This window comes from Gracilinanus agilis, chromosome 6 (assembly GCF_016433145.1).
Source record: "Gracilinanus agilis isolate LMUSP501 chromosome 6, AgileGrace, whole genome shotgun sequence".
NCBI lineage: Eukaryota > Metazoa > Chordata > Mammalia > Didelphimorphia > Didelphidae > Gracilinanus > Gracilinanus agilis.
The window spans coordinates 269,685,891-269,757,979 of record NC_058135.1 but is presented as its reverse complement, the minus strand read 5'-3'; the positions used below and the strand labels follow the sequence as shown (position 1 = coordinate 269,757,979).

Below are 72,089 nucleotides of genomic sequence, written 5' to 3'. Positions count from 1 at the left end.
CTCTTTTAATCCTGGTCTTTACAGATTGATATGTATCACATCCCCTTCATATATATATATATATATATATATATATATATATATATATATATATATATATATATATAAACAGTTAACTGTTCATTTGCTTCAGTCATGTCCGACTGAATCAGTTCATGACCTCATTTGGGTTTTTTTGGCAGAGGTACTGGAGGAGTTTGCCATTTCCTTCTCCAGTTCATTTTACAGATGAAGAAATAGGAAAACAGAGTAAAATGACTAGTGCAAGCTCAAACAGTATCTGAGGTCAGATTTGAACTCAAGAAAATGAGTCCTCTGACTCCACTGCACTATCTAGTGGCCTTCAGGAAAGGTCCAGTGATCCAAAATAGACTTGTTATGTGTTACCACCAGGTAAATGGGTTTAACTAAGCCAGCTGCAGGCTCTGATGAAACAAGGATACTGGTTATTTCCAAATCAAAACTGGAGTTAGGTTCACAGAATTAATAACTTTCTAGGTAATGCAGATTCGTCCACAAGATCTTAAAACTGGAAGGGAATGTTGCTATCCCCTCTATGCTATTCTTAACAGAGGTCACAAAATCTATGTTTGCATACTTACAATGATAAGGAGCTCATTACCATTCAAGGGCACCCATTCCATTTTTAGACAAGTCTAGTTGTCAGAAAGTCTTTTTCTGCCTACTGAAACAAAACCTGTCTTGCTGAAGCTCCTACCCATTGCTGCTAGTTCTGCTCTCTCAAATCTTATATGTTTTCTCCATGATAGCTCTTCCAAATTGGAAGACAATTAACATCTCCCCCCCGTTTCTCCCCAAGTCTTCTCTCCTCCAATCTCAACTTCCCCAATTCCTTCAATCATAATATCTCATGTTTGTGTATCTCATTAAAGTTTGTTAAGTGTTTTTCCTACAACAACTAGGGTTAGTAAAGAAGTTATTAATGAAAATATTATTCTGACTTTACAGAGAGGTAAGTTGAGGCCCAGGGAGTGCAAAAGACATATGCAAATCTAAATAACTAGGTAACCAGAATGGGGGCAGGGGACCCAAGTCTATATATTGAGAGACAGTGCTCTTTTCACCAAGTTAGTCATCCTTTCACATGTTTTCTACCATCCTAATGTGCTTCTTCTAGACACAGTGGTGTGTCAGTGCTCATTTTAAAATCTGGCGCCCAGAACTAGCCACAAACTCAGAAAAGGGGCTCTAAACAGCCCTTTGGGATGCTGAAATATTAACTCTCTCTCCACCATTAGAGATACATTCCTTTGGGTCTGAAGTCTTTTCAATCAGAGAACATCTTGGTCAGCCTTCAAAGAGCTTGGCAGGGGTGGAGGGAGAGAACCATGGCTCTGAATTTAGAGGACTTGATTTCAAAGCCTTTCTCTGGGATTTATTATTTGTGTGATCTCAGGAAGCCATTTATTATCACTCAGCTTCTTCCTTTGTAAAAAGTGTGAGTTGGACTAGATGTCCTATGAAGGTCCTTCTACATCCTTGATCCTCTGACCTTATGGAAAGGGCAGAAATGGGCCACAGGATGAGGGTGGGAGAAGATAGGGTGCCAGGAGGAATGAATTAAGTCCTGATGGTACAGAGGGAGAATCCAGTATAGTATATGGGAAGAGTATTGATCTTAGAGTTCAGAGATAATCGAGTAGGCTATTGAATCAAGTCAAATAATAATGACATTTAATAGGAATAACTGTAAAGATTTACATTTAGACTAAAAAACTTTACACATGAAAGATGGCAGAATCATGACTAGAAGTAGTTTATCTGAAAAAAGATCTGTAGAGGGATAGCAAGGCAGCAGTGAATAGAGTACCAGTACTAGAATCAGGATGACTAGGATTGAAATCTCATCTCAGACACTTTCTAGATGTGTGACTGTTGGCAGATCACTCAACCTTAATTACCTAGTCCTTACCGCTCTTCTTTGTAACTGAGACTTAATATTGATTTGAAGACAGAAGGTTAGGGTTTAAAAAAGAAGAAAAAGATCTTTGGGTCTTAATGGCCAGATAATTCAATAAGTCAGCAATATAATTTGGCAGTGAAGAAAGTTGCAATGTTAAGCCTCATTAAGAAAGGTCTAGTTGAGATTCTCTGCTGTCAACAAAAATGCATTTGGAATTTTGTGTTACATTCTACATGATACATTTTAGGAACTATATTGATAAGTCTAGAAAAAGCCAAGAGGAGGTCAAATAGTACAGGAGAGGGTCTTGACACTGACAATATGAATGGAAGTAACTGAAAATAGTTGACTTAGAAAAGACATGACCTGGGGAAGGGCATGATCAGGAGTGCGTTTGGTCAATATTTAACATTGTATGCATGAAGCACTTTTAATCTACACTATTGACATTTTTCTTATCACTTAATGAGAATCACTTGATCTAGACAATCAAGAAAATAACAAATCAAGTCTCAATTTGTAGCACCAATGATTTCGGAGGTGCTCATAATGCTCATAATGAAAATTTAATAGTTGGTCCTTATGAGCTGGTATGAGCTGGCCCCAGCACATCCCTGAGTACAATAGTGAATATGAAGCACATGAAGTGTTGCCATATGGAACAGGAATTAGGTGGGGTTCTGCTTGGTCCTAGGGGGTAGTACCAAAAGTGATGGGGAGAATTTGCATTTAAATCTAAGCTTGATGTCTTACTTCTTAATTTCCTAACAATTCATGCTATTCCAAATGATATAATGGATTGTTTTGCAAACCATAAAACACTATGAAAATATGAGCTGAAAAAAAGAATAGGGGACTGGTCTTAGAGCCAGGAGGACCTGGGTTTAAAACCATTTTTGACCACATACTTGTTGAATGATCCTGGACAATTCACTTAATCTCTGAAAGTCCAAGGCATCTCCCTAATGCAAATACATTGCAAAGGAGGTGCCCATTAGTATTGGGAGAAGTTACTCACTGAAAGCAGGAGATCCCTAAAACCAATGAGATCACAGGACTGAAAAAAATTGAGCTATGTTTCTCTTAATATCCTCATTTCAATGTTTGGATATAAATGGTTCTGGGTCAATCTATTATTGTCCTTTAATGTTTCATATTTGGTCAATTATTGCACTAGTGAATAAAATGACTGATTTTGCAGTTGAATGAAAGTATTGGGATTGAGGTAATCTGTAGATTCATCGAAATATTCTTATTATATTATCATCACTGTTACCATCTCCGTCAACATTATTATTAAAATGCAGGTTGGCTCAGTGGAAAGAAATTCAATTTTGTAGTCAGTTGTCCTGGGGCCAAATCTTGGAGTTGTTTTTTACTAGCAAGGCAGACATGGGTGAGTCATCTCACCTCCAGATTCCTCTAAGCCTCTGCCATGTAAATCAATAACAAGAAGGCCAGTGCCCCCTACCTCACAGGGTTGTTGGGAAAGAAAACCCTTCGCAAACCTAAAAGTGTGATGTAAATGTGTATTGTTATGTTGACATAATCAACAAGAAAGAAGAGTCTCGCCATGACTGTCCCACACTGGAACTCTATCATAGTGATTTTCAACTTCTGATCGTTCCCAGTTACCCACCTGTGATAAGATCCTTTGTTGTGTCATCTGACCATGTATGTATTGGACTTGTTTATGGTGACCCCCAAAGTTAGAGTAATTTACCATGTGTGAAGTGAACACATCATTTTGGGATAGACTCAGAAAGTCCGAGTTCATTTGATTATAGAAGAGTTTCTAAAGAATTGAATCAAGGACACGAATCAGAGATGAGACAATTAAGAGGCAAGATCATGGCTACCACTGGAATGCAAAAGGAACAAAATCTGCTCCCTCCAGAGTCTGCCTCTCCATGTGTCCAACCATTTTGTCTTGCATTGAATCCAAATAGATCGGCCACCATTTGCTGGACATCTGCTATGGACAAGGGATGCTGTGTGCACATCTGCTACTATCTATTCCAGATGTGGTCCTAGATGTGAATCCTCCAGGAAAATTACCAAAGGGAATCCCAAGAAATACTTTTTTTTCCAGGAAACTGGTTGCTGTTGGACTTCAAGTAAGCTAGGGTATAAGAGACGAATGAAAAGACAAATGGCATTGGGACATAGGGAGCTGATCAAGAGAGTGCTATCCCTGGTGACCCTGTGTTCCTGTTTCCTATTGTCTATTCAAGTGCTAAGTGTTTTGGTGTTTGTATTTCAATCATGATCTGAAGCACAAGGAGACAGCATGGGATTTCTGTTGTTATATGTCTGGTGTGATCGTGCCAGAGATCAAAAGCACCCTGTGTTAAATAAATAATCTTCAAATGGGAGATTTTAGTGGTACATTCTTTCTTTCTCAGACTCTGATGGGGCTCTCTGTGTTTGGGGCATGTTTAATTTAGTTCAGTTGTAGTCAACAAATACTTTAAAATTATTTTAATTAAATTTTCTTTTCTTTTTCTGTGAAATTCCTTTCTTTTTTCTTTTATTTTTAAAAAATGTATTTGTGAGAAATACTAATTGTTCATGGGTGGGCAGAGCCAATATAATTAAAATGACAATCTTAGTTAAATCAATCTATTTACTCAATGCCATCCTAATTAAATAACAAAAATTTTTATTGAATTAGAACTAGAAAAAAAATAATATTCATATTATTTTTTAAATTGAGATTTGCCTTCTCTGCCTCCCACCAACCCTCCCTCCTCCTACAAATATGCACAGTCAAGTAAAAACAAATTCCTTCATTGACCACAACCAAAAAAAAAGGATTAATATGTATTCTGAAACCATATCTTCTCAATCTGTAGATGAATAGCATGTTTCATTCATGAGTATTCCATCAGTGTTCTTATACCTTTGAAGAACAAAGCTTTTTGTCTGTATATAGTTAAAGAATACATTCTGCTCATGGTTCTGCTTACCTTACTCTGTATCCGTTTACATAAGTCTTCTCCAGTTTCTTAAAATATCCCCTTCATCACTTCTTACAGCACAGTAGTACTCCATCACATACCTATACCATAACTTGCTCAGCCATTCCCTAATTGATAGATATGCCCTTAGTTGCTAGCTTTTGTCATCACAAAAATGTATAAATCTTTTTGTACATATAGGTCCTTTTTTTCTTTCTTTGATATCTTTGTGAGATAGAACTAGTGGTGGTATCTCTGTGTGAAAGGGAATATATAGTTTCATAGCTTTTGGGGAATGGTTCCAAATGGCTTTCCAGAATGGCTGGACTGGTTCTCAGCTCAACCAGCAGTACATTAATGGATCCTGTTATCCAATGATACCCTCCTCCCCTAGTATCTGTCATTTTCCCTTTTTCTTCTTCAATTTTGCCAATCTGATGCATGTGAAACCAATACACATTTATTAAGTGTCTACTGTATGAAAGGTAAGAGGAATGGTAGATAGAATATTAGAGTAGGAAATAGAAGAAGCCAAGTCACAATCCAGCCTTTTACGTTGACTGGTTATTTGACCATAGGCAAAGTACAGATTTTCTGAGCCCCTAACCACTCTCAAAGATTTAGTTAATTTATCGTGGCACAGTTAACAAAAGAAGACATCCCATGGCCATCCCCACATATGTGAACTTTACACAGTGAAGTTTAAATCATTCGAGAAGATCCATTGGTTGTATCTACTAAGTTATAGCTGGTTGTAGTCTAGCTTAGTGGTCCTTATTGTTGAAATCCCGAAGCCTTGTTATACTGATGAATGCTTCAGTCACTATCTATATATATTTTCAAGGATGTGGTGGGAGCAAAAAAAAACCCAATATAATCCTTGGTTTCCAGAGCCTCATAGTCTCTTTGGGTGGAGAGGGGAAAGAGATTGACATATGCTTGTGTTACGTGCCGAAAGTCCACCTAGAATTTAAGCAAGGGGCAATTTGAGGTAGTGGAAGAAACATTATAATGTGAGCCATAGTCATAGTGTTGCAAGGGATCTTAGAGATTATTTGGTTCAACCTTCTCATTATATAGAAAAGGAATCTGAGTCCTAGAGTTAAGTGGTTTGCTCAAGGTCACACAGGTATCTGGGATTCAAACTCAGGACTTGTGTTAGATCTTCTTTTCACTGAACCACAAAATCCTGGGTTTGAATCCTGGTGCTTCTATTTGCTAACATGTATGACCTTGGGTCAATCTCCCTCTACCTCTGGGGCTCTCCGTATATTCCTCTGTAAAAGGAGTAGATTGAACTAGAAGATCACTAAGGTCTATTCCAGCTCTGTATCCTGTGGTCCTAAGAGATGTGCTACAAAGGGACCTTTGCGGTTCTGGCAAAAAATAAGGCAGGAAGCAACATCATCTTCCTTTGGGTAAAGAGTTTGAGCAGCTGGGCTGATATTCACATACTCCAGGGTAAGAAGGATAACTGGATTCCTGAATTCCACTGACATCAGATCAGCAGAAGCGCCATGAAGATGCCATCTGTGGCCAATTGCTTGATCATGAGCTTCTCTGCATTGAGCAGAATTCACCAGCATCCCTATCTAGCTTCAGCATTTTCAGGTGGGTCAGATCTAGAGAATTCTTTCTAATGGCACAGATTTCCAGGACTCAGGAAAAACTCCCCACCACATTGAGGAATTCAAGGAGGACTTTATTTTTTTAGTTAATTAATTAAATTAATTAATTTAGAATATTTTTCCATGGTTACATGATTCACGTTCTTTCCCTCTCCTCCTCACTCCCCTCTCCTGGAGTCAATGAGCAATTCCACAGGGTTTTACATGTGTCATTGTTCAAAACCTATTTCCATATTATTAATATTTGCAGTAGAGTGATCTTTAAAATTCAACATCCCCAATCATATCCCCATCAAACCATGTGATCAAGCAAATGTTTTTCTTCTGCATGTCTGCTCCCACAGTTCTTTCTCAAGGAGGACTTTAAAGGTGACACATGTCTATAACTATGTACCAAAACCTACCCTTCTGTCATCACACTAATAGCTCTTCCCCACTGTACCCACCTCTAAGGTACTGCCCTCTGCCTGTCCCAATAACTGTCCTTCCTCATCTCCAAAATGGACTAGCTAACAACTAACATCCCTATTAGCTTTTAAAAACCACCCCCAACAAAAAACCCAAACTTACCATCCATCTTAGAACCAATACCGCATATTGGTTCCAAGGCAGAAGAGTGATAAGGGCTGGGCAATGGGGGTTAAGTGATTAAGCTGGGAAATGTCTGAGGTCAGATCTGAACCAAGAACTCCCATCTCTGGGTCTGTCCCTCAATCCACTGAGTCATACAGTGCTAGCTCTGACTTTCAGTGTTCTGTGCTCTAATGTCCCTGCCAAATCAGACATTGTATGTTTTTTTGTACTAAAGACCTTTCCAATTCCAACATTCCTTTCTCATTTCTCAGGTCTCTTCCAGTCTGGCCATTCTTAGTTGTATGTTTTAAGGCCCCATCTGGCTCGGACATTTATTGTCCTCTGTTTCAATGTCCCTTCCAGCTCAGACATTGTTTGTTATGTGATCTAAGATCCCTCCAGCCCTCACAATCTTTTTTTCCTATGTCCCTTCCAGATATGACATTCTATATTTTAAGTTCCAATGCCTCTTTTAGCCCTAACATGCTATGCTCCAATGCCTTTCTGGTTTGTGTTTTAAGTTCAAATGCTTTTTTCAAATTTTTCAAATGCTTTTAGCTATGTCTCTGTCAGCTCAAAAATTTTGTTTTCTGGGGCTCTTTCAGGCCTTAGTACTCTGCCTCTAGATCTGTCCCTTGAGGCCGTGGATAAATCATTTCTCATTTGTTTACGTGCCCAAATGGTATTTTCCACCAAACACTTTCTAGATCTGAAGATCCAGTTAGAAACACTCAACCCCACACAACCAGGATAGGCAAACCATCCGCTCCCATCATCCTCCCGGGGCAGACACCTGGCAAGGAGAGAGACACAGAATGTGGTAGGCAGCAATTTCAGGGTTCCAGCCATTTTCCTGATGGAAGTATTGGATCATTGCCCCTATTCTCTCTTCCTTCATCCTGTAAAGGTGAGTCAGCCCAGATGGTCCTTTGGCACGAGCGCTTGCCTTAGCAAGTCTGTCCAGTCAAATGGTAGAGGCACCTACCTGTGAGGGGAACAGAGCAGAGTTGGCCTTTGCCTCGAAAAGGCATGTGTTGCCATGGAAACCAGCCTAGAGTCAGGCTATTTCTTGATAGAGAAAATTCACACTGAAGGCTTCCATGACATGGAAGACAAAATGGCCCTTAGTTCTGTCCACTCTCTTACCATCTCTCAGACACTGTATGTAGGCTCTTGTGTCTTCTCCCTCTCATTTCCTCAGCCTCTTCTTGGGACAGCCCATTGTCAAGAGACCAATGGCATGGGGCAGCTAGGTGACCCAGTGGAGTGTGAGCCAGGCCTAGAGATGGGAGGTCCTGAGTTCAAATCTGATCTCGAGTACTTCCAAGCTATGTGACCCTGGGCAAGTCACTTGACCCCCATTGCCTAGTCCTTACTACTCTTCTGCCTTGGAACTAATACACAGTATTGATTCCAAGATGGAAAGTAAAGATTTTTTAAAAAGAGGCCAGTGGCAGAGATTCTACCCCACATAAGTCTTACTACATCTAAGAAAATTGACCCATGGATTGGGCAAGGAGGAACCTGGTCTCAAGAAGAGAAAAGACTCTCTACTTTCTCCTCCAATTGCCAAGTGTTACAGTGGTTTCAAAGCAAATTTGGTTCATGGAAGGAAGAAGGAGGGAAGAGTATCGGAGCCCTAATGTGCTTCTGCAAAGCAGCTGGCTGGAATGAATTTGGTTCTAGCCATCAAGTGAAGCATGAAGCCTGGAATATAGGCAGATAATCTCCTGAAATGCTGCCAGTGGCTGCCATTTTGCTAAAAGAGCCATCATGGCCAGTGAAGGCTTCAATCCTGGGTATGATTAGGAGCTATGAGGAAAAGGTGGTGACAAAAACAAGGATCTCTTCTTTATGTAGCTAAAGCCAGATAGAGGGGAAATAAATTCATTTGGCATCAGGAGATTTGGGTCTGAATCAGAGCTTAGACATGAACTAGTGTGGGCCCCTGGACAAATCACTTCACAACTCTAAAAGGCAATTTCTTCACCTGTAAAAATTGAACTAGGCGATCTCTAAGGTCCCTGCCAACCCAAACATTCTAAGTTCTCCAGCAACTCTGACAGCCTATGTTCTACATTCTAAGAGGCCTTTCAGCTCTTTGACATTCTATATAAAAAGAAGCAAGCTGCTAGAGTAGAAGGAGTACTGGTCAGCAGCTCTAAGTTCAAATTCTATCTCTGAATCGATGATCCTATGTCCTTTTTCTTTTTCAACCCTTACCTTCTGTCTTAGACAGAAAACAGAAGAGCAGCAAGGGATAGGTCATGGGGATTAAGTGAATTCTACAATCACACAACTAGGAAGCATCTTGGGCCGGATTTGAACCCAGAATTTCCTGACTCCAAAAGACATCCTGAAGTAATAAATGTTGAAGGGGATGTGGCAAAATTGGGGTATTAATGCATTGCTGGTGGAATTGTGAATTGATTCAACCATTCTGGATGACACTTTGGAACTATGGCCAAAGGGTGCTAAAAGACTGCCTGCCCTTTGATCCAGCCATACCACTGCTTGGTTTATACCCCAAAGAGATAATAAGGAAAAAGACTTGTACAAAAATATTTATAGCTGCGCTCTTTGTGGTGGCAAAAAATTGGAAAATGAGGGGATGCCCTTTGATTGGGGAATGGCTGAACAAATTGTGGTATATGCTGGTGATGGAATACTATTGTGCTCAAAGGAATGATGAACTGGAGGAGTTCCATGTGAACTGAAATGACCTCCAGGAATTGATGCTGAGTGAAAGAAGCAGAGCCAGAAGAACATTGTACACAGAGACTGATACACTGTGGTAAAATCGAATGTAATGGGCTTCTGTACTAGCAGCAACGCAATGATCCAGGACAATTCTGAGGGACTCATAAGAAAGAAAACTATCCACATCCAGAGGAGGAACTGTGGGAGGAGAAACACAGAAGAAAAGCAACTGCTTTATCACATGGTTTGATGGGGATATGATTGGGGATGTAGATTCTAAAACAATCACCCCAGTGCAAATATCAATAATCTGGAAATGGGTCTCGCTCAATAACACATGTAAAACCCAGTGGAACTGTGTGTTGGCTACAGGAGAGGGGGTGGGAGGAGGGGAGGGAAAGAACATGAATCCTGTAACTTTGGGAAAATTCTCTTAATGAATTAATTAAATAAAAATTTTCAAGTAAACAAACAAACAAATAAAATACATCCTGCTCCCTAAGCTCTTTAGCTGCAGCATTCTGTGAAGGATCTGCCCAGTATCGGACATTTTATACTTTGTATTCCAAGGTCTCTGCTAGCCCTGACCTTGGTGACTGTGACTACTATCCCTGCACAGAATTCTTCCAAATCTAACATAAGAGCTGCTCTAATTGGCTTTTATCATGGAATTAACATCCACTAGTTCCTCTCCCCTGGCCCCGGCAGCTGCCAACTTTGGGATTTAAGGACATGAAGGCAGAGGTCCCCCCATATTTCTCTCAGGCTTCCTGTTTCCATAGTTGTTATGATTGATCGTCATTGCTTTGGTCCGGGCCTGGACTTTCATGGGAACGCTAATCTCCACCGTGAGATAACTCCATCGATCAGGGCAGACTGTAACCTGCTCTTCGATTTATAGGCAGAGAGAGTTGCCTCAAGCTTGGAGGCTGAATGAACTTGCCAATAAAACATCCAGCCAGGCAGGATCAGAACTCAGATCTTCTTCCTCTCAAGGCTGGCTTTTTCTCCACTAAGCCATGTTGCTTCTTCCTATTCATTATATTAAGATGACTTAAATCATCCATCAAAAAAGCATTTATTTTAAGACAACTGTGGCCAGGCACTACGTCATGTACTAGGGAAAGAAAGGCAGAAACAGTCTCTGCCCTCAGGTCGCTTCCATTCTAAGGACCTTAGAGATCAGCCAGCCAAAAGCTGCTTCTCCCCACCCCGATCTGGCAGATGGTACCAAATCTCATCATTTCTACCTTTTGAACATCTCTCAAATCAACCTCCTTCTCTCCATGAACATGGCGAAGACCCTGGTGCTGCGTGCCTCTGCTGGCTAGTGCCTGGCACATAGTAGGTCCCAATGAATGCACAAAGTAGGTCCCAAACGAATCCTTATCGATATGCGTTTTTTTTTTTTAAACCTTCACCTTCCGTCTTGGAGTCAATACTGTGTATTGGCTCCAAGACAGAAGAGTGGTAAGGGTGGGCAATGGGGGTCAAGTGACTTGCCCAGGGTCACACAGCTGGGAAGTGTCTGAGGCCAGATTTGAATCTAGGACCTCCTGTCTCTAGGCCTGACTCTCCATCCACTGAGCTACCCAGCTGCCCCCTCGATATCCGTTTTGACAAATGATGGAGAACGACAGGGCAGGGGTGGTGAGGTGGGGAAGGGGAAAAGGCAAGGAGTGGAGGCCAGCAAGTAGATTTAAATGATTTTATTAACAATCATCTTACATTACAAGGATAATATGACAAAAGGAAAGTCTCCGTGTACATACTATGGTATACCAACATAGCTCTATTTGTATCCAGTGTCCTAGGGCCCGTCACACAGGTACTATAAAGCAGAGTCTGTCAAATAATAACATTGAGAGGTTTTTTTTTTCTTTCGGAAAAGTGATATTAACATATTAATACATATGTAATAATAGACTTCTAGATACTCCCCGTTAACCCCCCCTTTTTTATTTTAGCTTTTCTTGGTGATTGAAATGAACTGTTCAGCAGCAAAGGGAGAGGGAGGAGAAAGAACAGGTTGAGAAAAGCCCCCAAACCAATCTCTTGGTTTCCCCTAAAAGACAAAAGGGAAGATCTGTAGTGGGTAGGGGCAGGGGGATGGAGGTGTGGAATCCTGTGCCTTCACTTTTTTTTTCAGCATTGTCCCTCCAGGGCCCCCTGATCATCTTCTCTCACAGAGGGTCTGGCATTGCCTCCGTGCCCTGAGGAGCTGAGGTACAGTGCATAAGGGAGCCCTCGCCACACCGGGAATGCCCTCTCTCCGGACAGCCCACTTGATTTGATTTCTAGGGAGGGAGAGGCAGAGATCAAGTTGGGACTGTGTTTATCTCCAGCTGGGCACCGAGGGGCTCGTCGAAGCCTGTTTGGCAGTTGTAGCTCAGCAGAGACCGTGATGGATGGGGTGGCGGTGGCGGTAGTGGCAGGGTGCCGAGAGCACTGGGCGAGCCAGGAGGCTGGGCGCACCAGAGGCAAGATCCGAGGACCCTGGATTGCAGTAGAAATGGGGATCTATTGGAAGATGAGGTACGTCTGTAGAATGGTGAGGAGGTGGGGACAGGATCAGATCGTCTCTGGGTCTCAGTTTCCTCATCTGTAAAATCGGCTGAGGAGAGGGGACCCAGGCGACCTGACTCAGAGGTTTTAGGAAGTGACCCCGTCCGAGAGCTGGAGAGTGAAGCTGGCCAAGGGGCCATCCAGCCACGCATTTCTGGGGTAACCGCCAGGCCTCTTCTGACCCTTCCCTCTTCCACCTCCTCCTGCCTCCTGCAGAAAGAAAAGGATTCCGCTGCAGGTTATCTGACTCCGTCAGGGCTAGACGAGCCCTCCGTCTCGGGTACATACAAGATGGTCCGTACAAGCTGCTCTATTTACAGGGCTGCTGCTGCCCCCAACACCTTCCCCCATCCCCTCCTGGGAGCTGGGGAAGGGCGGAAGGAGGAGGCCCTACTGCTGGGTCCTCAGGCACTGGCCCTCGAATCACAGAACCAGAACAGTGTAAAAGGACTAAATAAACCTGCCTGGGGTCGGGGTTGGGACTGAACCTCTGGAGAGGAGAAGGAGGAAGAGGATGGGGGGGAAAGTGCTGTCCTGAGCTGAAGCCAGGTTGTGCAAAGTTGAATGGGCTGAAGCCCTTGGTTCTGAACTTGAGTAGCTACTGTGTGTGTGTGAGTGAGTGTGTGTGAGTGTGAGTGTGTGTGTGAGTGTGTGTGTGACCCCACTCTAGCAGCAAGTGCCTCCTCTGACCTTCTCAGGGCCATCCCTGTCATGTCTTCACCTGGAAGGACACGGGTGAGTTCATGGAGAGAGGCAGAGCGAGGCTGCCGGGCTTGGGGGGCAGGAGAGGACATCCTGCCTCGGAGAGCTCACTGACGTCTAGCTCCGGCTGCTTGCTGGGCCTGGTGCCACCCTCTGCTTGGCTGTGCCCCTCAGGTGCCAGGCACTGCTGGGCAGCAAGCAGCCACTCTGAAAATGCTTGGCCAAACTCCGGTGGCCCCCTGAGCCCCTGGCCTTGAGGTAGGGGCCGAGGAGGAGATGCTACTGCACTCCTCACGGGGGATCCCCACGTCCCTGTCCAGGGCAGAGGACAGTCGGTCCCACCGGGTGGGAGTGGGAGTGGGAGATGGAGCTCCGGAGAAGAGGGCAGCAAGCTGCTCCTTCTCCTCCCGCTCTCCTTTGGGTCATCCCGACAACCTGGCGGGGCCTGAGAACATCTCTTGGCAAGTTCCACAAGAAGAATGCTCTCCTCCCGCCCCCACTCCCTTGTGCCCCTCCACGATGGGCGTTTCACGGGGCTGCCTCAGCTCTCAATAGACTCTATTTTTATATCTATTCAAAACATAGAAATGTATAAATATATAGGATATTATTTATAGATATATAGACACGATTTAATCTCTTCCTCTGCATGGATACATACTGTATATGCCCATATATACTATATATGTATATATATATGTATGTATGTATGTATGCACCTATATTATACACTGATATAACCCCTGCATCCATGCACACGCTCTATGCGTCTCCGAGGGAGACTGGAATTGCATAGGTCTGAAGGGGGGGTGATGCCACTTAAAGATTTGGGTTGGGAGGCTCCACAAAAAGAGAGGCATGTACCATTTCCTCCTACCCCTAGAGGACCCCTTTCTTGAGGCGAACAAGCAAAGATGAACTCACGGGGCGCCACTTCTACCCATCAGCCCCCTTCTCTATCCAAGGAAAGCGTACTGGCCAGAGGGCAAAAGGAAGGCGAAGGGCCTGGAGGATCTCTAGACGGAGGATTCCGGCAGGCTAGAATCTCCAGAGCAGCCTCCAAGGGGCTGGAATGGGGAACAGGGCTAGGTGGGGAGGGGAGCACTTCAGTCTCGTGGATCCAGGAAGGGTCCCACCTTACCTAGGGCCTTCTGGTTGGGTTAGGAGAGTCACATCAGAGCTTGAGTCAGTCCCTGATCCTCCTGCCCCAGATACTGGGTGGGCAGGCCCAGTAGAAATGGGGAGAGGGGACTCGGGTTTGGTAACCAACATAGTGCTTAGAGAAAAAAAAAATAATCAAAACATTTGCAAACCGAAGAGAAAAGATTCTAATTCAAATTCCCAAGTCAAAAACCTATTATATACTGGACCAGATGGAGTTAAAAAAAGGGGGGGGGGGCAGGGAGTTGGATGATCCTAGTCCAAAAGCTGGATGTTGGATGCAAAAAGCTAAACAGGAAGAGAAAAGATAGGGCTATGGTGACCACCAAAGGGGCAAGAACATGAGGAATGGAGATGAGAAAAATGGCGAACAAGGAAAGAAGATTTGCATTTGGAGATTTCCCTGCCTCCTAATACAAAGGAACATCATTTCATGTTTTTCCGACATCTCCCATTTAGAGGGAATTCAACCTCCTTCCTCGTTCCCTCAGCCCGCCAGGGGAAGGACATGAGACATCCTTACTCTCATCAGTCTTTCCCATGGAGGCAAACATAAGTGCCTTGGACTCCTCCACCCCTCCTCTGCTCTAGTATCACCTCTATGACTTTCCTCTTGGTATTCTTTTGAAATCGCACACCCAAACACAACTAAATTGGAAAAAAAATTCTGTTCTAGACAACAAAAACATTGGCACCAACTGCTGGATGGGGACCTTGGTGAAATATGACACAGAAACACTTGGCAAGATCCAAGTCATAGATGAGCAACCTTGAGTGACTTTCGTGGGATAGTGTTCCTTCCCTGGGGGGCAACGGAACGGGGAGGGTCCCATACCTGACTGAGAACAGGAGCATAAAGATGTGAGATCATGGGGTTTTAGAGCTAGAAAGGACCTTGGATAATGGGGAACAGAATGTCAGAGCTAGAAGGAACTCGGAATACAAAACAAGGAATGTCAAAGCTAGAAGAACTCAGAACAGAGAATGTCATGGCCAGAAAGGTTTTCAATGTTTTCTCACTGAGAACGTTGAATGTTAGAGTGATAATGGACCTTAGAACCTAGAAAACAGAATATCAGACCTGTTAGAGACTTTATAACATAGAATGTTAGACCTTGGAAGCACCTTAGACCATGTCATATTAGAGGTTAACAGAACCTCATCTTGTATTAAAAAGCATAATGTGACAAAAGGAAAGACTCCAACCACATGTTATGAAACGTGTGAACTTGGTAAACAGAATATCAAAGCTGGAAAGGATCTCCTTCAGAAAATAGAATATAAAATGTTAAAATTGAATAGCTCTTCAGAACACAGAATGTCAGAATGGGAACGGAACTTAGAACCCAGAATGTCAGAGGTAGAAGGAATTTTAAACATAGAACATTAAAGTGAAGAGACTTTAGAACATACTGTCTGATCCATAATGGACCTTAGAACCTAGAAAATAGAATGTTTGAGCTGGAAGGAACCTTAGAGCATAGGATGTCTGAGGTAGAAGGGATCTTAGAACATCAGAACTAAAAGGAACTTTAGAACACAGACTGTTTGAGCCATCATGGACCTTAGAACACAGAAAGCAGAATGTTTGAGCTGGAAGGAATTTTAGAACATATACTGTTAAAACAGAAAGTGACCATAGAACCCCAAATGCCAGAGCTAAATTGGACCTTGGAGAGATTGAAGAGAGTTAGAGCAGGAGGGGGTCTCAGAACCTAGAATATTCAAGTTGGAAAAGAGGCTTTGGGAATACAGAATGTTGGAGCTAGAAGAGATCTGAGAACATAGAAAAGTTGGTCTTCAGAAATCATCTAGCCAAATTCCTTCCTTTTTCAGATGAAGAAACTGAAGCCCAGATTCTTCTCTCTGGTCACTATTTCCCCAAAGTCCTACAGGTCTTTCCACCTCAAAACTCTATTCTCATACAAGTGGAAGAGCTGTTGTGAATGGCCCAGTCTAGGGCCTTGGTGGGTTGTTCTGGCTATTGTGTGAATGACCTGGGTCTTGGCAGGCATTAGGTCATTCAGAAAAGTCATCTCTCAAGTGCATATCTTGAAGATCACACAGAACTATTCTCCCATTAGATGGGCAAAGGCAACAACGGGCACTCCCTCCCATCCAGTTTAGAAGGGTATGACTACGCCATCACAGGGGCTTCTCTCTTTGTCGGGGTTCTATTGTACCTACTTGAACTGTTTTCAGATTCAACCAGTGCCCCAAGCTTGCCCAAGCACAAGGGACTAGATAAATTTTCCTCAGTTAGCCTACGGCAAGAGCCCCAAATGGACAGAGGTAATTCCTAATCAGACAGAGATATAAGCACTGAATGCCAAGTCCACAATTCTTACTTTGGAGCCACACAATCCTGCTTTATACTACAATGAAAATAACAAGGTGGCGTGGGGCCCCAAGAAAATAAAAGACCATCAATGGTAACTCAAGGGAGGGGGGAAATCTGAGGATCAAGTGCAGGGAACAAAAAATATGGTTTCCTGGGCAGTTCACCTGAGAGTGCCATCTACCGAAAGACCCCCTTTTCAAGGAGGCTGGAGGGTGAGAAGTTGCTACGGAGCATAAGAATTCACAGGTTAGATCTGGTGTCGAGGAGGTATAGATCCCTTGAAACTAAATGGCATGTGAAAGACGGCCTAAAACTAGGAGGTGAGAGCTCTACGTGGGGCAGACAGAAGCCTCTGCTTCCTTGGGCCCCCTTACACATCCCACCACGTCCTAGGCCTGGCTGAGACTGCAGAGGTCCAGCTGACCTCGGACAAGTGTGGACAGGCTACGGTAACTTGCTAGTGTACTCGTCCGGAGGCGGGAAAGACTTGGGACGGAAAGCTGACCATAGAGTTCTGGGGATGCATCTCTGTTCACTCTTACAAGCCCAAAAGGGTTAGTCCCTGAGGCCAGCAAGTGGAACCCCCCTTCTGGATTCTAAATCGAGTGGTTTTGAGATGGGGAAAGGAAGCACGATCATGTGGGATGGGCTAGAAAAAGGTGCAAGGGTCCAGTTGGCCTTGAGAGTCCCTTGCTTGGGGGGCTTCCCTGGCATTAATCTTATTAAAGTCCAACTCCGCCCTCACACATTTCTTCCTGTCTTGTCTAGCCTTTCCAAGCTGCCTCGATGGAAATCTTCCTGAAAGATTTGCTTGTGAGTCTGAGTAGAGTCCAAGAGTGGACCCAAAGGGGAAACGAGAGGGTTCTGATGAGTGCTGTCCAGTAGTACCCTACTTAGGGGAGAAGATCTAGAGCAGGAAGGGCCTTCGAGGCCACTGACTCCAACACCCTTTTGTGACAGAGGAGGAAATTAGGAGTGTAGTGACTTGCCCAAAGCCACCAAGGGAGTAAGTAGTAGAACCAGGAATTGAACCCAGATCTCCTGGCTCCAAATTTAGTGCTCTTTCCACGACCTCACAGCTGCCTCCCATCACCATGCCGCCATGATGAATACAAGGGAGACGGGTAGAGTCATTGTGAAGCCAGCTCAATGGGTCTCTCTTTGGGGGGCAGGCAGGAAGTGCTTGGGTCCTTAGGTACAGGTCCTGCCCAATTCCCTCCTCCATTCGGGCTGGGGGAAGGTGCCAAGGGAGGGGGGGCGCTGAGTGAGAGCCGGCCAGAGTTGCTTTCTTTCATTGCAGAAGGCAGCTAACAAGGCCCAGTGGTGGAACGAGTGGGAGAGACGGGATTTTGACAACATGCTACATCATTGTTGAAAACAAACAAACAAACAAAGTTTCAAAAATAATATATATATATAATATATAATATATTTATATAATGAAAAGCTATCGACTAGCAGCAATGGTTCTAGAGTTCTCTTAGCACCAAGACCAAGGAGAGGGGAAGGGATGAGGGATTGGGGTGGAAGGACAGGGAAGGGAGACTGGGAAAGGTTCAGTGTTGATGACATCTACACTATGGGTTCTAGATGGCCCAGCTTCTGGTCCAGGACCAGGTCCTCTGAGATAGAAGAAAGTGAAAAAGGAAACCTTCTCAGCCTGGCTGGTTCTCAACGAGCCAGGCTGAGGATGCTGGTGACCCAACAGGCTGATCCCCATCTGACCCATTCCGCTGCCTATGATGAGGTGTGTGAAATGTGGATGGTTCCCATCCCCACCCAACAAAATGGACCCACGTCCATATAACAGGGAATTGGATTCTGATTTAAATACACATATATGCCATCCTTATAAATAAGTACAAACGTTTATCAGCCCACACAATTATTTTTGACTCCCTCAGGAGGTACAGTGGTAGCAAATGAACGAAATAGCCCAAATCTAGACGACTTTGGTCTAAATTGGTCCTTGTCTTCGAGGGGCGGGCAAGTGGCTATTTCTAAAGCTTATGACATTTGCATGTGTCTTCTGTGTGTGTGTGTATATGTGTGTGTGTGACTATGCAGGTGTGTGCATTCAGGTATACGTGGTTTGGACCCATGTCCAAACATGTAAGCGTGTCCAGGATCATGGGCTGGTTTGGGTATGTGCGTGTGTGAAAGTGCATATGTGTGCAACCTTAAAAGTGTGGCTGTGTGTAGGCTATTCACGGAGAGGCCTGTCCCATTTTTTTTTTTTTTTGCTTTTTCCTTCTCTTTAGGACATTTGGACCCTTCCAAGAAGAAAGATTTCACAGGGATAGACGAAGCGTCCAGCTTCTTGCCAGGCTCTGAACTGACTGTGTGATCGATCGCCTTGGTCACAAGAGAAGGCGTGAACCTCTGGGAAGTCCCTGATAGGACTAGCCCAGGACTCACCTTGCATTGATAGCCCCTGCTATTGAATAAAAGCAGGTATTCTGTGACTCTATTATAAAATAATAATAACAACACCATCCCACCCCCCAACACAACAATCTATGACTATAAAGATAGAGTATAAATAATTAGAATATCTTTTGTTGTCGTTGTCGTCGTTTTCTTATTTTCAGCCCCAAATCCTCGCCTCGTTTTGGGCCTAGATTTGGAGGCTGTTGACCGTTCCCCAAGGCCCTGGAACTGAGCATGTGTTACTCTCTTATCCCTTATGACATCATAACAGAAATGCAAAAAAGTCCACCTCTTCCCCGTTGTTCAAACCGTATCATCTATTGCCACTGGTTGACCATGGACTGAGGGGCCCCTTTGGGGAGACCAGGGGAGGTGAACGGCTTGGTTTTCCTCCCTCTCCCATCCTTAGGACCTGGGGTGGAAGGGAGGGATAAAAGGTGTCACAATTTGGCTGACACATTTGCTTCTAAGACAGTTGAGAAAAAATAAAATGGAGAAGATTCCCAAACTGAATTGAGTGGCGGGAGGAGAAGGGAGGAAACACTTCCATTTACAAATTGCCATTAGAAATAAGAAACCTGACTCCAAATGGGCCAGAACTAGCGAACAGAGCCCCCTTCCCCTAAAACAAATATATGAACAAATAAACAAGAACTTCTCCAACAGAGGAACCAAAAAAAGAACAAACAAACAACAACAACGACGACAAAAAAACACCAAAATGAGAACATACATGAGGTGAGCTACCAGAGAGGTGGTTGACAGAGACCCGTCATTTTAGCTTATACTGTTGGTTGATTGATAGATTGGAACCCCAGTGGCCCCCAGCACGGGCCATGATGAGTAAGAGTGAATTGCCATGGTTACTGCAGCTGCCAGGTTTTGTAGATAAGAGGAAAGTGTCCGACATCATCCCATTCTGAAAACTCCAAGTAGCTTCAGTTAGATGCATGTCCCCTTATTTTTTTTTTTAAATTTTCAGTGTGGGTTTATATATATATATATATAATATATATATTTATATAATATATCAAAGCTTAGGAGTATAGATATTTTTTTCTTTTAAAAAATTATTCAACAGCTTGGTAAAATCTGAGACTCCCTAAAGATCTGAGTAAAACTCTGACCCGTGGTCCACGGTGGGAAGCATTGGCTTCTGGTCCAGGGCAGACATCCTACTGAGGACTTCAGCAGACAGTGTGTAACTATTGCCAGACTTCTCCTCGAACCAGCTATCCAGCGCCCTCTTGGCATCAAAGTTGGCGATGGGAGGTCCATTGACTGCAATTGTCAAAAGGTCACTGAGCTGTTCCAAGGTGAGGCGTGAGCGGTTGTTTTTACGCACTCGCTGGAGGGCGACTCGGCCTTTCTCGCAGCAGGCCGTCGAGGTGGGGAGGACCTTAAGGATTTGGATGATTTTATTCAATAGAGGAAACCTCTGTTTATACTTGCAAATGTGGCTGATCAGGTCTTTGAAACCATTTTTGGTATAGTAGTCAGCCTTGAGTTCCCGCCACTCCATCAACAAGCTTCCCCTCGGGTCCATCCCCTCCCGGCAGATTTCCCTGGAGAACGCTGGGATGGTCTCCAGATGGTCCAGTATCTGGATCATGTCCTCTTTGCCGTAGCTCATAAGCTCCTCGGTGCTTCGAGGCCAGGCCGCGAGGTCGAACACCTGGCAGGCCTTCACGAAGGTCCGGCTGCGGGAATCAAACCTCTGGGCCAGAATCACCTGCGTCTTCTGGCAGATCTTCTCCCGGATGGACTGGAATTTGGCCTCTGCCACTCGTAGGTTCTTCACGGCGACGCCGTTGAAGCTCTCTCGGAAATTCTCCTCGAACTCCTGAAGGTACTCCCCGGGAGAGTCGGCCAGCCGACTGATCTCCTGGATGGCCTCCTCGATCTTGTCGTCCACCTGGGACACGAGGAGGTACTCGCCCTGGAAGATGTAGGCCAAGCGGGAGAGCACGGCGATGACGTCCAGCAAGAAGTAGATGAGTTTGATGGACTGGTAGTCCATGAGGAACTGGAGCAGGGCCAGGGCGATGGCGGAGGCGTCAGCTCGCTGCGTCTGCCCGCTCACGTCCTTGAGGTGGGCGACCACTTCCAGGTAGTCTTTGATCAGTGCATTGAGAACGTTCTGCTCCCCGATGATCCACCTCACGGCCCGGATATCTCCCAGGAACTCCGTCTCCTCACAAAGGGTGGAGGCCGTCACGCGGAGCTCACACATCAGGCGGGGGGAATAGCGGTAGAAGCTCAGCAGCTGCTTGAGGTTGTTCTCGAGCTCCTCCAGGCAGGGGAGCTCCTTTCCGCTGATGGCATCCAGGATCTCCAGATGGGGGCGGTGCACCATGAAAGGCAAGCACAGGAGCCAGGGCAGAGTCTTCCTGATAGTCATGAACATGCTGGCGCGCAGGCTGGCCGTGACGTTGGCGCCGTCCACCCCCAAGCCGATGGTGGGCTTCTCGTCCTGCAGCCTGATCCCCAAGGAAGAGAAGGCCCGGTCTAGTGCCTGCAGATAGCTGTCTGTGCTCGAGAACCCCAGCTCCTGCAGGGACAGGAACTCTGTGGCCGGCGGCCCGTCGCTGCTGGTGTACTGGACGTAGACGGCCACGGTGTCGGCCAGGACGTCATCGCTCTGGCCGTCCAGGATGATGCTGAGGAACGGTGACTGCCGGATGCGCTCCACCAGGTCCTCGCGCAGAGCCCGGGCGATGTGGTGGATCAGGATCTGGCAGTCCCCTTCGTTCATGTACTGGTCCACCACTTTGAGTTCGCACTTCCTCAGCAACTCCGCCAGGGGCCGGAAGTCAAAGTAGGGCCGGCCCTCCAGGGCCAAGTGGTAGGCGGTGTTGAAGAGCAGAGTCATGTTCCGGCACATCTCCTCCGTCTTCTCGGGGTGCATGCGGAGCTTGTAGAGCTGCAGGCATTTCTTGTGGAGGTTGCTCTGGCTGTGGAGTTTGATGGTGTGGATCTTGAACTGCTTGGAGCCGATGATGAAGGCGGAGGTCCGGGAAGACTGCACCGTGTACTGGCGGCACACGTGGCACCACATCTCGTTGAGTGTGGGCGAGTAGCGGAGGAACCAGAACTTTTTCAGCCACTCCTGCTTGAAGCGCCGGATCCGCCGACCCGTGGCAGAGGACATCTTGGAAGGCTCATCCGCGGCCGTGATCATCTCGTTGGACACGGACTCGTCGGCCGAGTCCACTTCCTGGTCGTCGTCCTCCAGCATGGTTGGGACGGAGACGGCGCTCTCCGAGGCTGAAAAAGAAATAGAGAGGGAACCTTTATACCCTGTCAGCAAGGACGCGGGGTCTTCCGGAGCTAAGTCATCACTGTCCGAGGCGTCCGAGGGTTCTGCGGTACCAACAAGTTAACGACAATTATATCTATAAGTTGAATCCCCACTTTCGGAACTTATTTCTAAAGGATCTGATCTAATTAAAAATGTATTCATTTAAGGATATTTATTTATTCTTATTTCTTATTTATTTATTTATTCTTAAATACTTCACAACTAAATTGTTTAAAGTTTTTTTTTTAACATTCATCTTCATATTCTTTTGAAATTTTCAGCTTCAAATTCTCTCCTACCCCATTAAGAAGGCCAGCGATATGCTATTAATTATACCTGCCAAGTCACACAAAACACATTTCCATGTGAGTGAGGGATCTGATTTATCAATAACACCAGTAGTTCATGTGGATCACCAACCTTCCGGGGCATACCTAGAAATGCCAACCTGCCTAGCTCCCACCACCCAGCATATTCCTGTGTGCTGCCTGTCCTCACTCTGAATCAAGGCAAGCCTTTGAAATGCCAACAAACTTCCAGCATTCTGACTTTGACAAATAATATTTTTATTATTATTTTACTTTATTATCAGTAATAAATTTAGCTTCCTCCCCTGTAAAATGGCGGTGATAAAGACGAGTACCACTCACCTGAAAAAGAAAAGGTTTAGGAAATCTTAGAGCACTAAGTTCCCAAGTATTCAGAGAGTTGTAGTTTCTGCAGTCTGCAAGCCCTCTCTGCCTTAATGAATACTCTTCTGTCTATTATGTGGTCAAGTGACCACCACAAGGGAACTTACTACCCAGAGGCCAACTTGGAACAGTGATCTGGGCTGGTCCTCAAAGGATCTGGCCCTGGGCAGAATGGTCTCAAAGCCTTTCTAGCTTGGTAGACTTTGGAGTGAAGTCCAACCGCCACCGTCTTTGAGAGTCGAGACTTACATCTCTAAGGTGATGAGCCACTGAAGTACAACTGAGAGAAGGAAGTCACTCTTATGATAACAGAATATCTAATATTATATTCTCTATGTACTTCTGCTGGGCAAACTGGAAGCCAACAGATAGAATCAGAGAAAGCATTCTTGAGACAAAAGGCAATGACTTCTCTTCTGGATGATGTGTCATTGATCCCCTCCATGTTCTAGGGTCACCTGGAGATAGTCATCAAATAAGGATCAATGAGATTTTTAGCTAATACCCAACCCCTCTACCTTCATCACCTCCCTTCCCACAAATGACTTTGTATTTATTTTTAAATATTTTGTGTACAAGAGGTAGTAGCATGGTATAGGGGATTGATTTCCAGTTTTAGAACCTGGAAGACATTAGGTTCAAATCCTGTCTGTGACATGTCCTGGCCATGAGACCCCACGTACCTTTCTTTGCAACTGACAATTTTCTAAGATTAATAAAAAAATAAATGTAAGTAATACTAATTAACACAATAAAATATAACACATATATTAATCTGCATGGATAGAGGAAGTTTCTGAATTCAGAGTTCCATATCCTTACAATATCATACATCCAATAAAAAAGCCAATGTTTTGCATATATTCTACATAGAGGTGTCCATAGTATCTCCTCCCAAATAAATGTAAGCTGCCAGAAGGCAGGGACTGTTTGATTTTCATTCTTTTATCCCCCAAACTTTACAGACAATTAATTGCAGAAATTAATAAATGCTTGCTGACTGACAGAAGACACCATTGGGTAGGTAAGTCAGTATCCCTGATGGGGCACAGCTGACTTTTTGAAAGGATGGCCATTCAGGCTTAAAAGTGGTCAAAAGAAAGTGGAAAGTCTATTGAACCAAATGTGGCTACCAGGGGCTCTTCAACTTACCACCCAAAGACAGTCTGTTCCTTTGGTCACTTTAGCCCTGGATGGAAAGATGGGAGAATGGTAGAAGGTAGGGGTAAGGGGGAGTCAGGGGCAAGGTTTAGACAGTTCACCTGGAAGCAACATTCTCAGGCCACACTCCAGATTAAACTATTAGATCTCAATCTCAGTGGTTTTGATAAGGCTTCACAAATGCATAAATGGCAAACGTAGTTTCTGCAGACTGAATATACATCTATGCATTGCTATTCTCTATGTAGAAGCAGATTTTATATACGTATATACAAATATATCAATATGTTTGTGTATGTGATAAAAATACACATTTATTTCTTAGAGAGTTTATAACATTTTTATCTCATAGATTTGCACATCTTAAAGATGTTCAATTTTTGTCAGAGATATTTATTTGAAAGATTTTTATTTCAAACCCATTCTATAGCTTTTTTTTAAAATTTCGTCAACATTGATTTTAATTATGCAAACCCTTTTAATTTTATGTAATTAAAATTTGGGTATTTATGATGTCATCTATCCTGTTTCTTGTTATACATTTTTCTCTATTCCTAGTCATGACAGATTTAACTTTCCATCATTCTCAACTTGTCCAACAGACAGGTGTCAAATATAGATGTACAGGAACTAAGTACAGAGATCAGGAAATTTTCCAATCATTCTCATATCCAAAAGGATGAGAACCATGGGACTAGGCTGTATGTTCTACTCACAGTAGACCATTTATATAGCACTTTATGGTTTACATAGTGCTTTACAAATATTAAATCATTTTATTATCACATTAACCCTGGGAGGTAGGTGCCCTGATTATCCCCATTTATAAATGAGGAAACTGAGGCAGAAGTGAAGTGATTTGCCCAAGGTCCCATAGCTAGTAAGTGTCTGAGGCTGGATTTGAATTCAGGGCTTCTTGACCCCTTGTCTGGTGCTCTATCCACCTACTTCCTGTTTATATTTTGGATACCCCTCGCACATAGTAGCTACCTACTATTTATTGGCCAGATTGATGGAGGTCGGGCCACTTTCAGACAAGGCAACAAGTCTCTCCACTTCATGGATACCACCCAACTTGCCTCTTGCCCCTACTCTGGACATAGTGTTGGACTGAGAATGGAGACTGATTGGCCTGAGAAGCCAGGCTCTGGGACATGATATAAGCCAGTGGTTCCCAAACTTTTTTGGCCTACCGCCCCTTTCCAGAAAAAATATTACTTAGCTCCCCCTGTCACATACTATCACTGTCCCCTTACAGTTATTCACCGCCCCCAAATGCACCTGTGGCCATCACTGCCCCCCTGGATTGTTGCAGCACCCACCAGGGGGTGGTGGCACCCACTTTGGGAATCACTGCTCTAGGGGGTTCCACCACAAAGAGGTCAAGAACAGAGCACACACCCTCTTCCTGGGGTGGAACCTGCTTTATTGACAAGGGGTGGGGGTACAATGGAAAGCCCTGGAATAGCCCACCCCCTGGCATGTAACACAGACCTCTGGGCACTCTCCAGAGGCCATGGATACTCTCTGCCCAAGGTCCACCCTGACTTCAGACACTCCACATCTCTCCTTGGAAGGCTCAAACAGTGGCAATTCTGGCCACTTTCTGCAATGCCTACTCTGTTCTCCTCCCTCTAGCCAACATCTCAATCAGGACAACTTACCTGTGGGGTCTGAAAACTCGGGGAGCTCCGGTACCTGGGGTGGCAGCAGAGGGGGCTCAGGTAGCTTCCCGGACTTGAGCATATCCAACTCTGCCTGTAGCTCTCGTATCTTCTTTTTTAGGCGAATACAGTTAGGGCAGAAGGAGGTGGTGGGGAGCTCGTGAGGGTCGGATGCAAGGGAGGCCTCTGCTGGGCTGTCGGCCTTGAATGATGAAGGCTCTTCCTCTTCATCCTCCAACAGGCCTGTGTCCTTGGAGGGACCATATGAAGCCCCTTGGGGAGCCTTCCACTCCTTTTCCCCCTGGTTCCTAGAGAGATCTTGGGGCCCATGGGATATCGCCATCCCACACTGATCATACACATCTTCTGTGTGGAACTTGGGAGCTTTCCTGAGGACAAGTGGGGTGCCTGGGGCCAGAGGGTGCTCCTCTATCTTTGAAGTCTCCAGTGAGGCCTCCAAGACATCCTTGAAGATGAGGTCAATCTTCTTCTTCTTGGGTGGAGGGTGGGCATCCACCTCATCAAAGCCACGCTTGTAGGCGCTCTTGCCATGCCTCAAGACTGTAAGCTGAAGAGGGCCTCGAAGGTCCTCCTGGTGATCCAAAGCCTTCTCAGGCTTCTCTCGCTGCAGCTTTTTATCTCCTAGGAAGGAAAACCAGGGTGTGAGGAGGTGGGGAGAAAAGATCAAATTGGAAACACCAAGCTAGATCAACACAACTATCCTTTGATCAACCATGGCTGGTGCTGGCTTCCAGATACCACCCAAAATGGTGGGTGGGTCACCCAGAGAATCATGGTGTGAAGATGGAGTCTCTATGGAGTCTTAATGGGAAAACAGTGTGCTGTAATGGAAAGAGTCCTGGAATTGGAGTCAGCAGACATGGGTTCGAATCTTGGCTCTTCTATTCACTACCCATTAGATTTTGAGTAATAATAATAATACAGGAGATCCTAAGTTCAAATTTGACTTCATATACTTCCTAGTTATATAACCCTGGGCAAGTCACTTAATCCCAATTGTCCTTACCACTTCTGCCTTGGAATTAACATGAAGTATTGATTCCAAGTTGGAAGGTAAAGGTTTAAAAAATAGCAATAATAATAATAAATAACATTTATATGGTGCTTTAAGGTATATTATTTCCTTTGATGATTTGGTTTGAATAAGTTACTTCCTTCTCCAGGCTTCAGTTTCCTCACTCTACAAAATGAGGGGTTTAGACTAGATGAGTTCTAAGGTCCCTTCCAGCTCCAAAGCCCAACATCTCATGAGCCATTCATTCATTGAAAAAGGAAAAACTTGAATAATCTCTAAGGTTCCTACTATGCCCAGGACCCTAGAAGAAGAGGACTTCTATAACCAAGCTGGTGGGAAGAGGCAAGGCTGGAAAAGTGAAGTCACTCATCACTCCCCCCAGATCCCAAGAATTCCTCCTTCCCTCCACCCTCCCACCTTCACTCCTAACAACCCAAGGGAGATATCTTCAACTTGGTAAAAGGTATCAGTCACATGAAATGTAAGAACTTGCATTTTCCATGAGTCATCAACTTTCCCATTCCCCATCCTAAGACAACCTGCTTTGCAATAAGACTTTTCCTATAGATTCTTCTCTAGAAGAAAAAAGAACATTGGCTCTAGAGTCATTGAACCTGGGTTCAAATCCCACCTCAGATAATTGCTACTCTTGTGACACTTAAGTGCCTCAGTTTCCTCATCTGTAATCTACGGAGCTGAACTAGAAGATCTCTAAGTTTCGTTCCAGGGCTAGAACTAGGAATCATTTTTCTTAATTAAAAAATTGGACAACATAAGAGCAAGCAAAGCTTCTTCATCCCCATAGCTGTTATTGTTCTTGACAAAACCCTTCCCTAGAACACACACACACACACACACACACACACACGCACGCACGCACGCACACACACAAAAAGTTGCCTTAGAGATAGGGTGATACAGAAGAAAGGAATGGTAGGTTTGAAGCCAGGAGATCTAGTTTCAAATTCTAGGTTTGCTATGTGACCACAAATAAGTAATTTAACCTGCTCAGTCTAGTATTAGTTTAACTGTAGTAACTTTTTATAAGGATACACATGGTTTGGAATCAGGAAAGTGCTACCATCCCCAGGCAGGATGGAAGCTAAGGAGACAAAGAAGACATGAGTGTGAGTTCTTTTCCAATCACAGTGTGGCAGCATGTGTGCCTCAGTTCTTAGAGGACTTTGGGGAGGTCTTAGACCCTTCAGGGATCTGAACAGAGGAAGCAGGAGGGAAAAGATGATTAGGCTTAGAGTCAGGAAGTCTGACACTTCCTAGCTATGGAACCATGAATAAATTGTTTGGCTTCTCTGCACCTCATTTTCTTCCTTTGTAAAATGGGGATAGCAATATCTATAGCACTCTTCTCAGGAGGCTTTCATGAGACTTAAATGTGGTAATATGGAGAAACATTAAAATGCGATAGAAGCAGGCATGATTACTAGTCCATCCTGACCAGTGATTAGTTCAATTTGAAGCCTCACTATATCCCTGAAGTCATAAAGGTAGTCAGTTAGGTAGATAGATACATTGATAGATACATTGATAGATAAATGGATAGAGAGATGATAAAGAGATGGATAGATGGATGATAAATGGATGATTGGATAGATAGAGAGATAAATGGGATAGATGATAGGTAGATGGAGAGATGATAGGGTAGAACGACAATTGATAGAAAGACAGCTATATGGCTATGATAAGTAAATGGATATATGCATGAATAGATGGATAAATGCATAGATTATAGAGATAGATGGATGAGACAGATTAATAGATGGATGGACAAGTGGTTAGATAGATAGAAAGAGATAATAAATAAATGAGGATAGATGATAAATGGGCAAATAGATGATAGCTATATTGATAGTTGGATAGAAAGATAGACTTATGTGTAAATTTGTTATTGGAATAAAATAAAGACAGAATTTAATTAGAAAAAGAATACATAGATGGATAGTAAGATGGGTAGATAGATGATAAATATATGCATGAATAGATGCATGAATAGATAGATACCCAGATAAATGATAGAGATAGAATCATTTATTAAGCACTTACTCTGTACTAGGCACTGTGCTAAGTAATCCTTGGGGATATATATACAAGTGAGTGTAATAGCATAGAATTTTAGGTAGGAGAGCATTAATTAATTTAATTAATTAATAATTTTTGAATCACCAACCAAAAATTGATTAATTGATTAATTGCTTAATCAATAAATTAAATAATTAAATAAATTAAGTAATTACAAATTACCTAGTCTAATAGCCTCATTTTACAAATGAAGAAACTGAGACTCACAGAAATTAAGTATTATCATCCCCATTTTACAAACTAGGAAAGAGACTCTGAGAAATTAAACCGTTTCATCCCTATTCTGCAGATGACAACACTGATGTACAATGACATGATATGATTTGCCTAAAGTCATATAGCTAATAAGTGGCAAAGCCTGGATTTAAACTCAGGATAATCAATTGATTTGCATGTATTTAAAAACCAAATCAAGAAGTCATGAAGGATTTATGTGTTATGTATAGTACTAGGCACTAGGGATCAAAATTCAAAAAGAAAAAAAAAAAGGAATGTGTCATTGCCCTTTTATGGAGTTTCCATTGTTCTTGATGGTCATCTGACTCTAAATCCAATGTACTTTCCATTCTACTACACTTTAATAGAAGGCATCTCTAATGCTCCTTCCAGACAAAGGCTTTAAAATCATTTGGAATCGTGATCCCAAGCTACTCTTATCAAAGAGAGCTTGGGAATTCTCTGGAATCACATGGCAATCTAGTTGTTTAGGTCCTAAGTGCTGGTATGTCTCTGTGTGTTTCTGTGTATATGGATGTGTACAACCTACCTCTAAAACCATGCTGCACATAATCACAGACCATTAGTGCTTGAATGAACCTTCTAGAATGTCTAGTCATTAACCTTTTCTGGAGTCCTTTGGTGGTTTGATGAAGGCTACAGACTCCTTCTCAGAATGTTTTTTGAACACTTCAAAATGAAATACATTGGGTTACAAAGGAAAACAATTCTACTGAAATAATTAAAATATTTTTTAAAAACAAGGTCGTGGATTCTCAGGTTAAGAAGCCTTGACCAAGGCAACTCCCCTCATCTTACAGGTAAAGAAACTGTAGCCTGAAGATGGGAGTTGAGAGATCCAAAGTCCTACTGATATTAAATTGCTGAGGCAAGATTAGAACCAGGTCCTCTGGCTCCCAGTTGAAGGAGTTTTCTCCAGTGTCCCAAAGATAATGGAAAATGGAAGGGAGACGTGGCTTTTAAAAGATCAGATTCTCATTTTCTTAAATCACCTCACCTGCTTGAGTGACTTCTTCACTTCTCCAGCTTCTGAACCATGAAGGAGACTGAGTCAGGGGAGAAGGGAAAGGTATAGCAAACCTCTTCATAATATATATAATTCCCCAGGTAGAGACCAGAGGAAACACCTGATTATATGAGGCTCCTGCAAACCAGGGGCTGCCCTTCCTTTCTCCCTAGCTAGACAGAGACTTTTCTATTTTTTTTGACATAAGACCATAGGGTCATGACTTTAAGGGAAGGAAGAGACCTGATAAATCATCATATCTATATGTCTCATTTTAGAACTGTTAGTGCTTTGGGAATCAATGACATCAAATTGCCAGTATTAAACACTACTTCTCTCTATTTTCTGGTTGGGTCTTATCTGTTTCTTGAGGATGATCTTTCAGCCTTAGGATTCTATGAGTCTTAAAGACCATTGGGGTCATGGAATACAACTTTTGATTTCAAGGAACACTTGAAAACCCTATAATAAACCAAGGGAATCTTAGAGTTATAAAGAAAAATAGAAAAATCAGATCGATTCCTAGCTTAGTTACTGACCAGATTGACCTTGGGCAAGTCATTTCCCCGACCTGGACCTCTGCTATTTGCTCAAATGTAAAACAAAGGGGTTAAAAAAAGGCAATCTCAAAGGTCCTTTGCAGTTCTGACCTTCTGAGATCTCAGAGGTCATACAATCCAATCCATATTCAAGGAAGAGTTTCCTCTACATCATCCCTGAAAACAGTTCCAACATGTGGTCATCTAGATTGATTTTCAGAAACAGGGAACTGACTCCCTCATGAGTTGCCTATTTTAGTGCTGGAAAGCTCAACTAGTTAGGAAGTTCTTTATACTGAGCCCAAATCAGGCTCTCTGAAACTTCAACTATCAAATGTGTGTTAAATACTCACTCCAGGCAAGTCACAGATATATCCTTTTTCTAAAGATCTACAGAGGCAAATATCCCATGATATTCTCCAGACAACAAGGAATAACTACTAGAGTTTTCTGATGAATAAAACAGAAGCTTGGAGCTGGAGAGGACCTTAGAGGTCATCGAATGATACAGCCTCATTTTAGAAATGAGGAAATCAAAGACCAGGAAGAATGAGTCACATTTTCTAGGTCGTGCCATTGGTGAAGAGTCAAGGAGGCATTCAAATCAAAGACTTCTGGCACCAAATTCAGTCCTCTTTCCATTATGCCACACTGATGAAAGGTCACCGACAGGTGAGTCTCTGGCCATGGGGTACCTGGCCTCCACCAACCTCATTTCTGAGAAGCTTGAGTCATTTCATCCTTCTAAGCAGATCCTTAAGAGAAGGAAATTAAAAAGATTCCAAATCCAGTGTTTAATAAGTGATTATTAGAGTGAAATGAAGGAGCAGTCCCACGAGGGTTAGTAGTCTCAAAAGACAGTCACTGACTCTCTGTGTGACCCCCATGGGACTATCTGCATCCTTGATTGGGCACATCCAGGAGGAGGACTTTGCCAAATTCTCTCTCTCTCTCTCTCTCTCTCTCTCTCTCTCTCTCTCTCTCTCTCTCTCTCTCTCACACACACACACACACACACACACACACCCCTCTAGTCCAAAAAACTGATTATATCAATGCTTCGGGGCTTTGGGTTAAAGCTCATCCATTTCTTTCATCCTGCCTCTGCATCTATTAAAAGCCTCCATGAGTCTTTATCTGTTGTTTGGATGAAGATTTCCATTGACATGGTCCTCAATACCATCAGAGGCAGCCTATCCCTTTGTAGGCTGAAGCTTCCACTTGTTCTCTTTCTTCTTTTATTCCCATAGGCAGGAACATCATCTTACGCATCCTTATTTGTCTTTACAACTTTTCCCATATGGGCCTTGGGATCACCTACCAAAGCTCTCCTCCAAATGGTTCCCTATCATTCCCTTAAACAAGTTTTCCCTCCACTTCTCTCAGCCTCCTCTGCCAATGATGGACATTTGAGAAGGCACAAGAAAAAAAAAATCAAAAGACATGGGAATCCAAGAAAGTAGAAATAAAGAGATGAAACTTTAATTGCCCCAGACAAGACTTCTCCTCCACTTCTTCTTCTTCTTCTGGCCCCATGCTGCCTTCAGAGTTCTTTTCATGCCATCGTGTGCTCCTGATGCCTTGCTGATGTTCGAGAGGACAATATTCAGGTCTCTCCAAAGGTCAGATTGAATCACACTGAGGAAATTTTCACCAAGAAAATGCTAACATTCCCAAATGCAAGTGCTAGAGTAGTCAGGAAATTAGCTTAACCAAAACTTCCCACCCCAGTGCCCAGTGAGTCATGAGACACCTTTTACCAAGTCAGGTAGTTGCTGCATGCTTAGTGGAAATCCAGATTTTCAAAGCTAAAAGGGACTTCTGAGGTCATCTAGGCTAATTCGTACCTGAACAAGAAGCCTCATCTTGATGATCCCCAATGATGGGAAACTCACTATCTTCTGAGGCTGTCTATTTCACATTTTAAAATCTATCATGGTTGGTAGTTTTGATTTTTTTCTTTAAAAAATGTAATTTCAATGGGTCACTTCAATCCCTTCCCATCACCTCTGTTCTGTTAGATGTCAGAGAGGTTCATGATCTAATGAGATTGACCTTATCCCTTATGGGATGCCAATAGATCAAAGGGACTCTGGGCCTCCTGAGCAAAATTCCATAGGTGTGGACTAAAAAGACTATGGAGTTCACTTGATGTTGATATTGGAAAGAACTTGGCTTTCATGGTTGACCAGCAAGCCCAAATGTAAATCAACTTGTAATGAGAATAAAAGTGATCTCTCTTGTAGAATGTACTTGCCACTATGGACAAGGACCCATTGCCCTTTTTCTCTCTGGGCTTCCAAAGTTTATTTATATAAGCTTTCCCCCTTCCATCAACGTTATCTCTGGACAGACAATACCAAGCTGAAAGGTCAGGAAGGAAGAAGAAGCCATTAGCTCAGCAAACACAAATCATGGGAGTAATGAGAGTTTGAAGGAGACAGAGGCCACGATGAAGTCCTTTGCTCCTTCCTCTGTCCCTAAGCCTCCATTTCTCCCTTCCTAATGTTCTAGAATATGTGATTGGTTACTCTTCTCCTCTGGTTACCCAGAGAAGGCAACCTATGAGGTGGTCTCTTATAAACGTGCAACCAAAAAATTTTAAAATCTCCCCACATGATTCCATTCATCCTTCCTCTTTTTATTTATTCATTCATTCATTCGTTTATTTATTTATTTATTTATTTGGTTATTAAATTAAAGCCTTTAACTTCTGTCTTAGAATCAATACTGGGTATTGGTTCCAAGGCAGAAGAGTGGCAAGGGCTAGGCAATGGGGGTGAAGTGACTTGTGTTGTGAGGATTACTTAGTTTAGATTAGTATTAGTATTAGACCTAAAAGGAAGGGCTGGAGAATTCCAAAATGGAATGGGGAAGCAGGAAGTGTGCTCTTGCTCACTGAGAGAGACTCCATGGTGGTTGAGACAAGTCGCAACTGATCCTAGGAGACCTCAGTTTACCAGAGATCCTGAAGGAAGACCGTCACCTACTTGTGGGAGATTTTGGTAGAGACTATTAATCGCAACCTGAGTTGCAGGTCAACTTGGGCTGGAATAGCTCCCAGAATCTACCCACCTGGAAGAGTACAGCAGGCAGTCCTGGAGGAGCTGAAACATCACTGGAGTGAGTCTGGACTCTCATTCCAGGGCCACCCAGCTGGGAAGTGTCTGAGGCCACATTTGAACCCAGGACCTCCCGTCTCTGGGTCTAGCTCTCCATCCACTGAGCCACCCAGCTGCCCCCTAATCCTTCCTCTTTAAAAAAATTTTTTTTCACAAGTTTTCCATGAGAAATTCATTCATTTTTCCCTTTCCTTCATCCCAAAGAGAGTGGCAATGTGAGTGGGATAATGAGTTACTAAGAACTGTGAAGAAGACACCCTAGAGTCTTCCATTAGCCAACACTCCATCAAGCAGGAAGGAAGGTCAGAGAGGCCCCAGCAGTAAGGGCAGGGAGAGGGTCCGTGGGAAAGGAAAGACTTACCTCTGGTCAGATTGCGCTGTATAGTTTCCTGGGACATGCTGTGTAGACGCTTCATGTAATCCTCACTGTACCAGACTCGTAACCGTTCCCCAGGTCGGATATCGCGGCACACTCGGAAGTAGATCTTCTCACTGTGCTGGAAGGCCATCAAATTCTGCTCTCTCTCCTCTCGTGAAATGACCACATATCTGATGGACAAGGGTACAAATGGCACAGGCTCAAGCAGCAGGTCCTGGGCATGTCCCCATGTGGGCATCCAAACACACAGGTGGACTCACATAGAGGCAAAGCACAAAGAACACAGCAATAGGGCTTGGGGGATGTGGTTCAAATCCCAGGGGTGCCTGTGGGGCTTTGAGTAAGTCACTTAGAGTTAGGGTTAGCTAGTTCTAGGTAACTCCAGGTAATTCAGGGTTATCCTAAATCTCGGTACATTCATCTACAAAATGAAAAGATTGGACAAGATTATCTGTCCAGTCCCTTCTAGAACTCCACGAGCTCCGGGACCCTCTCACCAACTAGTATATAATATATCACCAACAGGTATATAATTCTGATTATTTGTCTTGTAGACAACTCAAACTCAACAGATTAAAAATGGAACTCGTTGTCTTCCCTCTGAAACCCACTCCCCTCCAAGGTGCCCTTTTTCTGTTGAATCATCAGCCTTCTAGTCATCTAGGTTCAAGAGCCATCTTTGATTCTGCCTCTACTTCATGACCAATGTCCAGTTATTGAGTCTTATCCATTCCTTCTCAACATCTCTCATACCCATCCCCTTTTCTATGCTTAAAGGCCACTCCTCCAGTTCAATTTATTTGAAAAAAATGTATTATTAATTATTATATTATTTTAAATTATACTAATTATTATATTAAAATAATAAAATTATTTTATTACCTCTTGCCTCAACTATTTTAAGTTTCATAATTGTACTCCTGGTTTCTAGTCTCTCCCTCTTCTATCCATTCTCCATTTTATTGCCAAAATATTGTTCTAAAAGCAGACTCACCATGTAAAAGCTTCAGTGGCTTTTTATTAGCATTATTACTTGGCATTTAAGATTTTTTACAATCTGGCTTCGAACTACCTTTACAAGCTTATGAATGTTTTAAAATTTTTTTTCAAAAAAATTTTCTTCTTCCCCAGGGGAAGCTAGGTAACACAGTAGATAGAATGCCAGGCCTGGAATTGAGAAGACTGAGGTTCAAATCTGACCTCAGACACTTCCTGGTTGTATGACTCTGGGGAAGCCACTTAACCTTAACTTCCCAGTCCGTGCATCTCTTCTGCCTTAGAATTGGTAGTAAGAGATCTTGAGAAAGAACTGTGGGAGCAGAAAAACAGAAGAAAAACAACTGCTTGGTCACATAGGTTGATGGAGATAGGATTGGGGATGTAGACTCTAAGCAATCACCCTAATGCAAATATTAATAATATGGAAATAGGTCTTGATCAATGACACATGTAAAACCCAGTGGAATTTCGTGTTGGCTACAGTAGGGGGGTGGGAAGAGGGGAGGGAAAGAACATGAATCACGTAAGCATGGAAAAATTTTCTTAATCAAAAAAAATAAAATATAAAAAACAAAAAAATTAAATTTAAAAAATGGTAGTAAGAGGTAAGAGTTTAAAAAAACATTTTCCCTAATTTTTTCCAATTTGTTTCCCAATTTCCATGTACAATATTTTAACATTCATAAAGAAAATCCCTTTGAATCAGACTTATTGCATGCTTTACCTCTTTACCTAGTCTACACTAGCCATCTCATTTCCCTTCGCACAGGCTGGTCCTCCATGTCTAGAATGCATTTCTTCCCTAGATTCTTACTAGAATCTTCAGCTGTCTTTAAAGACAAAGCTCACGTGTCATCCATAGAAGGGCCTTCCTACTCTCTGGTTATCAGTATTCTCTTCTTTCTCCTCAATTAATCATAGACATCCTCACCCATTTCTCTGTTGTATCCACCCAGTAGATAAAGTAGACGACAGCCAACTGAGGAGATGGACTGGTTTTGCTCATTTTCTTTATTTCCAGGTCTGGCATATTTATAGCAGATGCTTGATAAATCTGTGTGTTGGTTTGCACTAGGTTGTTAGATAGGGATAATAATAACTCCCCCTTGTGAAAGGTAATATGTGACACTGGAAAGAAGAATGGCTCATGGCCAGATGGCCTGGATTCCAAACTTGGCTCTGCCATTTACTCTCTGTTACTTTGGGCGGTGAATGCAGAACTGACCTGAAGTGAAGTATAAAGAAAACTCAGAAAATGCAAATGGCATTTATTAAGCACCTACCATGTGCTAAGCAGTAGCTTAGTGGTGCAGTGGATAGTGCACTGGATCTGAAGTAAGGAAGACTTATCTTGATGCATTCAAATCCAGCCTCAAATCTTATTGGCTAGGTGACCCTGGACAAGTCACTGAACCCTATTTTTCTCAGTTTTCTCATTTGTAAAATAGATCCAGAAAAGGAAATGGCAAACTACTCAAGTATCTCTACCAAGAAAACACCAGATGGTGTCCCAAAGAGTCACATATGACTGAAATGACTGAACGACAACAACAAAAAGCCCCGAGCGAGTCATTTCATTCTTTAGGTCTCTGTTTCCCTCTTTGTAAAGGGATGGAGGTGTGCTAGATGATCTCTGAGATTCCTTCTAGGTCTAGAGCAGTGGTTCCCAAACTTTTTTGGCCTGCCGTCCCCTTTCCAGAAAAAATATTACTTAGAGCCCTGGAAATTAATTTTTAAAAGTTTTAATAGCAATTTATAGGAAAGATAAATGCTCCTGTGGCCATCACTGCATCACTGCATGTGGATCGCTGCAGCACCCACCAGGGGGCAGTGGCACCCACTTTGGGAATCACTGGTCTAGATCTAGGATCCTACAATCCCATGGGGTGCTGGGGATAAGGAAGCCCTACCAAAAACATGAGATGGTATTTCAAATAGTTAAGTGCTAAAATGGATAGTGCACTGGGCTTAAAGTCAGGAGGACTTGGGCTCAAATGTTGGCTCTTACACTTATTCAAAGTATAGCCATGGGATGGTCATTTAATCTCTCTGAGCCTCAGTCTCCTGGTCTGTAAAATAAGGATTGTAATAATATCCATAGTACCCATCTCACAGGGCGATATCAAGGCTCAAATATAGAGGAAAAACTCATGTTCTAAAGGTTTGACACTGACTTGATCCTCTGCATTAATTCAATAGAGGATAATAGAATCATAAATTTAGAACTAGAAGGTACCTCAGAGGCCAGCTAGTTGACATTCTTTTTTTTAAAAATACATAAAGAAATTAAGCACCTTGGTCAAGAAGGCACAGGTAGGAAACAGAGCAATGATAAGATTTGAACAAGGATCCTCATGGTCCAGAGCCAATGAGCTTTCTCTTATTAATAAGAGGGTTAGTCTTACAAGTCTGAAGAGTGCCTGGCCAAGGCCTCCGCTTCCCAATTTTTCTTCTACTATCTATCACCCTACCTGAAATCCTACCACTTGAGCGCCATTTTTTTTTCCAGTCCTGGGAATATCCGATTGCCCTCACTACATGGGCGAAAAAAATCTCTTAAAAAATCGATTCTTTCATCATCTCAAAAAAAAAAATAAAAATGACTTTGAGACAGAAGGTAAGCAGCAGGGAATATTGTAGAAAGAGTGGAAAGGGCATGGATTAAGCTTACTGGGTCTGGTCTCAAATCCTTACCACTTATTTCCTGAGTATTGTTGGCCAAGTCATATCCCTGCTGTAGGTCTCAGTTTCCTTCTCTGTAAAATGAGCAATGTTGTACTGAGTATCCTGAGTTACCTTTCAGTTCTTAGGGGTCTGTGGTCTGAATACCATCTCTGCCCCGACTACTCAGGTGACTGTGGATAAGCCAATTCCTCTCTCTTGGACTTAATTTCCTAACCCTATATATTGAAAGAGTTGGACTAGATGAATTCCAAGGTCTTCCAGTCCTAAGTCTTATGTTCTATGAGACATGGGAAGTCAAGAGGTTGTCTAAGAATGTTGTCTTTTCAACCCAACAACCAATGATTATTATCTAGTCCACGAATTCCAGTAGCCAGAAATGATTCTGCACTCCATTTTAATGAGGAAGAAAGAAAGGGAAAAGAAATGGGTTCTTATTTCCAAAAACAAGTCCTGGGATAAGTCAAAGGATCCAGGAAAGATTAAAGATGGAAACTGACTTTCAGGACACAGATTCTGGGGCTCTATAGGATTCTGAGGGTAATTCTTGAATTATACAAGGTAGAATATTTTCTATACAGGAGCATTTTACTGCCTTGGCCCTCCTTAATATTCTGCCTTGATGCCTCACTCATCATGGCACTGAAGGGTTCCTGGATCTCTGAAGGCTGCACCTGCAGCCTCTGGCAAGTCACTTAACCTCTGTTGCCTCAGTTTCTTCAACTATAAAATGGGGATAATAATAGCATCTACCTTGCGGGGTTCTTGTGAGGATCAATGATATAATATCTGTAAAGTGCTTAGCATGGTGCTTGGCATATAGTAGGCACTATATAAATGCTTATTTCTTCCCTTCTTCCCTACTCTTCTGGGAGTAACACCTTGAGGACGTCCCATATAAAGTCTTGAATTTCTACTGCCCAAAGACCCATCTTACTAAAGCTGGACTGGCCACCAGGGGACAATTTTCTAGTCCAATGCCTGGCACATTGTAGGAGCTTAATAAAGGCTTGATAGACTAATTGAGTGATATTAGACCACAGCAACTCAATGCACCATCTACACTGGTCATGGAGGGGTTTCTACAACACATCTGTGGTGTAAGTAATCATAATAATGAAATCATGGGGCTTTTAAGTCCTGTAGCATCATTTTAGTCAAATTAATTCTAGTATAGAATGTTCCCAAAAAAGAACATAGTTTTTAGGATTCGATGGCTTAAAACTAAACTAAAACTTTTGGGACACATCATATTTACATAATTCCTTAAGATTTGGAAAGCATTTTGTGTACATTATCTCACGTCTTTTAAAATGTCTTTTGGTATATTTTGAGTTTCTGAACATTAATCCTCCAGGCATACAGAGGATATAAAATAAATCTCAATCCACTGAGATCATTAGAAATGTTTGTCTCCCTATTCCAGATAATTGGATGTCTTCCCTCCTTAAAGGAGGGTTACTTAAAGTTACTCCTTAAAAGAGGTTCACCTAAGAGAATCTTTGAAAAATATTGAAAGCGTCTGACAAAAAATTGGGGACTGGAAGGGACCTCAGAGGTCATTTAGTCCACTCATCTCATTTTACTGCTGAGAAAACTTAATTTTTGGCAAGGGAAGTGACTTGGTCAAGATAACTCAATCAGGTCCAGAGGCAGGATTTGAACTTAAAGCCTTTGAGTGCTTCTTCTACTGTTCTAAATATTTCTAAACAATGTTGGTTTTCTCTTATAGAAATTGTGAGTGTGAAGATATAATGGAGTTTGGATAGGCTCCCAGAAGCCCAGGTCTTCCCATGTGACAAATATCCTCATAACAAATCACAAATGACTTCAGTGTCCTATTATATGCCTGCCTTGCCCTATGGAAAGTACATAGATGGCAACCATCTTTCCTGATTCTTCTGGGTGAGCTTGAAGGAGCTCCTAGGCCATCTTATGTCACGTATCATGGAAGAAGTCATAGTAGTAAATCCTTGGAAGGCAGGATGCATGATGTGCGGTGGGAGGGGAGAACAATTCTCCCCCCTCCCAAATCCCCCCAATATCCAGATGACTACCAATAGTAGAAGTTTTGGTGGCTATTTCTGTCTCAGTTAAAACGAGAAAAATCTATGAAATACAAGAATCCCAGACCAGATGTCTCAAGGCAGTCTCAAGGTTTTCCCCTCAACATTGCTGACTCTGAGTACATGTGGAGAAGCTCCAAGAAAACTCATCGTCTAGAAAAACTGTCTAATCCATTGTCGGCTTTTCTTGAAACAAAGCAGATTTCCTAGCCAGGTCCGCAAATGCCTCGGATCTAATGTAAGAAAAATAAGACTCAGTAGGTCCAGGTTGCTGGAAGGCATGAGCGTTTGAGGAAAACCTCAAGGATGAACCCTAAGGCAGCTGATTGAGGACCAGGAAGAGGGGCAGCGGGGAAGGCAAGGAGGTATATTCAAACATATCAAAAATGATTCTGAATCTCCTTCCTGCCTGTAGTAAGAGCTATGGCTTTATACATCTACCGCCTCCCACTCATGGAAACCAAGGGTATTGGTGCTACAGCTTGCACCCCTTACGTGTGGGACAGTATATAGAGTAAGTGCTTTTGTCTCGCCACTGGACTCTGCAAGAGAGAGGGAGACTGATGACTTTGTGCAACTCTGCCTCATTCAACTGCAATTCATAAGCAAGTCACGACATCATCCATGACATCATTGGACCTCTTCCAAAGGAAGAATGAACAACAATAGGCACTTAATAAATTTTGTGTTCGACTAAGAACTTAAAAAATACTTCAACCATTTCATGGGGACACCACCTTCCTAAAGGCATCATGAGCTGCTTGAGGGTAGGGACAGTCTCTTCAGCTTTTCTTTATCTACCACAAGGCGTCATGAAAGACTAGGCACATTTTTCATTCATTCATTCATTCATTCATTCATTCATTTATTCATTCATTCCATGCTTTTCTACATCCCCAATAAGGTCTAGTTTAAGACTGGACTCATTCACTCATTTTATTATTTTCTTTATTGACAACCTGGCCTGTTAGAAAAGTATACTCAATTTTCATTCATTCATTCATTCATGCATCCATTGATCCATCCATCTTTATGCTTTTCTGTATCCTGAGTAATATCAAGAACCAGGCTGGACACATTCAATCATTCATTCATTCATTCATTCATTCATTCATTCATTCATTCATATCTTTCTTAAGTGTCTACTGGGTGGGATGCAGGGGAAGGTATAAAGAGAATTAGATATAGTCCTTGAACTCAAGGAGCTTCAAATCTATTCAAAGGGAATCAGGCGCAGGCAGATGAGTCTAATAAAAATTAGAATATGGTTATGTGCATGAAAGGAGTCCAAAGCTATCCCATCAGATCAGGAAGAACTCATCTTCTGGTAGAAATCATCCTCTCTGGAGGAGATGGCACGGGTCTTGAAGGATGGGTAGGATGTCAACAGGTAGTGGTGGGGAGGGGGACAGTGCTCAACAGGTACTCCCTGACTCGAGTGGCATGGGAGGTATTTAGAAGGTAGACTGCCCACTGGCTTCTTTTTAGCCATCTACACTGCTTCTCAAGGGCCCAAGGAAACACCATGGTGAATGGGGAGAGGATTGGATAGGGGTGGAGAGGAGAGGAAGTGAGCACACACGAAAGAAAGAACTTGAAGGCTAGGTATGTTAGAAATGTTAGATATATCTTTTATTACCTTTTTAACAAAAATACTTCCAAAGGAAATTTTTTGGGGGGAAAGAGGGAAGGGGCAGGAGTGAAGCATAGCCAATGGGTTATGTATGAGATAATGGGATTCTCAGCTCAGGTGGCAATGAAATGCTATTCTAGGAGAATAGAGTGGAGAAAGAAGGCTGAGGGAAGGTTCTGGGTCATCTAATGTCCCTTTCCCTACCTTAGGGCTGAGGATGATGGGGTTTAGTTGGACATGATAAATCTGGGAGGGCTCCACTCTCTAGGTCTAGGTGGGCTTGAGATGTCAGTCCTGACTCAGGAGACTCTTGCTTGGGCCAGCCATGAAGACAGGAGGCCAAAAAAGAAGGCACAGTGAAGCTCACTGGGCTGAACCTCCCCTTATTTATTTTCATTAAAGCTACCTCCAGCCTCCCTCCTTGACCTCATGAACACAGCTTTCATACCACAGGACAAATGCTGAAATGAAATCCAGGGAAAGCTCTAGATGTGCGTATCTGTATCCTTAGGAATGTTATCTACAGGAGAGCTATGGACAGCCAGAGCAACTAAAGGGATGCCAATGCCACTGAAGGGCCAGGAGGAAGGGAAAAGAATTACCCATGCCAGGTGCCCTCCCACCTTCTCCATCCAGACCTCACTCCTGACCCACCAGGACAGAGGACAACTAGACTCCTGGGGAGTCTGCTTCCTCAACACCGACGCCAAGGGATTGGGGTCAAGAACAGTCACAGGATGGGAGATGGGCCTGGGATAAAGGCCAGGCTACCTCACTGATAAAGGCAGACGCATCCTCCTCTTTTCTACAAAGATCAAACTGCTGGCTGGTGGGAAGGAAAGAATGGAGGTCTAGAAGAAAGAAGACCCTGATGTACTTCCTATCGATCCTTCGCCCTGGGCAAGTCACGTCAAACCTCCCTGGGTCTCATTTTCCCCCTCTGGTAAAGCGAGACGCAGAGCCTCTCCCTTGCCTCCTGGTCTCACGAGGGTGTTGTTGGGATCCAGTAAGATGCTATATTGTGAGTGAAGTCTACAAAGCAGAGAGCATTCACTACAGGGAGGCAGGGCTATTGTTGGGGGGATTCCCTGCCACCTTAATCCTGTTCTCCTTTATCAGCATCCCATCCTGTCCCACCAAAGGCAAAAACACAAAACAAAGCTCACAATATGGCTCACACAAAAGCATGCAAGCCGGAATTGAGCACGGCGGCCCAGGCACGGCCATCATGGAGCAGAGGGCACAGCCAGCGCGTCTGAGTGTGCTGAGCTTCGGCTGCCCCCTTCTCCCTAGCTTTCATCAGCAGAAGCCGTGCCAGGGGTCCTGGGGTTAAGAAAGCTGAGCCTCCTCCCCGGACTGCCCAGCCAGCCTCTGCTCCTGTCTCTTTTGAGTGCGAAACCCAGACCCTCCAACTTGGGTAGGCTGGCTACCTAGTGGGATGGAGTCTTCAGGGGGTGGTTCTCCGAGAGCAGTTCCTGGAAGACCTTAGCAGGAGACGAGGAGGAGGAGGTGAGGGCTCGATCCTAGACGTGTCTAAGGAGCCCACCCAAGACCTTCCTGATGATGGCCCTGGACCCTATGAATTAAGACGAAGGAACCACTGTTTGCCCGAAGGCCCTGGCGCACAGGGCCGGCTAACCCTTCTCTGATACATTTTTCTTTTCAGTTCAGCCCGGCGTGGTTAGAAATGGTGCTTTCGTTTCCGAGATCGAGTAGTCCTCGTAGGTGGGGTTGGCTCCAAGCTGGGCTCTGCTTGGTGGGGCTCAGGCTGGAGTGGTGTGTCTGTGGCAGCCGCCAGGCTGGGCCCTTGCTGGAGTGCGTGGACTCCATCTCGGATCTCACTCAGCATCTGGCACATCTGGCTGACCCACCCAGTCAGTTCAGCCATAGCCTGGCCGATCGTGTGCATGCTGTCTGCCATGCTCCGGTGGGCAGTCACCAGCTCCTGGCAAAACCGCTGGAAGGGCTCAGACTCCTGGGCTTGAGCGTGGAAGCGATGCTGGCCAAAGCCTGAGAGCGGGGGACTCTGGGAATGGGATGGCGGAGGTGCCTGGGATAACGGGTGCGGCAGGTCCTCTGACTTTGCCTCCACTGTCTCTGATGGGTGTGAGGAGGACGGCGATTGGAAGAAGGCTGGCCTGGTCAGGGGGGCAACTTCTTCTTGATCTCGATGTAGAGATGTCAAGGGGAGCTGATGTGAGGGTCCAGGAGTCTCTTCATCTTCATCATCTTGGGAGGGAGAAATCAGAAATACAAAAGATTAGCAAGGCAGAAAAAGCTAGATGCCCCAGAGTATCTGCTGTTAGGGAAAGGGGAGCGGTGCTCATACCCCTAAACTAAACAAGGCAGCCTCCTGATTCCCTCATCTTCTATCTCTCCCTGCCAGACAGTGGTCCTGGCACCCCGACTGGTGGGAGGCACACTCCAGGCAGAGGTATCACGCTCTTAAGTTAAGGGCACATCTGGGGAGGTGGGGCAAGAGTCAACAACAGTTGGAGCCCCACCTCCCTGTCTCTGTCCCTGGAAAGCATTTCCATTCTGCTTTGAATAGATCACTGACCTAGAATGAAAAGACCAAGACTTTCCCAAGTTCCGTATGGGACTCTGGATGTCTCTCTGGGCATCAATTTCCCCAATGTAAAAATAACATATTAGACTAGATGATTTCTAAGGGTTCCTCCAAACTCTGATAGCCTATGGTCCATGTCCTAAGATTAAATCCCTTTCCTACTCTGACAGTCTGTGTTCAAAGGTCCCTTCCAGCTCTAATATTTTATGTTCTAAGGTCTTTTCTAGCTCTTACTCTCTATCTTCTACCCTTTCTTATGTTCTTTATATTCTAAGACTCTTCCCTCCTGGCTCTAATGTTCTTTGTTCTAAGGTCCCCTCCAGCTCTAAGATTTTATGTTTTAAAGTCCCTCCCCAGCTTTGACATTCTGTGTTCTTTGTACCAGTGGTGACATTCCACATTCTTTGCTCTAAGGCTCCTTCCCATCCCCACATGCTGTGTGCCACATTTTAACGACCATCCTAGTCCTGATATTCCATGTTTCATGTTCTAAAGCCCCTTCCAGTTTGAACGTTCTGTGATTCTGGATATCTGCTCCCACTGTTCTGGACTCCAAAGCCTCGAGTGGTCATTAATGAGTTTCCTGGTGCCACCTCGTGGCCACCACGGACACCACAGCTTTAAAATGTCAGTTTCCATTGTAGTTGAGGTTGGAAAAAGGGAGCGGAAGAGGGTGATTGTTTTTGAAGCTATGGGAGGACACGGGATGGGGAAAGGCTGCAGGAACCACAACTTCGGGTCTACTCTCCCCACCACTACCACTTGCTGGTCATTAGAACAAATTCTGAGAATAGAGGGAGGACCCAGGAAGAAACACATCGTGGAATCTTCCTTGGGGCTGGACCTTTCCACATGCGAAGGCCATCTTGAACAAGACAACTAGTCAAGCGTGGCATCCCTCAGTGGGTGAGGGAAGACTCTCCACGCGAGCAGGCTCCATGGTCTCTCCACCATCCTGGAAAGGAGGGCTTCCAAGGCTGCAGCCAGGCTCCAGAGACTACACCCCCCCCCCCAGCCTCACCTCCCTGAGGAACATGCCACCTATGGATGCACACCCACAAACACATTCCTAGGCCCACAATTGAGATCTCCGAGATCAGACAATCCATGACCAATGAGTGATGCGGGACCTGCCCTTTGGAAGGGAGTTGATGGGTCGAGGAAATCAAGGCTCAGTCTCTCCTTTTGTATCCTGTCATTTGGACAGGGTTGTAGAGTACTGGCAGCATGGTGCAGTGGCTAGAGCACTGAACTTGGAGACAGGAAAGACATGGGTTCAAATTCCACCTCCAACACGGTCTATGCTGCTATGATACTGAACAAGACACAGTCAACTAGCCTCTCTGACCCTCGACTTTTTTAGCTGCAAAATGGGAGGAGTTGGACTCAATGTCCTCTAAAATCCCTTCCATCTAAAAATCTATGATCTTATTATCTCTAATCTATCTTACATCAGGAAGTCAGCACAGGTTCAAATAATTGCTCTAAATGAGACCATGAAACATGACAACTAGAAAGTGCTGAACTAAGAATCAGGAAGATTTGGGTTTAAATCCCACTTCAGACATTTAAGTTTTTGATTTTAGGAAAGCTACTTAACCTAGGCCTCAGTTTCCTCATCTGTTAAAAAAAAAGAGGGCCCCGGGACAGATGGCCTGTAAACTCACATCCCACTCAAAGGCTGAATAGACTCCTGGATAAAGCTAAATCCACCCTGTACCCAAGCCTGTGCTCCACCGGCATGGGGCTTTGGGCCAGAGGCTCAGGCCTCCAAAGTCAACTTCCCACCAGTTGGGCTCCCCTGTATCCTACCTTTCATTCTAGTTTCTCATTAGTTAGCTGAACAAGCCCAATTCCAGCCTTTAGAGAAGTTTAGCCCTCAGCAAGGAGAGTAGACATAGAACCAAAAGTGAGACTTGAAGAATTTGGAAGCTCTGTGATGAGAAGAGAGGCAAGTCCCTGGATGGGCACCCTCACTTGCTCAGAAATTCCAAATGATATCAAAGTCCCAAATGACTCCAGGAGACTAGTGCAGGAAACTCTGCTCCCCCAAACCCTGGTTTAAGAGTCACTCTGTGTGATACGCAGGAAGGGAGTGTGAGAGGCAGGGGGGAAATGAGAGAAAACAAGGAGACGGAAATTAGGGACAAAGGGAACTCATGGAGGAGAGAGAAAGAGAGAAAGCAGAGACAAAGGACAGGGAGAAAAGAGAGGGAACTGGGAGAAATTAGAAAAGACAGAGGAAAAACAAGGAGAGGGCAGAGAGAGACAGAAAGGCTCAGAGAAGGCAAACAGAGCCAGGAGACCTCAGGAGAGTAAGGAGGAATCAGTGGGAGATAGAGAATAAGGCAGAAGGTTAAGGAAGTGATACTTACAGCTTGTTGAAGGACTGTCCACACCATTCAGATCTGCTCTTGGAAAGCCACGGATGGAGTGGGAGGCGTGCAACGTGGATTCGATGGCTCTCTCATGGGCGGTAAGGATAATGGTTGGGGGGTGGTTTCCAGTGCCAGGGCCAGAGAGCGACTTCTGCATTATGGCCAGCTTGTCCTTAGTCCGCCTCTTCATATCATCCCATCTGTGCTTAATGTCTTTCACTGAGCGGGGCACTTGGCTGACTGATGTGATTTTCCGAGCTATGCCTTCCCAGATCTTGTCCCTGTCGGCATGGGACAGCCTCATGGTCTCCCTCCCAAACAGGACAGCTTCGTTGTGGGTCACCTCGGTGACCAGAATGTCCAGCTCATCCTTGGAGAATTTGGGCTTCCTCTTACGTTCAGTCATGGACGTCATGTTCCTTGGGTTGAATATCCCACAAAGCACAATTGGGTAAATAGAAATCAATGAGGGATGGGTTTGGGGGATCCTGCTCCTATCTAACTGCTGGACTCCCCCAAGGAGGAGCTGACAGGAATTGGATTCTGGCCCTCATCACCATTCCTGTCTACGTCAGCCCCCTCTATCTTCCCCCAGCAGACAGAGGGGACCACCAAGTCCAAGACAGACACAAGGGAAAGGGAATGTTTCTAGAGTCCAATAAGGATAGAGACTATGGAGTATGTGCTGGAGGTCCCAAAGAAAAGGGTCGAGTCAGATTCCTTCCTCTGAACCCTCAGGGGCAAAGAAGTCACCTTGCAGCTCGAAGCTGAGCCCAAACCCTGTGGCTACAAGAACGGCGCATGATGCCCAATGACACGAGACCCTCCAAAGAACCAAGAAAGTGACTGCAAAAGAAGGAAAGTGCCTGACTTAAACGCAACAATGACTGGGCGACATGAGATAAGGCAAGCTGGATGCAGGCTCAACTTCTTATCATTTGACGTCCCATTGGTAAAATGAGGGTGAGCCCAAGCTTTGGTGCCCAGGATACAAAGTCCACATTGACCGACTTCCCAAAGCTAAGCAATATCTAGAAGACTCCATTCAGCAGGAAGGCAGTTAGGCAGCTTAGGGGCAAGGATGAGGCAGAGATCTCCACGAAGCTCACAGTCCCTGCCTGTCCTCTGCAAGACCTGTCCTGAATATTCAATGTAGAGACCAGTCTCCTGGGCAACCATGCCGAACCTTTTTCCAGCACAACATCCATAGAGTGTCAAGGAAAATGGACTGCAATGAGGGAACCAAGGCCAAGACCATCGCTTGGGTCATCTGTAGAAATCATGGTGAATGGAAAAGGGACTAGGCTGAGAATCTCATTCATTCCTCACTGAATTCCTCAGTCAGTCAAGCAATTATTAAACCCTTACCATATTCCAGGCACAGTGCTAAGCTCTGGAACAATAAAAGACAAGCAATGGGTTTGAAATCAGAGGGCATGGGTCCAAAAGGAAGTTCTACTATTTGCTTCCTGTGTGACCAAAGGACCTGGGATCAAATTCTGACTTGACACTTATTACTTGTATGACTGTGGGTCAATCACTCAACCTTTGTTTCATTTTCCTTCACTGGTAAATTGAGTGAGTTGGTCTAGAAGCCCTCTCACCTTTCTTCCAAGTCTAATCCTCTAATCCTTCCTCTCTCTGGGACTTGGTCTCTCTTGTAAAATGAAGGAGCTGAATGAAACAGCCTTTAAGGTCCCCTCTAGATCCTCTGCATGAATCCAGAGAAATTCCACTTGCAGTCACATTTTGGGGGCACAATAAAGAGAAAGGGAAGAATGTTGGCTACCTGGCTCTTCTGAGAGGTCTTGTTTCTGTGGTCATTCCAACCATTCCCAAGGAGCTGGATACAGGCAGGGTTCCTGGCCCCTAAAAACAAGGCCTGTGATCTCAAGCAACCCCAGCGAGTGGGAAGATGCATGAATACTCATTGGGAATATCATAAAATAGATAACTATTGAGTACAGTGGCTAGAGAGCAGGATTTGGAGTAAAAAAGACTTCCTAGTTGTGTGACCCTGGGAAAGTCATTTAATTTCTCTCATCTGGAAAAAGGGAACAATAATAGCACTTATCTCACAGGGTTGTAATGGGGATAAAATAAGATTATACATATAGATAAGCTCTGATCTATTCATATATCTATCCATCCAGCCACCCACCCACCTATCTATCTACCCATCCATCCATCCACCTGTGCATCTACCCATCCATCCCTTCATCTATCCATCTATCCATTTAATCTATCTAATCTGTCTATTCATTCATCCACATATCCACTTAGCCTTCTATTCATTCATTGATCCATCCATCTATCCACCCATCCATCCCCCAACCCCCTATCTTTCTATCTATCCATCCATCTATCTATCTACCTATCCATTTATCACCCATCTATTAATTCACTGATCCATCCATCCATCCCCAACCTCTTATCTATCTATCTATCTACCTATCTATCTATATCTATCTTTCTGTCTAGCTGTCTATCAATTTAACTGTCTATCTACTATCTATCTATCTATCTATCTATCTATCTATCTATCTATCTATATCTATCTTTCTGTCTAGCTGTCTATCAATTTAACTGTCTATCTACTATCTATCTATCTATTTATCTATCTATCTATCTATCTATCTATCTATCTATCTATCTATCTACCTATCCATTTATCACCCATCTATTCATTCTTTGATCTATACATCCATCCATCCCCCAATCCCCTATCTATCTATTTTATCTATTTTGTGCTTCACTGGCCCTGGGGAGTTCCTAGGTGAGTTGTAACATCTAACATCCCTCTAGGACTCTTCCACAATACATATGTATCCATTCAAACATCCACCCACCTACTCACCCATCCACCCATCAATCCTTTCATTTATCTAATCTAGTTAATCTGATCTATACATACACAAATATGTATGAGCTCTAATTGCATATATATATTGGGGTACCCCATACCTCATCTTATAGGGAAGCCTCACCCCCAACTCTTGTGGGGTGGCACAACCATCCAGGTCACCCAGTTTCGGGGTGACACCCCCTCAAAGTCTCCCAGTGTATATTTGGCACGAGGGAAGAGCTAGAAGAAAGACTCACTTCATAGACTTTCTCTATCTCCCCTCTATCATAACATTGGTCTCTGGCTCTTTATTATTATTATATATAATACATGGATATATATAGAACAGTTTTACAAATATAAAGATATATCATCATCACTGTCATCATCATCATCATCATCATCATCATCATCACTGTCATCATCATCATTATTCTCATGCTCAGAAATGGGTGTAGACCTGAGCATTTTAAACCATTGGAGAAAGATTTTCTAATCCTTATCACTGTCTCACTCCCCCCAACCTCAGCCCTGGGATTAATTCATTTTTATTCATTCTAGCAGTCAAAATAGGAGCCCTTCCAGTGCGGCAGTGCCTCTACAACCCGAGAGTGTCCAGTTTCCCCAAAAAGGTTCTCCTCTCATTTGTATCTAGCCCATTTCCTGATCTCTTCCCTCCTCAATCTCCCTTGCATTTCCTCAATGGTTCTCTTTCTAGCGACCTCCCTACTATGGATAATACCTTGACCAAAGAACAGCCAGACCACATGAGTTTGCCCCATTTCCCCCATCCACATACAAACACTTTGGCCAACAGTGCCCCCTGCCCCAACCTGAGAGGTCAAGCTCACTGCTCACATGTCAGACACGCTAGCTGGGTCTATGGCACCACTGTGGGCTGATGGGAGTTTCTCAGCTTGGTTTGGAATACTGCTTGAATTCATTAAAAATGCCATTGAATATGGTCTTGACCCACAGTTTCCAGCTCCCTAAAGGGCCACCTCCTCCTCCTTCTCAGAGAAGCACTCTGTGTACAGGTATAAATCAGTGGTTTACAAATCAGAGGATCTGCGTTCAGATCTTGGCACAGCCACTTATTCACTTCATGGCAATTGCCATCATGGCTTCTGTTTCTTTAGCTGTGAAATGAAGGAGTTTGTCTCCATGCTTGCTAGCTCTAAGATTCCGGAACCTCTGACAATATTGGCTCATCCACAGCTGAAGGGCTAGGAGCGTCGTGCAGGGCACCTAGTATGCCCTGAAGGTATATTTCTGGATAAATACATTTCTGGACAAAGACGGCATCCTCTGGGGGATGGAAGCAATAAAGGACCAATGGGGAAGCTTTGGGAACTGCTAGTGAGAGGAAGAACTCCACCCCCGACCCTGACCATTGTCCGAAGCTTCTTAAAGAGCCGGTCTCTCCCAAAGAGAACAAGAGAGGGGGAAAGTCCGTAGCCCCAGAAATATGGAGGGCGGCTTACCCTGTTCTTGTGCCCTGCACTGCCTGGCAGTAGCCCCTTTAAGGAAAGGCTTGTGTAAAGCTATTCTCAGGCTTCTGTTGGTGTCAGAGCCACTTCTTCTGACCCCTTTGGGTGGATGGTGGCAAGAAGCAGAGTCCCACTAAGTGAGATCTTTCCAAAGCATGGGAAAGATGAGTGGATGGAGGCTGCTGCCCATAGGCTCTCCTCCCTCCCACGATCACCCCCTCCAGACCCCACACTCCCCGAGTCCCTCATTGGTGGGGCGACAGTGAGGCAGGCGCCCGGGACAGAGAACATGACTCACCTCATCCAATTGGCTTTGGTCTCATCCGTGCCATCGATAGACTTGTAATGATTATTCTTGTCAACGATCTGGAAAGGCAGAGAGAAAAAGTCTGGCAAAAACAGGCCAGGACGGGCCAGCCAGCCCAAGGTAATTCCTCTCATCCCCCACTGGGGCCATCCCTCAGATTCAGAAGGTTAGTCTCAGCCCCTCAAGAGCCTTTATCTCCCTCCCTCATGCCCACCCTGCCTGAGCGCGGCTCCATGGGGCAGCTTCTTGCAAATAGCCCCTAGCCTTGCTGTGCAGCCTTATGGAGGAGGCCGACCTTCTAAGCCCTGCTCTGGATGGAGGAATGAATGAAGAATGAATGAATGAATGAATGAATGAATGAATGAATGAATGAAAACATTTACTATGTTTCCAGTCTAGGCAGCACAATGGATAGAATGCCAAGCCTGGAGTCAGGAAGAGTCCACTTCATGAGTTCAAATCTGGCCTCAGACACTTTCTAGCTGTGTGATCCTGGGCAAGTCATTTAATCCTGCGTGCCTCAGTTTCCTCATCTGTAAAATGAGCTGTAGTGACCCTGGGCAAGTCACTTGACCCCCATTGCCTACCCTTACCAATCTTCCACCTATAAGTCAATACAGAGAAGTTAAGGGTTTAAAATTAAAAAAAAAATGAGCTGAAGAAGGAAAAACAAACCTCTTTGGTTTCTCGGGTGAGGAAACCTAAAATAGGGTCACAGAGAGTCAGACATGACTACAATGACCGAACAAGATGTCTCCAAGCACCATGCTAAATTTCAGAGATCTCTGCCACGAATAAGCTTACTTTCTAATAGAGGAGACAATCCAAATATGGGATCCAAAGGCAAAGCATTTGGGATTTGGCATCTGAAGTCACAGAGATGATGAATGGCACATTGAGCTGTCTAATTACAACTATTCAGAGAACACAGCTAATAATAATAATGGCTAACATGTATATAATGCTTTAAGCTTGACAAAATGTTTTACAGGGATCTTACTTGATCTTCACAACTCTGGATGGTAGGGGCCCTTGTTATCCCCATTTTATAAATGAGGAAACTGAGGCAGAGGTGAAGTGACTTGCTCAGAGTCACACAGATAGTAAGATCAGATTTGAACTCGGGTCTTCCTGACTCCAGGTCTGGAGTTCTATCCACTGCACCACCTAGCTGCCTTGATAGTATACCATTGATTTGATTATGGTTCTCATAGTCAAAAGGGGAAGGGATGTAGGAGTAGGAAGGCAAGAAGAGGAGAGTGATAGACCACTGGATAGGATATGAAGCATGGCCTGGCCTAGGCCAGCTACATCCAGGAACATCCAGGATGTGCTAATAAAATTACAATCTCTCAGCTAATGGGTCTCAATTTTCCCACCTGTAGGATGGGGATGGGAAGGGTATAAAGGGCTATTTAAATTTGCCTGGCTCTTTTTGTTATGAATCCCTGCGCAGTCCCCTCTCCAATCTCTCTGCAAGCTACCAGGACACGTGAAGCACCTGGAGAAACTTGGGAGGTACCAGGTAGATAACCACATAGAGGCGACATCTCAGCTCTTACACAGTACACAGCACACAGTAGGCACTTAATAAATACTTAATGCTAAGGATGCTCAAGAGACTGGATCCTGGAGGCAGGGAGAAGAGAAAGCATGAATGGTGCAAGAAGAGTGAAGTGTTTAGGGTCGGGGACCTGGATTTGAATCCCAGCGCTCCCACTTAACTACCAAGATGAGCTGAGCCAATCACTTAACCTTTATGGGCCTCAGTTTCCTTTTATGTAAAATTAGAGAACTGAATTTGATGACTCCTGATGTTTCCTTCAGCTCTAACTTTATAAGTTTATAAGGCAAGGGTGGGCTATGGCAGCTATTTTCAAATATTTCTGAGTGGGGCATAACCAGAGGAATGGATGGGATTATCAGGGAAGCAGGTTTAAGCTTAATGTCAGACAAAATGTACCAATGATTAGAGCCATCCCCAAGAAGAATGAATATCCACTGGGGATATAGGGAGATAGAGGTTTTCAAACACAGAACGAATGGCCACCTGTTCAATATATATGTAGTTGTTATTTTTTTCATTGTCACACTCTTCATGACCCCTTTTGGGGGTTTTCTTGGCAAAGATACTGGAGTAATTTGCAATGTCCTTATGCAACTCATTTGACAGATGAGGAAATTGAGGCAAACAGGATTAAGTGACTTGCCCAGGGTCACACATCTAGAAAGCGTCTGGGGCCAGATTTGAACTCACGAAGTTGAGCCTTCCTGACTCCAGATCTAGCATTCTATCTATGGTGTCACCTAGCTGCCTGAGTACATATGGGGAGATTCTTATTCAGGTATGGGTCAGATCCATGTTGGAGAACCTATAGCTGGCGTGCTGGAGAGGGTCTTCTCTCCTCCCCCTCTCCATGCACATCTAAGGGCATTTCTCTCATCACCTAGTCCTTTGCCAAGCAGCCCAAAGGGTGGGCTTCCTCTCTCTGCTGTCTGGGGTAAGGCGAGGGGCTCAAATGCAGTGTGCAGGTTGCAGTTTGGGCATTCGGTCTCTAAAAGGTTCGCCATCACTGGGCTAGATTCAGGTTCCAAAGTCTCTTATAACTTAGAGATTCTGTGTATTCAGAAAAATGGGGCAGTTGGTCTAGGCCAGTGATTCCCAAAGTGGGCGCCACTGCCCCCTGGTGGGTGCTGCAGTGATCCAGGGGAGCGGCGATGGCCACAGGTGCATTTAGGGGCTGTGAATAACTGTAAGGGGGCAGTGATAGTATGTGACAGGGGGTGCTAAGTAATATTTTTTCTGGAAAGGGGACGGTAGGCCAAAAAAGTTTGGGAACCACTGGGCTAGGCGATCTCAAAGGGCTATTCCATTTCTGACATTCAGTGTTCTGTGTTTTAAGGTCCCTCTCAGCTCTGATCTTCTACTAAAGAATGTTCTAAATTCCCTGCTAGTTCTATTATATATAGCTCTTAGAATATAGCTCTATGCTATATTCTAAGCTAGAGGTCCATGAACTAGTTAAAAAAATTTTTGATAACTATTTTAATTTCAGCATAACTGTTTTCCTTTGTAATTCTGTGTATTTGATATTGTGTACTTAAAGGAAAACAATAGTCTGGCAAAAAGATATGAGCAGACAATTTTCAGATGAAGAAATCAAAACTATATACAGTATATGAAAAAATGCTCTAAGTCACTACTAATTAGAAAAAATGCAAACCAAAACAATTCTAAGATATCATTAGATTGGCTAAAATGACAAAAAGGCCAAGTAGCAAAAGTTACAGGGCATATGGAAACATGGGGACACTAATACACCCTTGGTGGAGTTGTGTACTGATCCGACCAGTTTGCTAAACAATTTTTAATATCACCTAGAGAGTTATAAAACTGTGTATACCCTTGCTAGGTCTATTTCCTAAGAGATCAGGGAAAAAGAAAAAGAACTCATAAGTTCCAAAATATATAGCAGTTCTCTTTGTGGTGGCAGAGAATTAAAAATTGAGGGGATGCCCATCAATTGGTGAATGGCTAAACAAATTGTGGTACATGATTGTGATGGAAGACTACTGCATCCTAAGAAACAATGAGCAGGCTAATAAAAATAAACTCGGAAAGAACTACATAGGATAATGAACAGTGAAATGAGTAGAGCCAAGAGAACATATACAGCTACAGATTTAGTATTTGAAAAATAACTTGTAAATGTCACTTCCATGAGTTGAAAAATGAAAAACGAAAGAGAATTTATATACACACATCTGTTTCCTGGATGATGCCTTCTATGATACAGAGAGGGGAGGGAGAGACTGAGACACTTGTAAATAAATTCTATTAAAAAATACAAATTAAAAACAATAGTTTGCGAAGGGGTTCCTAGGCTTCACCGAACTGCTGCCAAAAGGGTCCACACACAGAAAAGGTTAAGAATCCCTGTTCTAAGGATCCTTCCAATTACTAATGTCCTATCTAACCTTGATGCCTTTGTCCTGAGGTCTCAAAAAGTTCTGATACTCTACAATTTATATTCTCCTCCTTTATTCATAAACATCCTGCCAGGTACTCCAGAAGCCAGTACACTGGTCTTCTTACTGTTACTCACTCATTACATTACCATCTCCCACGTCGGTATTTTAACTTATTGTCTTCTATATCTGGAATTCTCTTCTTCCTCATCCCTGTCTTCTGGTTTCTCTAACTTCCTTCAGCTCTCATTTAAGATAATACTTTCTGGGGGCAGCTGGGTGGCTCAGTGGATTGAGAGTCAGGTGTAAAGATGGGAGATCCTAGGTTCAAATCTGGCCTCAGACACTTCCTAGCTGTGTGACCCTGGGCAAGTCACTTAACCCCCATTGCCTAGCCCAGTGGTTCCCAAACTTTTTTGGCCTACCAGAAAAAATATTACTTAGCCCCCTGGAAATTAATTTTTTTTTAATTTTAATAGCAATTAATAGGAAAGATAAATGCACTTGTGGCCATTACTGCCCTCCTAGATTGCTGCAGCACCCATCAGGGGGCGGTAGCGCCCACTTTGGGAATCATTAGCCTAGCCCTTACTGCTCTTCTGCCTTGGAGCCAATGCACAGTACTAATTCTAAGACAGAAGGTAAGCGTTTAAAAAATAATAATAATACTTTCCCCAAGAAGCCTTTCCCAATTCCCTTTAATGCTGGTATGCTTCCTCTAAGACTTTCTCCAATTTATCCTGAATGCATCTTGTTTATATGTGGTCCTCCACAATTAAGACTGTGAATTCCTTGACAGCAGGAGTTACTCCCCCTCTTTTTTTCTCCCCCTGCTACCCCCAGCAATTAGCACAATGCCTGGCATATAGTAGGAGCTTAGTAAATGCTTGTTGACTTGACTTGCTGAATGAATGAGCTCTTTTTCCCTCGAAGGTAACTGCAGTGTTTGGATTATAACTCCAAACAGCAATTAGTGTTTGAGGCCAATAATTTATATCAGCTTATAAGGAACCTGGGTACATGGGAGTCTTAGAAGATAACTGTCACTTGAGCAGAGTGGTGTAGTTTATTTTCTATTCTTTTTACCTCTTAAAAGAGCTCCTCATCCTGTCTATAAGTAGAAATAGATGCCCATTTGCCCAAAGCCTTGAGATCCTCTTTGTAGGGTGGCAATGGCAGCAATGACTCTGAGGGGGAGGTTGGGGGAAAAAGGTTGGTAAAACCATCGATCAGGGTGGAGATTATAGGATTATTCATTTAAAGCAAAGAGAGGAACTCAGAAGGGAAATCAGCCACCACCTCCGCTATCCTTCCTCTTGACAATTCCAAAAAACTGTGGAGTAGATGATGGGGTAGCTCCCAGATTGAAATGCTGCTCTTGGGATCAGATAGCCTGAACATCTCCCTGAAACTTTAGTAGTGATGTGATCTGGGGAAACTCACCGCATCTACAAAATAGGGATAATAACACCAGTATTCACTGACTCAGAAGGTTTTCTGAAGAAAGCACTTTGCAGACTTGAGAGCACTACTGAAATATGAGCTTTTGAGGAGCAGTGTGAGTGTGGTATGACTGGAAGAGCTCCAGATTGAGAGTTGAGAGACCTGGGCTCCACACATAGTAGCTATATGACCCTGGGCAAGTCACATATCTTTCTGAGCCTCAGCTTCCCCATCTGTAAAATAGGAGTGATTATATCCATATTGGGTTGTTGCGAAGAAACTGGGACAGAGGGGAGAAGACTAGCCTTGGAGGAAAGAGAAACTGAGATCAAGTTCCACTTCTGTTCCCTTCACACTAGTTGACTTTGGAGATATCACTTCCCTGTCTCTGGACCTCAGTTTCCCTCTCTGTGAAATGAAGGGGTATGGACTGAATGATATCCAAGGTCTCTTCTGCACTAGCCACATGGTATTGGGAGAAAAAGGATAGTATTAAATTCTTCAAAGGCAGGGGTTCAAATCCTGCCCTTAATAACTGAAAAGCCATGGATAGGTAAGTGCCTTAACTTCTCAGACTCAGTTTCCTCATTTTTAAAATAGGAGTAGCAGTTTCCAAAGTTTCTACCTCACAAGGGTTGCTGTAAGGATCTAATGAGATAACCTTTTAAAGTACCAAAGAGCCACATAAATGGCCGTCATGGGGAAATACCATCTCTCCTGAGAAAATGTAAGCTTTGTGAGGGTAGCAGCTGTTTCACTTTTGTCTCTGATATGATCAGTTGCCCTAATGCCTTTATTTATTAAAAGCTTTTATTTTCTGTCTTAGAATTAATATAGAACACAGAATAGTATACTTGTCAGATCTCTGGGAAAGGAAAGATTTTAAAACCAAGCAAGAATCAGAGAAAATTACAAAATGTAAAATAAATGATTTTGATTATATTAAACTAAAAAGCTTTTGTACAGACAAAAACAATGTAGCCAAAATCAGAAGGGAAACAACAAATTGGGAAAAAATCTTTATAACAAAAAACTCTGACAGAGATCTAATTACTCAAATATACAAGGAGTTAAATCAATTGCATAGAAAATCAAGCCATTCCCCAATTGATAAATGGGCAAGAGACATGAATAGGCAATTTTCAGATAAAGAAATCAAAAGTATCAATAAGCACATGAGAAAGTGTTCTAAATCTCTAATAATTAGAGAAATGCAAATCAAAACAACTCTGAGGTATCACCTCACACCTAGCAGATTGGCTAAAATGAAAGAAAGGGAGAGTAATGAATGCTGGAGGGGATGTGGCAAAACTGGGACATTAACGCATTGCTGGTGGAGTTGTGAATTGACCCAACCATTCTGGCTGGCAATTTGGAACTATGCTCAAAGGGCTATAAAAGAATTCCTGCCCTGACTTGTATGAAAATATTTATAGCTGCGCTTTTTGTGGTGGCAAAAAACTGGAAAGGGAGGGTATGTCCTTCAATTGGGGAATGGCTGAACAAATTGTGGCATATGCTGGTGATGGAATACTACTGGGCTCAAAGGAATAATAAACTGGAGGAATTCCATGTGAACTGGAAAGACCTCCAGGAAGTGATACAGAGTGAAAGGAGCAGAACCAGGAGAACATTGTACACAGAGACTGATACACTGTGGTAAATCGAATGTAATGGACTTCTGTACTAGCAGCAATGCAATGACCCAGGAAAATTCTGATGGATTTATGGAAAAGAATGCTGCCCACATTCAGAAGAATTACAGGAGAGGAAACACAGAAGAAAAGCAACTGCTTGAACACATGGGTTGAGGCGGACATGATTGGGGATGTAGACTCTAGACTACCACACCAATGCAACTATCAACAATTTGGAAATAGGTCTTGATCAATGACACAAGTTAAAACCAGTGGAAATGTGCATTGGCCATGGTTGGGGGGACCTCGCGGGGTGAAGGGGAAAGTAAGAGCATGAATCATGTAACCATGTTAACTTTTCTAAAAAATAAATATTAATAAATGTTTAAAAAACCTATAATATGGAACAAAAAAAAAGAATTAATATAAAGTATCATTTCTAAGGCAGAAGAGTGGCAAGGGCTAGGGAAGGGTTAAGTGACTTGCTCAGGGTCATACAGCTAGGAAGTTGGAGGCCAGATTTGAACCTAGGACCTCCCACATTCAAGCCTGACACTGAGCCACTTTGCTGTCCTACTCTAGTGCCTTTAAAAGATGTGACATTAAAAAACTCGAATTAAAGGTATGAACAGAGCTTTGGAGCATTGACTGAGAGTGAGGACCCTTCATCTAACCTCCTCATTTAAAAAGATGAGGAAACTGACTTCTTGCCCAACATCTTTCAGCCGGCACAAAGTACAGCAGAGATTTGAACCCAAATCTGCTGGCCCCAAGTTTAAGGTTTTCTAGCCCTTATACCACACTGGTCTAAAAACTGGACCATTCCTGCCTCTATCATCGTTTGATAGAATAAGGTCCAAAAATTCACCATCTCTATACTAAAGAGGGTTGCCATTGTCATCCTAAAACTCTGACTCAAGCTTAAGAGATGTCCTTATTCAGAAAGAGTCTCTGGGGTAACAGCTCTAGACTGGCAGCCAGGAGGTCTGGATTGGTTATAGCTCTTTCCCCTAACAAGCAGAGTGAACCTGGGCAAGTGCTTGTCTCTCCAAGGCAGAGTATCAGAAGATCACAAATTTAGAGCAGGCAAAAGCCTTTAAAATTTTTCTTATTGCACAAAAAACAGGGAGGGGCTGGACCCAATAACATCTAATCTCCCTCCCATATCTTTTTTATATTTTATTATATTATTTATATTTTATATATATTTATATTTTATTATATTATTATATATTCTCTGTTCTAAAGTTCCTTCCAGCTCTGACATCTCTGTTCTAAGCTCCTTCCCAGTCCTGACATTCTAGGTTCCAAGATCTCTCTTAGATCTGTTCCAAGGTCACTCCCAGCTCTGACATTCTAGGTTCTAAGATTCCTCCTAGCATTGACATCCTATATTCTAACTCCCCTCCTATTATTGATGATCTATGTTTTGAGGTCTCTCTCAGCACTGCCATTCTGTGCTCTGAGGTCCCTTCTGACTCTAACATTCTCAATTCTAAGTTCTCTCCTACTTCTGGCATTCTTTGCTCTAAGGCTCTTCCATTGGGCTCTAATATTCTCGGTTCTAAGGTTCCTTCCAGCTTTGACATTTTACGTTCTAAGGTCCTTCCCAACACTGACAATCTGTGTTTTGAGGTCCCTCTTAGCATGGACATCCGGTGCTTTGGGGTTCCTTCTGGCTCTAGCATTCTCAGTTCTAAATTCTCTCCCACCTCTGACTTTCTTTTTCTCCTTGTCTTTCTTCTCTTCTTTCTCCTTCTTCTTTCTTGTTATGCAGACACTCTAATGAGGCATTTTTACAAATAAGCAGTAAGAGAACCAGTCAATGCTATTAGCCTCAGCTGTGATCCTGAGACACAAGACAGACCCTATGATGGCTGAACCTTTGACTTTGCCTTTATTTTTCACGAGGACCCCTGCATTATCTTCAAAACCTAGGAAGAAACTATCTTTCCTCAGGTGTAACTTCCACCTCCAGAATACCACTGTGGAATGGACTTTCTTTTGGAGCTCTCGATTCCCATCCCTGCCCATGGCCACCTTCATGTCAACAACTGTCAGCTTCAGGAAGTTGGTTCCACTTTCCTAATCTCATTAGTTGAGAGGATGTAGAGACTTTTGTCCCTGTCTTAGCACTGTTGGAAAGGGCTTCTATTAGGAGACCCAAGGAAATAGAAAACTTTGCTCCAGAAGGCTGGCCATGTTCTCATTTAGGCATCTCCCATCCCAGAAAGCATGAAAGAGAAAACTGCAAAGGACTACAAGATATCCCTCCCCCTCTGCCAGTTTTTGTCCTAAGGTCTTTCTATTTGCCCTAAGCAGGTCCTGGATTCATTCAATATAATCACAGCTTTCAAGCTGAAAGGACTTTCACTGAATCCAACCCTTTTTATTTTATAAATATGGAAACTGAGGCAGAAAGTGGTCAAGTGACTTGTCCAAAGTCATATAGGTGGTAAGTGTTAGAACTGAATTTGAACTCCAAATCCAGCCTTCTTGTTCACTAACGGAACTGAATTCTCCTCTTGCAGGGTGGGCTCCTCAGCCACCTGGTCATAGTCTGTGGGCACAGCAGGATTTACTACCCACATCTCTTATGTGATGGAAGAAGGACCCAAGAGCTGAGATCTAGGCTCTGGTACTGAATTCCCCCTCAGGGATGACCCGCAGGAGCAGCCAAGGGAAGACTCACCAACCAGGAGAAGAAGCCGGCCGATTTATCCTGCGTTGAGATCTGCCCTTCGTATGGCCCGAAGATGTGTCCCTTGGGGATGACCTCATTCATGCAACGAACATCGCTCTGCCCACTGGCCTCCTTGACCACCTCCATGCCAGGTGGAATGGTGAGGGCTGCGCGGTCAGGGATGCCCATGGGCACAGGTGTGTCAGACACAAACACGGGGGGGCCATGGTTGGGGCATTCATCCACAAAGTACTCTTGGCAGGACTCACAGACTGTAGGGGCAGAAGGTAGAAAGGGGGAATTAGCTATTGAGGAGCAGAGAGGTGGCATTCAGAGCCAGCAGACACTTTTTGCTAGTCTCACCCAGCCTTCAAGGGAGGTGGGTGTAAGGACGCAGCATGGTGGAGTATATTTGATCCTGAACTTGAAGTAAAACAAACAAACAAACAAAAAAACCTGGATTCAAATCTCATTGCTGACATTTACTAACTGTGTGACCCTGAGCAAGTCATTCAACCCATGCCTACCTCAGTTTCCTCACTTGTAAAGTGGGGACAATAATAGCCCTTTCTTCCCAGGGTTGTTGTGCAAATCAAATGAGAAAATATTTGTAAAAGCACTGAGCATAATACCTAGCACACAGGGGACATATAAATAGTAGCTTTTGTGATTATTAAAATAAAGGCATTGGACTCACTCTAAAGCTATGACTGGGGTTTAGGTCCAGACTGCTAGTTTCTTCCTGTGTGACCCTGAGTAGTTACTTAATCTCTCTGGGCTTCAATTTCCTCATCCATAAAATGAGGGGATTGGAATCAATGGTCCAAGATTCCAATTCTATATTTATTTATTTATGTATTTATTTATTTGTTAAACCCTCACCTTCCGCCTTAGAATCAACACTCTGTATTGGCTCCAAGGCAGAAGAACCGTAAGGGCTAGGCAATGGGGGTTAGTTGACTTGCCCAGGGTCACCCAGTTAGGATGTGTCTGAGGCTAAATTTGAACCCAGGACCTCCCATTTCTAGGCCTCAGTCTCAATCCACTGAGCTACCTAGCTGCGCCTCCCAACTCTAAATTTATAATCCTTGAATGAGTAGTCTTTACCATTTCCCACAGGAGGCTTCCCCAAGTCCCACCATGGCCAGCTCCTTCCTAAACCACAGTTGTACTCTGATACTACATGTTTTATTTGCATTTAACTTGAATGGACTTCTAGATATGGTTGTTGGTTCATTCTTATCATACGTATGTATTCCCAGCACCTAGCAATGCCAAAGACAAAGTAGGTGCTTAGTCAAGTCTTCTAGAGCAATGGCCAACCACAATTCTAAGGACTTGTGACAAAAGAGGCTACCCACTTCCTGATAGGGAGGTGACATACCCAGCAGGTTGAGGAGTATATTTTTTGGCTATGGCCAATGAGGAAATTTTGCTTTCTTGCTATACATATTAATTACAAGGCTTCAGTTTTTGTTTTATTTCTCTTTTCAAAGGAGGCAAAAATAGGAGGGATAAAAATATCTAAAAATAAATATATAAATTCTTGTTGACTGATTGATCTATGGGCCTTTCAGTTGTAATAATGTCTTTTCCAAGATCTCTTCTAGCTTTGACATTCTATGTTCTAAGATCCCTTTGAGTGAATTCCATATTTTAAAGCTCCTTCTAGCTCTGATATTCCATAGTTTAAAGTCCCTTCTAGCTCTGACATTCCATGTTCTAATGCCCCTTCCAATTCTGACATTCCATGTTCTAATGCCCCTTCCAACTCTAATGTTCCATGTTCTAATACCCCTTCTGGATCTGATACTCCAAGTTCTAATGTCCCTTCCAACTCTAATGTTCCATGTTCTAATGCCCCTTCCAGATCTGACATTCCATGTTCTAATGCCCCTTCTAACTCTGATGTTCCATGTTCTAATGCCCCTTCCAATTCTGATGTTCCATGTTCTAATGCCCCTTCCAGATCTGATGTTCCACGTTCTAATGCCACTTCCAATTCTGATGTTCCATGTTCTAATGCCCCTTCCAGATCTGATATTCCAAGTTCTAATGCCCCTTCCAATTCTGACATTCCATGTTCTAATGCCCCTTCCAATTCTGATGTTCCACATTCTAATGCCCCTTCCAACTCTGACGTTCCATGTTCTAATGCCCCTTCCAATTCTGATGTTCCATGTTCTAATGCCCCTTCCAACTCTGACATTCCAAGTTCTAATGCCCCTTCCAACTCTGATGTTCCATGTTCTAATGCCCCTTCCAATTCTGATGTTCCATGTTCTAATGCCCCTTCCAGATCTGATGTTCCACGTTCTAATGCCCCTTCCAACTCTGATGTTCCATGTTCTAATGCCCCTTCCAACTCTGATGTTCCATGTTCTAATGCCCCTTCCAACCCTGACATTCCAAGTTCTAATGCCCCTTCCAACTCTGATGTTTCATGTTCTAATGCCCCTTCCAATTCTGATGTTCCATGTTCTAATGCCCCTTCCAGATCTGATGTTCCATGTTCTAATGCCCCTTCCAATTCTGACGTTCCATGTTCTAATGCCCCTTCCAACTCTGATATTCCAAGTTCTAATGCCCCTTCCAACTCTGACATTCCAAGTTCTAATGCCCCTTCCAATTCTGACGTTCCACATTCTAATGCCCCTTCCAACTCTGACGTTCCATGTTCTAATGCCCCTTCCAGCTCTGACGTTCCATGTTCTAATGCCCCTTCCAACTCTGACATTCCAAGTTCTAATGCCCCTTCCAATTCTGATGTTCCATGTTCTAATGCCCCTTCCAGATATAACATTCTGTCCTCTAAGATCTCTCTTTTAACTCTACCATTCTATGTTCTAAGGCCTCCTCTAAACTCTAGCATTCTCTTTTTCCCATTTTGAGGGCTACTCTGAGGTTCTAGGTTTATGCCATTTGTGAATAAGTTGAAGAAACTGGAGGTGGTTAGCCTGGAAGAGAGAAGACCAAGGCAGAGATGGGATACCTGTTTCTAGTATCTGAACGGTTCATTTGTACAAGAGAGATCAGATTTGCTTTGCTTGGTTCCTTAGTAGGAGCAAGGGAACATATTTCAAAGAGATAAATAAATTTAGGCTTAATATCAGGAAAACCTTAATAAGTCCAGCTGTCTAAAAGTGCTGCGACAGGAGAGTAGTGAGCCCTCCATCCAGGATGATCTTCAAACTTAGGCAAAGTGAGCACTTCTCTGTAATTTTGTAATGGGGTTTCTTGTGTCAGGTATGATGGGTTGGCCTAGATGGCCCCTGGGGTCTCTTCTGCTTTTGAGGTTTTGTAATTCTAATATTCCATAAAACTGGAGTTGAATGGCCCCTTTCACCTCCTCTTTCCTGATGCCTTTCCTCCTCCAGTTACTCAGAGATGACCTCTCATTTACCCTGCAGACCTCTATAAGAGTTCACGGTTATTTCTTCCCATTGCAGAACCATTAGACTATAAACTCCCAGAGGGCAGGAATTGTGTTTTTGACTTTCTTTGTATCACTTGTGCTTAGCCCAGCACCTGGCACATAGTGACCCTTTAATTAATACACGCTGAATGAATGATTTGTTGAGTTTCTCCATCACTATTCTCCATATGGAATGAAGCTGGGTCTATTTGGCTGTGCAACTTGGGGCTACCAAGTCCTGTGTTCCCCACTGCATGGAAGGCAGCTTGTAGAACACACTTCCTGACTGTCCCCCCACTAGGATTCTGGGCCATGGGTTCAAACGTGGTTTCTGACCCCATTCAACCCCTCAGAATATTCAAGCTCAGAGATGAAGTCAGGAGATCCCTATCCTTCAGTTCTGTTTGCATCTCTCCTCACCCCCTTTAAGGTTCTGTCTTCTAGCAGTGGTTGCCAATGACTATTACCTCCTATAATCTTGTAGTATCTCTAAGAACTTGATTGAGTATGTCATCCTGTTCCAAACTTGAGGTCCCTCCTGATCTCCTTCCCTAAGGAAGTGGAGGGAGGCTCATAGTTGGGGAGCAGGGAACACCAGTCAAGGCCCCACTTACACCAGAAGTCTACTTGCTGGAAACTCTTGGTCATGATCAGCTCTCGCTTCCCCTTCGGTTTCTTGGGTTCCACTTCCATGGATGGAGGGTCAGGCCTCCCGGAGCTGGGAAGGTCAGGGGAGGAGACAAGGAAACAGAGAGGAGAAGCTTGGTTGGGCCAAGCACTAAGGATAGTGAGAGGAGCTAAAGGCCAGGGTGGCCACCCTAGATTGGATGTGGATCCCCCCTACCTCCACCCACTCCAGGCCCTAGCCTACCCTGCCCCATCAGATGTAGCTGTCCAATTAGGCATGCCAGACCCATCCCTTGCCCATCATGGTACCCTTCAAAGTGTTCCTTGGCTTCATCAAGGACTGCCTAGCCCCTTGGACTAAGTAAGAACAATCTTCTATATAGCCTCAGTGCCAAATTGGGCAGATGCAAATATTAAGGCAGGGTGGTGACAAATTTCATCATGGAATGAGCCAAGTACCAGCACTCAGTAGAACTGGGCTCAAGACCTGGGTCTCCCACTGTGTCTTGGTGACTCTGTGACCTTAGTGTGGTCACTGAAACTTTTCTAGGCCTTTTTTCTTTGATTTAAAAATATGGAAGAGGGTGAGTATGAATGACTTGATCTCTGAGGACTCCTCTCGATCTCAGTCTATGATCCTCTGACCTCTCTAGTCTGAGATCCTTTCATTTCTAACATTCTGTGCTCTGCGTTCTAAGGCCTTTTCTAGCTAGAACATTCTATTCTAAGTTCTCAGGTCCCTTTCATCTGTAACAATCTAGGTTCTGTCTTCTAAGGACCCCTTCTTCTCTAACGTTCCATATGCTACATTCTGAAGTCCATTCTATTCTAGTAGGCATCATCACATCCTTCCATGTTATGTTCTAAGATCCCATCAAGCTATGACATTCTTGGTTTGGAATCAACACAGATATTTAGCCAATACCCCGAAGAGATCAAAGAAAGAGTTAAAGGATTCCTATGTACCAAGATATTTACTGCAGCTCTTTTTGTGGTGGCAAAAAACTGGAAACTAAGGGGATATCTAACCCTTGGGAAATTAGGAATGGGATGGAATGCTATTGTCCCATAAGAAATGACAAAGGGCATGGCTTCAGAGAAACCTGGGAAGACTCAAATGAACTGATCCTGGGTGAAGTGAACAGAACCAGGAGAACAATTTAGAAAATAACAACATTTCCACAGCAAACAACTATAAGAGACTGAAGAACTCTGATCAATGCAATGACCAATGCTACCCAATGACGAGGCTAGCTACCCACCTACTGTCAGAGAAGGGGGGGCTCAAGAGGAAGAGTGAGACGTGCACTTTTGGAGGCGACCAATTCAGGAATTTGTTTTGTTTTGACTATGCATGTGCTGTAAGGATTTTCTTTTTCTTTTCTAATGAGGAAGGAGAAGAAATTAGATGCTGGTGAACTGATAAAAATGATGTTTTAAAAAAATCTATAGCCCAAGTTCTAAGAAATTCTATATTCTATGTTCTAAGATTCTTTTTTATCTCTCAAATGCAATGATTCTCTGACTTGAGGCTTTTTCCCTGATGAGCCAAATGAACCCAAACCCAGCCCCTACCCCCAGATGCCATCCCTGGCAGCATGATGGGAGATGCCTTACCAGGGCTGACCATACTCCTGATCCCGTCGGGGTGAGCAGACCTCTGTCTTCACAGTCACCATCTCCCCCATGGAAGCCTGGGTATGAGCCAAGCAGGCCTTCAGGTTCTCAGTCATTCTGTTCTAGGGACAGGGGAAAAGGGGGTCGGGAGAAAGGAACAAAAGAAGGAAGAGGAGAGGAATGAGTGACGGAGCAGGCAGGGGGCAGAAATGGGTGGGAGGGCAGTAATTGGTTTCTTGTTACTCTCGAAGCCAACAAACCCTGTTCATTGCTGGAGGAAACTCCAAGAACATCAGTGACAAAAACAGTTGTATCCTGGCCAAGAGGAAATGCCATTTCTACCCTAAGCTGGTCTTGGGGATGCCTGGAGCCATGAGAGACATAGGGACGGGGCGGGGAAGGCACGGAGCAGCCCAGGATGGAAGCTGATTCAGAGACATCGGGGTCTGGTAGGTGGTAAGGATACGAGGAAAAGCTGCCTTCCACCATGCTCCAGATTATGGAGTCTGGGTCAAGGGGGCCCTACTCAGTCTCTGGGCATGTAGCAGAATGGACTAGAGGTGGGATGAGGATGAGGATGAGACAGACAGCTCTAAATTCGAATCCTAAGCTCTGAGGTTTGGCTAGTCCTGCCCTTTTGTGTGTTCACCAGTGGACGATATGATCACAGGATGAAAGGTTTGATGATGATGATGATGATGATGATGATGACGATGATCACCATCATCATAACAGCTGACCTCTCTCTATAGCCTTTAAGGAATGGAAAGTGCTTTGTATTATCAACCTGTTTTATCCTCACAGTTGGGGTTGGGGAGGTATTGTTATTATCCCCATTTTACAGATGAAGAAACTGAGGCAAAGAGAGGGCCATGACATGGCCGGGTCACACAGATAGTAAGGATCTAAGACTAGATTTGAACGCAGTTCTTCCTGAGTCTAGATCCAAAATTCTATCCACTTGGTACCTGACTACTTTAGAAACCACCAAGTCTAGCTCTCTCACTTCACAAATGAGGAAACAAAGGAGCCAGAGACGTTAAATGCCTTGCCCAGGACCAAGGAGGTGTATGTGGGAGGTTGTTTAAAGATTATTGCAGCTCGGTAGCCCAGTGGATAGAGCACAGAGCCTTGAGTTAGGAAGATCTGAGGTCAAATCCAGCGTTAGACACCATCTTTGTGGCCCTGGGCAAGTTACTTAACTTCTGTTTGCCTCAGTTTCTTCAACTGTAAACGTAGATCATACCAGCACCTCCCTCCCAGGGTTGCTGTGAGGGTCCAATGGGATAACATCTTTAAAAAGCTTAGCAGAGTGCCTACAACCTGGGCTTAAGAGATGCTTGTTCCCTCTTCCTTCTACGCTGCTCCAGACTTCAATGCCTCTGCTTAGTGGATACATCTTGTTTTCATACAGCAACTCCTTGCTAATAAGTAACTCCCTGACCCCCCCCCCGCCCCTGCCACCCAATACAAACACATATAAATGAGACTTTTTCTTTAAAAGTAGCTCAGCAAAACCCCCTCCTAATAGTAAAGCTGGCTGGGAAGCACAGGCCATTTTCTGAGATTTTTTTTTTTAAAAGGAACTGGGCTTTGCCCTTTTTCCACTGGAACCAGCCCTGGACACTGCTTTTGACATGAATTCTGTGGTCTAGTTTACATTATGGCAGATAACTTCAAGCATTTTCCCTTATTTTTTCTTCCTTCCCTCTCTCTCCATTCAGACAAGTCTTCCCATGTTTCTCTAAATTCTTCATATTCGTCATTCCCCCTTTGGAGGGGGAGGAGAATGTGGAACTGTCATTAAATCAGGTTGGGAAAAGCTATGGTTCCTGGTGGGGAAACTCCCTCTCATTACACAGATGGGAATTTCTCTTTAACTTATGCTTTTTAAACATTGCCATGGGCACTGATAACTAATCTATCAATCAGTTATCATTAAGCACCTACTGTGTGCCAGGCACAAAGGAATCAAGAAGTCTCGTCTTCCTGAGTTCAAATCTGGTCTCAGGCTCTTACTAGCTGTGTGACCCTGGGCAAGTCACTTAAATCTGTTTGCTTCAGTTATTCTCTCTGTAAAGTGAGCTGTAGAAGGAAATATATTCGGTGTCTGTCAAGTAAAGCCCAAACGGAGCACAGAAAGTTGGACAGAACTGAAAACGACGGAACAACAAAATGTGCCAGACACTGTGCTGTGTTCTGGAGAAACAAAGAGGAAGAAGAAATAGTACCCACCCTCAGAGAGCTTACATTGAAAGAGAGGAGACACCATGTCAACAAATATGTCGAGTTGTATACAAGATGAAGAGGAAATAATTAACAGAAGGAAGGCACCAGAATTAAGAGGGTTAGGGAAGTTAATGGACTTGCCAGTGACCAACATTAACGTAAGTCTTTCCTGCATCCCCGAACAGCTATCCAAAATCCCCTCTTATTCTTTAACTTTGCTGTTCCTTGAGGTGCTCCATTGCGTTCCTTTTCTTCCATCTGAGCAGCCATGCTCCAGTCACTGGGCACCCACTTTGCTTTTAGCCTTTTGCCACCCTAAAAATTTGCTACTGGGGCTATTTTGCTGCCTATGAATGAGACTTGTCTTTCTGTCGTTGACCTCCTTGGGACAAAAATCCAATCGTGGGATCCCAGGATGAATAGATTCATTACTTTTCTTGATTAGTCCACAGTGGTTATGTTCTAAATACTGCGTTATGCTCAGAAGATACAAAGAAATCGAGTATAAAGTCATCGCTGCTCTCAAATAGTCTCAAAATATTTTCCAGAATGATTGATTACTTTTCCATGGACAATAATATATTGCTGTGTCAGGCTTCTCACAGACCCTCCAACAAGGACTGTTTTCCTCATTGCCAATTTGATGCCATGTCCTTTTCCTACAAAGTATAAACCCAAACAAGGCAAGAGGGAAGGGGTGACCCCTTGGAATGGGAGACGAGAGAGGAGAATTTAAATGGAGGCCGAACCTCTCTGAATCTGGGGGTGTCTGTCATCTGGCCCATGAGCGGGCATCTCCCTGGCCCTTTCTGAGACCCCTTTGATTGGCGATGTCTCCAGGTGCCTGTGGACTCTTTAGAACTGTGGGACTAGATTGGATCGCAAAGCCTGAAGGACCGGTCATAAACCAGTCTTCCATCTAGTCCAAGAGGACCCCGGCTACACCTCAAAGAGAAGCAGTCACTCCTCCCCAGCCTAGCCTAGACACACCCCTTCCAGTCTCAGAGCAACCAAGACCATTTTAGCCTGAGGCCCCAAAACCCAGCTGGCTAGAAGCTTGACTCTGGCAAACACAATGACTCCACACATCCTCTCCCCGGCTCCCCAAGCCTTCTACAGTGCGCGATGTATTTCCCTGTGAAGCAGGTAGTAAAGACGATATTAGCCCATTTTATAGAAAAGAATGCTGAGGTCCAGGACATAAAGTGGCTCATCCATTACTGGCCACTAGATTATAGTCCTAGGACCTGGGTTCTGATCCTGACACATACACTCTGTCTCTGTGTCTGTCTGTCTGTCTGTCTGTCTGTCTCTCTGCCGGCTGCAGGTAATGAGGTCCACTGGAGCCCAAAGGGCAGCAATACAGAGCAGTGTCACTGGAGTCAGAGGACTTGCTGTTCAAATCCCTGCTTTGTCACTTTAATGCAACTTAATTGAACCGACATGAATGAAGCACCTACTGTATCTACTAGGGCGAGGCTCCCTGTTGGGGGCCAGAGACACAAACACAAGCCTAGGTGACCTTGAGTGAGTCACTTCTTCCCCCCACTCTGGCCCTCTGTTCCTTCCTCTATAAAATGGGGGTGCTGATGGCCCTCCTCATCCTAGGTCTGGCTCCTGTGATTTCTACAACTTTCTCGTTTCCAGAGAAGGAAGCTGAGAGGGTGAGAGGCAGAAAGGTTTCCCCGAGGCCCCTCCGGGGCGGGATCAGAGGGAGGTTTCAGTGTGGGGTTCTGGGCTGTGGTTCAGGATCGAGATCTTCCTCGGAGCAGGGAAAGGAAGAGATAAAAGCGGCAGGAACACCAGTGCCAGCCCGAGGGGGCGCCCAGGCTGACCTGGGAGGGGAGGAAGGAGGCCGAGAGGGCAAGGCAAGGAGGGGGAAGAGACAGCAGCCCCCTTCGCTTTTTACTAACCTTCCCGGCAGGCAGGCAGGCAGCCGCGGTGCCACATTCTTTGCAGGGACATGTGCCTTCATGCTGGCCTTGGGGGCAGGCAGTTGGCTGGGCTTTCAGGAGGGTGGCGGAAGCTGGGAGGCCAGGGAGGGGGGCAGCTGGGCTGCTGTGTGCCCAGGAGGGGGGAGAAGGGAGGGAGGGAGGGAGCTCCCTCAGAAGCTCGGCTCCCCCTCCCACCCTCAATGCACAGAGGCCTTTTGGAGGCAGGCCCAGCTAGAGGGGGCCCCCCTGGCTTCCCGGGCCCCTGGCTTTCCTCCCAAGGAATACGTGTGTGTTTGTGCAGCAAGGGGGATCAGCCGAGTGCCTTCTGGGGGCCTGAAGCCTCCCCAGGACACAGGCCTGGAAAAAGGGAGGGGGAACAAGGAGGGGTGGAGGAAGAGGAGAGGAGGCGGGTGTTTGGGTGTCTGGCTCTGTGTGATAGGTGCTGGGGTGGGGGCAGGGCTGAGCTGGCTGTAGGCACTAGAGAGGGGGGCAGGGGGCCTTGCTCAGGCCCTGGGGGCCAGGGTGGTTTCAGCAGAAGGAGGGGGAGAGCTGGCTGGCCCTCCAGCCTGTGGAAGGCAGCACTGGCTCTTCTCTTGTTAGCCTTGGGCCAGGGCCCTGAGCAGTACCTGGCTGAACCTCTCCCAGCACCCTTCTCTCTTCTGGCTGCCTCTGGAAAGGGGAAACGAAGGATCTCCCCCCCCCCCCCGCCAGAGACTTTGTCCTCCTTCCCTCTGGCAGATGTCCATACGAGAGAAGTGACCGGGCAAAGGTGGCGACCACCAGGGTGGCAGAGGTGGGATTCAAGCCCAGTTTGGACCGTCTATGGCTCGTAACAACAGGAGCCAATGATTATAAAGCGCCTTCCAAGGGTTAATTCCCTGATTCTTCACAAGCCCCCTCTGGGGTAGGGGCTTTTATTACCACTATTTTACGGATGAGGAAAACTGAGGCTAAGTCACAAAGCTAACAAGTGTCTGAGAGGCAGGATTTGAACAGAAGACTTTCTGATTTTAAGCTCAGTGCTCTATCCACTGTGCCATCTAGCTTCCTGAGAGATGAAACCTCACAACAGTCCCTGGAAAGTATGTAGGGGAGGGTCTTTTATCCTTTTTCCTTTCAGGTGAGGAAATTGAGTCCTAGAGAGGGCAAGTTAAAAAAGATCACAGTATTGTGTAGAGCTAAAGGCACAGGGCATGTCAAGAGTCTGAGAGATCTGAGTTTAAATTTGACCTCAGACACTAGCTGTGTGGTCCTGGACAAGTCATTTAACCTTTGTTTGCCTCAGTTTCCTTAATTGATAAAAGAGGATAACAATATCCCTCATCTTCTTATATTTCAGGGTTCAGGG

The 72,089-nt window shown here is 44.2% G+C and overlaps 1 protein-coding gene across 2 annotated transcripts; it reads right to left on the bottom strand.

Annotated features, from left to right (window-relative positions):
* Positions 1-20,043: 20,043 nt before the first annotated feature.
* On the bottom strand, positions 20,044-66,694 carry PRDM11 (PR/SET domain 11). 2 transcript variants are annotated; one of them, XM_044680388.1, is made up of 7 exons: positions 66,579-66,694; positions 64,949-65,052; positions 60,929-61,191; positions 51,179-51,246; positions 34,201-34,388; positions 25,803-26,444; positions 20,044-22,251 (listed from the first exon to the last, which is right to left on the bottom strand). In XM_044680388.1, exons 1-7 carry the CDS (start codon positions 66,692-66,694, stop codon positions 20,087-20,089), a joined length of 3,546 nt encoding a protein of 1,181 aa, XP_044536323.1. In that variant the 3' UTR covers positions 20,044-20,086. The 2 variants fall into 2 exon arrangements, with proteins under 2 accessions (XP_044536323.1, XP_044536324.1); XM_044680389.1 differs by lacking the exons at positions 20,044-22,251; positions 25,803-26,444; positions 34,201-34,388 and adding exons at positions 43,278-43,827; positions 46,543-46,964.
* Between the last annotated feature and the right edge of the window lie 5,395 nt (positions 66,695-72,089).

Coding starts and splice junctions, on each gene's coding strand:
- PRDM11 (XM_044680388.1), bottom strand. CDS start 66,694: ATGACTGAGAACCTGAAGGCCTGCTTGGCTCATACCCAGGCTTCCATG. Junction 34,389..51,178: donor ACCAAAGCCAATTGGATGAG/GTGAGTCATGTT, acceptor CTTGTCCATCAG/ATATGTGGTCATTTCACGAG. Junction 26,445..34,200: donor ACAGCGCAATCTGACCAGAG/GTAAGTCTTTCC, acceptor TTTCCTTCCTAG/GAGATAAAAAGCTGCAGCGA.